Genomic DNA, 65,640 nt, shown 5'->3' with positions numbered 1-65,640 from the left:
ACCTCCTGTTGCTGGAGCGCTCTTCGGGCAGCTTTGAGTGGCCAGTTGTTTTCTTGGTGCTTTTCCGCCCGTGGATTTTCTTGCAGTTTGTTTCGTACGACCATAATTTCGTTTTGTCCGTGCTATATTACAAACGTACGTAGAACTACAATCCTACTACACTCTTCGACTTCCGTGCTAAGAATGATCATCGTTCCAAGGCGCTTTTGTTTATCTTTTCAAACTTGCGCTTTCCGTTCAGAGAAACTTCTCATTGGTCGTGCTCCACCAATCATTGTACAGGACGCAGAGTCGAGACGCCATTGGACATGAGTTGTGATTCTCAATCCTAGTTTGCACCACTTTTGGTTTCTGAAAGCAACTTTGGATTGTAATACTCAAACAAAACGGTATAGCAATACGTTACCAATATTCGAATGAAATATAATTCTTACTGATGGTACTTTCTTATCGTCTGAAAAGATATGTGTAAGAATCTTTATTTTATTTTTATTTATATTTTTTAATTTTATTTTACATGGTTATTCTGCTGGGACATATTTCCTTTCGAGAAGTACATGTACATTTTGTCCAGTCCACCAAGTAACCTCGTGAATATCTAGATGGAAGTTGTTTTCGGTAAAATAAATAATAATATGATCCAACACATTTCTTTGATGGTTCTTAGTTAGTTCTCAATAAATGTTTTCAGTTTCTATGATCACAGTTTTGCTGTTCAACGTTAAGCGACGAGGAGCTTTCCGAGAGGACCGCGCTAAGATTATATAGTGTTACCGATAGTGGTTGTTTTCGTTTTTGAGCTGTTCGACAGAGATTATTCTTTAATATTTCTACATTTACGCTATGTCTGGAAGAGGAAAAGGTGGCAAGGGTCTCGGTAAAGGTGGAGCAAAACGTCATCGTAAGGTTCTCAGAGACAATATCCAGGGTATCACGAAGCCAGCCATCAGACGTCTACCAGCTCGCAGAGGCGGTGTAAAGCGCATCTCTGGTCTCATCTACGAAGAAACCCGAGGTGTTTTGAAAGTTTTCTTGGAAAACGTAATCCGTGATGCTGTTACCTACGGAGCACGCACATAAAAGAAAGACTGTGACCGCCATGGATGTAGTGTATGCTCTGAAACGACAGGGTCGCACTCTGTACGGATTCAGGAGGTTAAATATTCACTTTATAACAAAAAAAACGGCCCTTTTCAGGGCCCACCTCTAATGAAGAATGATACCACATTTTCGTGCTTCTTATAAATTCTCTCAAGTACTCGTACAAGTACACAAATTGCTTACTAACTAACTCCTTTTTTCACACAATACGATTTCTACCTCCCTCACTCGGAAACGTTATATATATATATCTGTTAAGTTAAGGATAAACATTATGCTTTGCAAGTTAACTTTAGTGAAATAACTTATGTTATAAGAACTGGTAGTGCGTAATTAGGAATTGTTTGGTTGAGTGTTCATTTCCAAGTTTACTCTGTGTGCATGTTACTTTATACATCATTTAGAGAAACAGGTAGATAAAATATGTTAGGGTAAATCCGTTATCTTATTAATAGAAATAACACTCGCCAATGAAGAAGCGTTACGCTTATTGAGTACACATACACTTAGAGAGACGAATGAAGATGTCTTGCTCAATTGTTAATTTCTATTCAAAAGATGAAACTTGCAAGCTTATTAGATACCACTCTAAAGTTTTCTATCTCCGAAAAATGTGTGTAAACATAGACTCTACAATAAAATATTCCTTAATTAATGATGATGTCAGAAGGTCGACGAAGCCAAGAACACTGCGTTTCAAAACTGCATCGTTATTTCTATATATATAAATATTATATATATTAATCAACCTTCAGAGGAAGTATAAAAGAAATAAATTAACGATTCAAGGCATCTTATTGAAATCGAATATGTGTTATATGATTGTATCGACGAACACTAGTTTCGTTTCTCATTTGTCACGAACTCTCACCAGTTTGCTTTCAAACTGGCTTAGAGTGACCTGTAATCGTTTTGCTGTTTGAATATTCTTTGTAATGCACTGTTTACGATAATAAGGATCGAAAACAATTTCTGAATAAGGAATAGAAACTACTTTTCTGTGTTGTTCGGGAGAATTTCTTTGTAGCGTGGAACAAGCTTCTGCACTTAGCACTACCAACATGAAATGAAATGACGACGTGTTAGAGACTGCCTCGTTTCTAACGTGATATTCCGATGATATAATGCTCTCTTACAAATACTCTACTTTCATTTGAGGGTGTGTGATATAGATATTCGATGTGAAATGTTTTGTTTACTTGAAACACTCTATGATGTGACTTGAGAAACGATTAGAAAAACTTCTGTATCCTAAAGAAGCTTCTCATTCGCACTGGTGCACGATTTTATGGTAAAAAATGCCACCATTGACGAATCGTGGATAGACCTATCTATAGAAGAAAGATCGAACTTTCGTTTAGTAGACCTTAGGAAAAATTTTGGAAATTCGAAACTTCTCAAAAGGAACCCAGAATTGTGTGAACAAACACAGCCGGATGATACGTTCAGACGCGAGAAATAGCGACCCAGCTGACTTCTCTCAGTTAGATGAAGCTCTCAATTACGGCCGCTCTCTCTTTTACTTAAGGTCTTCACGTGCTTGTGCTCGTATTTTTCAACCAGTAGAAAGATTAATAAATAAAAAAAGCTTTAAAAAATGGCTGCGACGGCGCCTACCACGGCTCCTTCTCCTAAGAAGGTGAGCAAACAAAAAACGAAAAAACGAGGGAACAGCACCCGTACATCCTAAGGTATCAGAAATGGTAATCACTGCCATTACTTCTCTCAAAGAACGCGGAGGTTCTTCTCTCCAGCTATCAAAAGTACATTGCTGCCAACTATAAACTCGACGTGGAGCGGATGAACCCTATTATCAAGTATCTTCGATCAGCAGTGAATAGTGGCATTCTCCACACAGACTAAAGGAAAAGGAGCTACGGGTTCCTTCAAGCTGAGTGCTCAAAAGAGCAAAGAGAAGGTGGTGAAAAAAAAAAAAGAAAGAAAGAAGGAACGCACTGCAAAGTAAAGCCCCGAGTAAGCCCAAGAAAGTAGCTGAGAGAAGAAAGCAAAGACAGCTGCTAAAAAACCAAAGCAAGGCAAAACCAAAGAAAAGTGTGAAGCCAACAAAGAAACTGCAGCCAGTAAACCGAAAGCCCCAAAGAAGGCCAAAGCCGCCCCTAAAAGGCTGCTTCTTCAAGAAGGTGTGGGAAAATAGAATTAAGCTGCTTCTTTTCAATTTTGTGTGATATCACAAAATCAACAGCCCTTTCAGGGCCACCATCTCTGATAAAGAGTTTGCCATATAAGTCGTTACAGAAAAAACAAACAAAACACTCATTCCGCTCGTAACAACACTTGTTATATCGAGGCGAGTGAAATGGTAAAAAAATTTCTTAAAAACGTTTCATGCTCAGATTTGTAGTCTAACGAACGTTCGAGAAAAGAAAATAATGTAGTGCGACTTTATTTATTTCTTCCCTGTGCTGTTATAGATATGCTCGTTTTCAAATTATACTTAATGATTCGTAACTTTAGTTTAATTTCAATTAGTACTGCATTTAATTACATTTTAGTTTTAATCACAATTGGTCGAAGGGAAAATAACTCGGGGCTCCTTCATTAATTAACTCTTTCGCAACAGTATTATACTACTAGCCACCCATATAAATTGTATGCCTCCTTACTAGTTAGTGAAGTGTACTGAGCCTTTCACAAATGTAATGGAGAAATCTATTCCGTATGCACATGCATATACGGCTGAATAGTGTGCCTTACTATTAGATTTACTAGTTATTAATAACTAATATGATTTATGCTCCTTAATAGAGGCCCCCAGTGGCACAGTGGTATGTCTGCGGACTTACACACTAAAACCGGGTTTCGATACCCGTGGTGGGCAGAGCACAGATAGCCCATTGAGTAGCTTTGTGCTTAATTCTAAACAAACCTTCTGACAGACAATTTCTCTGTTGCTCTGTCCCTCAGACACTATTTCGTTTTCTCCCAAGCGCATGGATATTAAACATGTAATGGATGTCACTCTAAATGAAATAACTATTTCCGTGTATCGATTAACCCTCTGTCATTCTATCTTTTTTTGCTTTCTTAAATAATGAGTAGCTGTCGTTTTCTTGTTATTATCATAATTATCTTGTACCATTCGGTGACGACATGTATTGGCTGGGTGTGTATACGTTCGTTTCGTCTGTCTTCATTCACTTAACTACAAACGAAAAATACTCACTGAGAGCATAGAGGTGGGAATGGAACAAAACTCTCTCTAATAATGTGTATTTCTACTCGCACGTTATAAGCATGGTTATAGAGAAAGCATGCTTGAACTGTTAATAGTGAAATAGATTCGATGTGACTTTTCTCCTTTTCAAGATGTGGTGGCCCTGAAAGGGCCGTTTGAATGAAAAGAGAAGAAAAGGCACATTACTTTGAACTGGTGTACTTAGTCACAGCCTTGGTCCCTTCGGAGACGGCGTGTTTTGCCAATTCTCCAGGTAAAGCAGACGCACTGCAGTTTGGATCTCCCGGCTCGTGATAGTTGATCGCTTGTTGTGAGTGAGCCAGACGAGAAGCTTCGGCAGCAATTCTCTCGAAAATACATGTTCACGAAGCTATTCATGATAGACATAGCTTTGCTGGAGATTCCAGTATCAGGATGGACCTGCTTGAGAACCTTGTAAATGTAAATACTGAAGCTCTCCTTCCTCCTCTTCTTTCTTTTTTTTTCTTGTCTCCAGCTCATTGCGGCTTTCTGGGCCTTTCCGGCCTTCTTCACAGCTTTTCCAGACGCTTGTTGTGGAGGCATGTTGAAAAAAATAAACTTGGGCAAACTAAACTAAACTAACGTGGCAGGGGTTTAGTTTAGAGAGAAATCCGAAGAGTTCTCTCTCCAACTAGAATTTCAGAACTTTTATAGTTCCTCTTCGTCCCACCAGTGAGAAATGTTTTAAAATATCCATGGGTTTTTACTTTATTTTTAACATTTCAAAAATATTGTGAGTGAGTGAGGAAGGACGGGAGAACTGGACAGAAAGCAGCAAAGTGAAGTGAGCAGACTTTGGCTCGAGGATGGAGAACCCTAGCGGCTGGCGCAGGTGGTTTTAAAATTTACTGTAAGTGATTAGATACCCTTGACTGGGTAAACGGCCCTTTTCAGAATGAGGCTGGGACCTACAGGGTCCGATGCCAGAAGATTTTGCTGTGGGGAAACAGGGGTACCCCGAGAAACCCACTTTCACGGCCTGGGCGCCGAATAGTCTACAGATAGCCGTGCCCAGAAGTAGCTGGGAAAGAAAAAAAACAACAACACAAAATTAATAAAAAAAACAAACAAAAAAAAAACTGATGAACTACGTTGATGGTGTGTACATGAAAACTATTGGCTGCAGTCTTGTAGATCAGGTGGCAACTTCATCATGAACTTGTTTCCACACTTGAAGCCCATTAGTTGCAACTGAGAAACGTGGCCTTGGTGGTGGAACGACTGGCTGTTCTTCGTTAGGAGGTTGTTCTTCGCTGGTCTGTGATGCTTTGTTTCTTCTCGAGATTTTTAGTTGAGTTTTCTGCGTGGAGGTGGGTGTTTTTTCAGTTTGTGCTGCAATGTCGCGTCGATGGTTATCTTCGTAATGGTTTGAGTCTGGCTGGTTGTTGGGTTCTGTGGAACTGGGATTGAAGTCTAGTAGGAACTGTCCTTTTTCTTTCTTAGATTACTGCAACTTGGCATGTTGCCAACAATGGGTGTTTGTCTTCTTCTACAGTTGGGTTGTCTGAATCCGTCTTCGTGTTTCTTCTAATACTGTCTGGAATCGGCGGTATTTTGGTATTTTCCTGTTGGAAGATTTCCGTTGGTTGTTTACGATATCTGGGTGCTTGGTTTGAACCATTCTTGAGTGGTCGTCGATGTGGGCGTTCATTTCTAAAATGAAATATATGATAATAGCAAGCCATCTCGTAAAATACGTCGGCACTCAACTTCGATGTTGTCACTATCTTCATGAAGTGTGTTGGGATGATTACTGTTCTTAGAATAAATTGTTCGATGAACTGCGTATACCTTGGCTTCTATTTGGGGTTCTATGGTTTGTCTAATTTCTTCAGGTTGAATTGATGGGTCGGCACTTACAGGGAATACAGAAAAAAGATTGACTGGACTTTTCGTTGGGGAACAACTTGCTTTAAATTCAGTGTTCCATGGCTGGCACCAGATAGGTTTGGTCTGCAATGGTGGCTGGTTGGATGAGGATTCCTCCCCGGCGTAAATACAGGTCCTGGACGGTTCGATGGTTGCCCCAGGCTTGGCTCGGGCGATCAACATTAGCGACTTATACGCAGCGTGAGAGGTTCGGCGGTAAGCCGTCGACGATTACAGGCGGCATAGCAACCTGACATGGCGAGGATGAACGTTTCGTTTTTGGGTAGCATATTGGCGCGTCTGACTTGCTCGGTGGCTGGCTCCAGGTCTCAAAGAAGAAGCCTAAGCAGGCGTTAGTCAGCGTTTAAGGTATTGCGCTGCAGGATTGAAAAGTAGCCAATAGCATTTTGGTTTGCAGGTGTCAATAGCTGTCGCGAGAAGCGCAACCGTCTGGAGCGACTCAATATATCTCGTTCCGATATCCACCACAAAGTTGATAAAACTAGAGTGATTGAATTGTGTAATGAGTCCCCCATGTTAACGAAGACAAAGCCACTTGCTCTAACAATAGTGCTTGAATACAAACAACACCACCATCGCCACTAATTCTGAACTTAACACTGTCACTCACAAACACAATTCTCCTAACTACAGAATCCCAACTCTGTTCATCGAAGGAGTAAACAAAACAACACGCATTCCACAGATTGTCAATCAACTGAGGGTCCTATACCTGCAGGCATTCAGTTTAGGAGACATCAAACGTCTTCCTAATGGAAGAATCATGATTAAATGTACCGAACCTCAAGAGTTTGCGCATATTTTTGGCCCACTGGCCCAAGGATGCCTTCGGTGTTCAAGCCACCATCCACAACACACCAAAACAATACACCAAAACTAGCAGTCATAATCAGGAGGTGTCGATTTCGACATTGAAGATCATGAAATCACTGAAGAATTAACAACTCAAGGCTTTGACATTGCATCATCGAACAGAATCATCTCATTCAGAACAAAGAAAAAAAAACGCCACTGATCAAGGTAACCGTCAACAAAAGACGATCAAGAAAAATTATTAAAACGGTTGCTTTTTATTTTCAAAAGACACACGACCGAACCGGAAAAGACACATCAAAACCAATAATCCAATGCTACAAATGTCAACGGTTCCGGACACACAAAAAAACAATTAGTATGGCCAAGGATAGATGTGTCAGATGTGGCGGATCTCACGAGGTCGCTCAGTGTCCTAACGAGCGTAACCAAGTTAGATGCGCCAACTGTCAGGAACCCGCAGCCAGTTACAAAGGCTGCCCCAAATACACCGCAAATACGTAACAGATTCCTTTTCAAAACCACGAACATCAATAATCAAACCACGGCTACCAAAACAACACAAACAGCCTTTACTACCAACTCCAACCGACTCGCAAATCAAACACGCTCAACCTCAACCAACACGTACTTACGCGGACGTAACACGCCCAAAAAACAACACAAGCATTTAACCCAACAGATTTCACCACAAACTTGCTAGCAATGCTGATAGAATTGGTGATCTCCCCTCATTCGAATCGAGGCACGAGTCACTCAAGGCTGTTTGCGGCCTTAGAAGTCACTATTTTAACCTCCCTCACCTGAAACCACACCATCTTTCACTCAAAATTCACGCGGAAATAAAACAACACAATGATACAACACATTAAAATCTTACACATCAACTGCCAAGGAAATCTTAAAGACAAAAGGTTAGAAATATACAACATAAACAAACATATAAACGCCAACATAATCATCATTTCAGAAACACTTTGCAGAGAGCAAAACACCACAATCCCAGTTCATCTCACACAACATACCTCCACTGAAAACAACAGAGGTATAATAACTTACTTTAGTACAAAAATATCGCATCTAATCTCGATAGAAGATTCATTTAAATCTGACATTAATGAGACCATTTTTTGTAATATACACTTTAACAACCATTAACTATTCCGATTCTAGCCATATATTGCTCACCAACCAAAAATATCGACATTAACTTCCTTCAAAATGTGTTAATCGTAAACCCAAACCAATTATTATTGGAGACTTTAATTCACCGCACACAGAATTAAGGGGTAACAGAGACACACGCAGAGGATCCTGCATAAAAATTTTATTTCTAGCAATAAAATGCACTTAATTAATGACAATACACCTACACACTTCTCAGCCGCCAACGGCTCATATGATGTACTCGATTTCATCATCGCTCCCAAGGACATGGTTAATAGAATATCTAACTTTAAAGTGCATGATGAAATCACCAGTGACCACTTCCCCGTATCATGTATGATTCACCCGCGCCACCCGGCTGTGGCGTACGTGACTCCTTCCGCATACACCTACACTGAAACAGACTGGCTCACTTTTAATGCCTCTCTGGACATACCTACCCACCCCAATCGAACATGTAAACAACAAAACAGAACTAGACAAATATGTTGATCAAATTACAGAAGCCATAAAAGCCACAAAAAAAAACACAATTCCTAAATCAAAAGAAAACAATCACTTATTCAATGGACTCTAACACCAGAAATTCACGCACTAATAATCAAACGCAGACAATTACGACGAATACACTACATCACACGTGATCCACACATTAAAACAGAAATCAATAGAACAAATACAAAAATAAACAAGAAATTAAAAGTCAGAGAAAACAATTGGCATAACTTCTGCAAGAACTTAGAAAAAACCAAGAAAAATCAAAAGAATTCTGGAAAAAATTCAAGAGTATTGCGTCAGACAAAACACAAATCACATGTTACAACACATCACACACAACAATAAAATCGCAAGGACGGACAGAGAAAGCTGACTTATTAGCTGACTATTACAAATCCGCTTTTAGCGATTTAAACTCAGTAGATTTCGACACACAACACCAACACCATGTCAACAACTACATAAATGCAAACCAAGCTTCATTCTCACCAGGATTTCCCGGAGAGACACTAGAAGCATACTCAAATTCAATCAATAGAAAAATAACCATAACCGAACTAAAGATTAATATCAAAACTTGAAGAACACTTCCCCCGGACATGACCAAATACCAAATATTATTCTCAAAAAAAGTTCCACTCTCCTACTACAACACCTCACAAACATCATGAACATTTCATTAGCGACAGGGTATTACCCTGACACATGGAAAAAAGCCATCATAACAACGATCCCCAAGAAACAAACTAACAGAACAAATCCAGATAATTTCCGCCCCATCAGTCTGTTAAGCTGCCTTGGCAAACTGATGGAGAGAATTATCTCCAACCGTCTCCTCCATTTTTGCGAATCAAACAACATCCTTCCAGAATCTCAAAATGCCTCCAGAAAAAATAGACAAACAACAGATCACCTCACACGACTCACCGAATCAATATACAAAGCTTACAACAACAATCAAGTAACCATCGGGGTATTCCTAGATGTCAAAAAAGCATTCGACAGCGTTTGGCACAATGCCATCATATACAAACTAAACCACCTACAAATAAATCCTACGATAGTCAAATGGATTTCAAATTTTTTAACCAATAGAACAGCACAAGTAAAAGTCAATAAAACCATATCCAAATTATTTAATATAACGGCAGGAGTGCCCCAAGGATCAGTCCTCTCTCCACTTCTTTACATAATTTTCGTCAGTGACATACCTTTTCCAAATCTAACATACACACACAATTCACAATACGCAGATGACATCGCAATCTGGAGCACCTCCAGAAACCCAGTAATGGCCATGTCTCGCGTACAAGAATCACTAAACAACGTCTCAACATGGAGCAACAAGTGGAGGTCGTGTTAAATCCGACAAAAACACAAGCAATCACCTTCTATAGAAAACTAAAGAAGCAAAGAAAAAATCTAGAAAAAATAAATCTATCACTTGGAAACACAACCATCAACATGAGCAAAAACATCACATTCCTTGGCGTCACTTTCGACACAAAACTAACATGGAAAAAACACATAAACAATATACACTCATCAATAAGAAAAGGATTTCATATCTAAAGACTATAACTGGTAAACAATCAAAATGCGCACCGAACACCATTATACAAATATACAAGGCTTACATCCGTCCACTAATAGAGTACGGATGTCAAGTAACTATACAACATGTCAAACAACACACTCCAAAATCCAAGTGCAACAAAACAAAATATTAAAATCCGCATTCAGTTTACCATCTTTTACACCAACAAATTATCTACACCAAATTAGTAATTTACCAACTATAAGAGATAGAATAACAGAACTTTCTATGAAATATTATCGAAAAGCAGAAAACAGAAACAAACTAACGGCATCACTACACAAATTATCAAGTGCACCAACAAAATACATATCACCATACAACATATTTCAAGAATCACAATCCACTCAACAAAGAGTCTAAATACATAAAAACTATGTTATTAACATGAATTCTTTTTTTTTTCAGGTACAGGGCACACGACAGGCAAAACTTTCGGCGCCTGTCGTGTGAAAATGGGTTTTCTCGAGGGTACTCCCGTTTCCCCACATCAAAATCTTCAGGCATTGGATTTCTAGATCCCAGCCCAGGCAACCTTTTGCCAGACCAGAATCGGGCCGTTTGATTTGATCTGAACTTGAATGAATTACATTCATGTTCACATCTACCAACTTTTCTTTTTTCGAGACAGGTCCCGACCTTTCCTTCTTTCCACTGCTACCTTTGCCTCCACCCAAAAGACCATTTAGTGAGACATTCCCCACCCAAAAGTCAAGAATAATAACGATAATTAATTTATTAAAATAATAATAATAAAAAAAAAAACCACCACTTAATCCTAATAACAATCCACGAGGGGGACGAAGAGGAACTACAAAGTTCCTGAACACCCCAGTTGGAGAGAGAACTCTTCGGTTTCTCTCTCTCTAAACTGAACCTGCCACGTTAGTTTAGTTTAGTTTAGTGTAATAGTCAGTCGGTTTCAAGGTCGCCGTCAAGCAGAGCAGACGTGCAAGTCAAAACTGCGAGACAAGTGCATTGAAGACTAAATTATCCTGTGAAGTGCATAAAGTTTTACTAAAAAGGTTACCCCTTGGTCCTTATCAGGACTAGTAAAACAGTATGAAGAGAAAGAAGATAGTGACAAGATCCAACGGAAAAGCCCTTTCCAACGACGAGATCATGGATATGCTGAATAGAGCTATTGAAGGACCAGCCTCTGAATCACTGAGTAGTTCGACTGAGAGTTCCGAAGGTGAAAACTCAGGAGCTGAAGAATCACGAGACCAGAATCCCATGAAACAAACGAGACATCCAACAAGAGGAGGCTGAAGAAGAAGAAGAAGAAAAGGACATGGTAAGTATAGTTTCTGACTATTCTACAAACCCTAACCTTAACGACGCTAATAATAGTTCACAAAATCAAAGTATTAATAACATAACCCATGTTAACGAAGACAAAGCCACTTGCTCTATTACAAACAACACCACCATCGCCACTAATTCTGAAAACACCATCACTGTCACACAAACACAATTCTCCTAACTACAGAATCCCAACTCTGTTCATCGAAGGAGTAAACAAAACAACACGCATTCCACAGATTGTCAATCAACTGAGGTCCTATTACCCGGGCATTCAGGTTAAAGACATCAAACGTCTTCCTAATGGAAGAATCATGATTAAATGTACCGAACCTCAGAGTTTGCGCATTTTTTGGCCCACTGGCCCAAGGATGCCTTCGGTGTTCAAGCCACCATCACAACACCAAAACAAACACACCAAAACTAACAGTCATAATCAGAGGTGTCGATTTCGACATTGAAGATCATGAAATCACTGAAGAATTAACAACTCAAGGCTTTGACATTGCATCATCGAACAGAATCATCTCATTCAGAACGAAACAAAAACGCCACTGATCAAGGTAACCGTCAACAAAAGACGATCAAGAAAATTATTAAAACGGTTGCTTTTATTTTTCAAAGACACACGACCGAACCGGAAAGACACATCAAAACCAATAATCCAATGCTACAAATGTCAACGGTTCGGACACACAAAACTAATTGTATGGCCAAGGATAGATGTGTCAGATGTGGCGGATCTCACGAGGTCGCTCAGTGTCCTAACGAGCGTAACCAAGTTAGATGCGCCAACTGTCAGGACCCCCCGCAGCCAGTTACAAAGGCTGCCCCAATATACCAAATACGTAACAGATTCCTTTTCAAAACCACGAACATCAATAATCAAACCCACGGCTACAAAACAACGCAAAACAACCTTTACTACCAACTCAACCGACTCGCAAATCAAACACGCTCAACCTCAACCAACACGTACTTACACGGACGTAACGCCCAAAAAACAACACAAGCATTTAACCCAACAGATTTCACCACAAACTTGCTAGCAATGCTGATAAATTGAGTGATCTCCCCTCATTCGAATCGAGGCACGGAGTCACTCAAGGCTGTTTGCAGCCTTGCAAGTCACTATTTTAACCTCCCTCACCTGAAACCACATCATTTCACTCAAAATTCACGCGAGGAAAATAAAACAACACAATGATACAACACATTAAAATCTTACACATCAACTGCCAAGGAAATCTTAAAGACAAAGGATAGAAATATACAACATAAACAAACATATAAACGCCAACATAATCATCATTTCAGAAACACTTTGCAGAGAAACAAAACACCACAATCCCAGTTCATCTCACACAACATACCTCACTCAGAAAACAACAGAATTATAATAACTTACTTTAGTACAAAATATCGCATCTAATCTCGATAGAAGATTCATTTAAATCTGACATTAATGAGACCATTTTTTGTAATATACACTTTAACAACCAGCTAACTATTCCGATTCTAGCCATATATTGCTCACCAACAAAAAATATCGACATTAACTTCCTTCAAAATGTGTTAATCGTAAACCCAAACCAATTATTATTGGAGACTTTAATTCACCACACAGAATTAAGGGGTAACAGAGACACGCAGAGGATCCTGCATAAAAAATTTTATTTCTAGCAATAAAATGCACTTAATTAATGACAATACACCTACACACTTCTCAGCCGCCAACGGCTCATATGATGTACTCGATTTCATCATCGCTCCCAAGGACATGGTTAATAGAATATCTAACTTTAAAGTGCATGATGAAATCACCAGTGACCACTTCCCCGTATCATGTATGATTCACCCGCGCACCACCCGGCTGTGGCGTACGTGACTCCTTCCGCATACACCTACACTGAAACAGACTGGCTCACTTTTAATGCCTCTCTGGACTCATACCTACCCCACCCAATCGAACATGTAAACAACAAAACAGAACTAGACAAATATGTTGATCAAATTACAGAAGCCATAAAGCCAGCCACAAAACACAATTCCTAAATCAAAAGAAAACAATCACTTATTCAATGGACTCTAACACCAGAAATTCACGCACTAATAATCAAACGCAGACAATTACGACGAATACACTACATCACACGTGATCCACACATTAAAACAGAAATCAATAGAACAAATACAAAAATTAAACAAGAAATTAAAAAAGTCAGAGAAAACAATTGGCATAACTTCTGCAAGAACTTAGAAAAACAAAGAAAAATCAAAAGAATTCTGGAAAAAATTCAAGAGTATTGCGTCAGACAAAAACACAAATCACATGTTACAACACATCACACACAACAATAAAATCGCAAGGACGGACGAAGAAAGCTGACTTATTAGCTGACTATTACAAATCCGCTTTTAGCGATTTAAACTCAGTAGATTTCGACACACAACACCAACACCATGTCAACAACTACATAAATGCAAACCAAGCTTCATTCTCACCAGGATTTCCCGGAGACACTAGAAACATACTCAAATTCAATCAATAGAAAAATAACCATAACCGAACTAAAGATTAATATCAAAACTTGAAGAACACTTCCCCGGACATGACCAAATACCAAATATTATTCTCAAAAAAAGTTCCACTCTCTACTACAACACCTCACAAACATCATGAACATTTCATTAGCGACAGGGTATTACCCTGACACATGGAAAAAAAACATCATAACAACGATCCCCAAGAAACAAACTAACAGAACAAATCCAGATAATTTCCGCCCATCAGTCTGTTAAGCTGCCTTGGCAAACTGATGGAAGAGTTATCTCAACAAATCTCCTCCATTTTTGCGAATCAAACAACATCCTTCCAGAATCTCAAAATGCCTCCAGAAAAAATAGACAAACAACAGATCACCTCACGACTCACCGAATCAATATACAAAGCTTACAACAACAATCAAGTAACCATCAGGGGTATTCTAGATGTCAAAAGGCATTCGACAGCGTTTGGCACAATGCCATCATATACAAACTAAACCACCTACAAATAAATCCTACGATAGTCAAATGGATTTCAAATTTTTTAACCAATAGAACAGCACAAGTAAAGTCAATAAAACCATATCCAAATTATTTAATATAACGGCAGGAGTGCCCCAAGGATCAGTCCTCTCTCCACTTCTTTACATAATTTTCGTCAGTGACATACCTTTTCCAAATCTAACATACACACACAATTCACAATACGCAGATGACATCGCAATCTGGAGCACCTCCAGAAACCCAGTAATGGCCATGTCTCGCGTACAAGAATCACTAAACAACGTCTCAACATGGAGCAACAAGTGGAGGGTCGTGTTAAATCCGACAAAAACACAAGCAATCACCTTCTATAGAAAACTAAAGAAGCAAAGAAAAAATCTAGGAAAAATAAATCTATCACTTGGAAACACAACCATCAACATGAGCAAAAACATCACATTCCTTGGCGTCACTTTCGACACAAAACTAACATGGAAAAACACATAAACAATATACACTCATCAATAAGAAAAGGATTTCATATCTAAAGACTATAACTGGTAAACAATCAAAATGCGCACCGAACACCATTATACAAATATACAAGGCTTACATCCGTCCACTAATAGAGTACGGATGTCAAGTAACATACAACATGTCAAACAACACACTCTCAAAAAATCCAAGTGCAACAAAACAAAATATTAAAATCCGCATTCAGTTTACCATCTTTTACACCAACAAATTATCTACACCAAATTAGTAATTTACCAACTATAAGAGAGATAGAATAACAGAACTTTCTCTGAAATATTATCGAAAAGCAGAAAACAGAAACAAACTAACGGCATCACTACACAAATTATCAAGTGCACCAACAAAATACATATCACCATACAACATATTTCAAGAATCACAATCCACTCAACAAAGAGTTTAAATACATAAAAACTATGTTATTAACATGAATTCCTTTTTTTTCAGGTACAGGGCACACGACAGGCAAAACTTTCGGCGCCTGTCGTGTGAAGAATGGGTTTTCTCGGGGGTACTCCCGTTTCCCCACATCAAAATCTTCAGGCATTGGATTTCTAGATCCCAGCCCAGGCAACCTTTTGCCAGACCCAGAATCAGGCCGTTTGATTTGATCTGAACTTGAATGAATTACATTCATGTTCACATCTATAACTTTTTTCTTTCGAGACAGGTCCCGACCTTTCCTTCTTTCACTGCTGCTACCTTTGCCTCCACCAAAAGACCATTTAGTGAGACATTCCCCACCCAAAAGTCAAGAATAACGATAATTAATTTATTAAAATAATAATAATAATAAAAAAAAACCACCACTTAATCCTAATAACAATCCACGAAAGGGGACGAAGAGGAACTACAAAGTTCCTGAACACCCCAGTTGGAGAGAGAACTCTTCAGTTTCTCTCTCTCTAAACTGAAACCTGCCACGTTAGTTTAGTTTAGTTTAGTGTAATAGTCACAATACGTGTTCATTCCACATAGTGAGTACCGTGTTTTACTGTCTATTTTTCGTTCTTGGTTTCAGAGAAAAAACTAAGGGGAAAATGTCTGGTGAGCAAAGGTGGCAAAGTGAAGGCCAAGGCTAAATCCCGTTCAAGCAGAGCTGGACTCCAGTTTCCAGTCGGGCGTATACATCGTCTCCTTCGAAAGGAAACTATGCCGAGCAGGTAGGAGCTGGAGCACCCGTCTACCTCGCTGCTGTCTTGGAGTACCTGGCTGCTGAAGTTTTGGGTTAGCAGGTAACGCTGCACGTGATAACAAGAAGACTGGGATCATTCCTCGTCACTTGCAACTTGCCATTCGTAATGACGAAGAACTCAACAAGTTGCTACAGGGTGTTACTATCGCCCAGGGGAGGCGTTCTGCCAAACATTCAGGCTGTCTTATTGCCCAAGAAGACCGAAGAAAGTAAGTCGGTAAATATTAACAAAATATCAAACGGCCCTTTTCAGGGCCACCACCTCCTGATGGAGAGATAGTACAGTTCCTTCGCCATACATCGTGTTAATAATTTTCACAGAACACGCAACAAAAGGCGTGTCTCTTGTGTACGACAAACCTTATTATCCCATCTTCCATAATACATAAATAAATAAATAATCATAAAACAAAAAACGTTTTACTACGATTCATTATAGTACTTGCTATATAAGTAGATCGTCACAGTTAGGTTTTCTCTTATACCAACATAACGATACGTTGTTGACAGTGTTCACTGTCGTAACCAGACTATGTTCGTCTTTCTAAGTAAGCTGAGTAGTATGTGTAGTTCGTAAGCTATTGCCATTTCTTTTCAATATTCTTAACCTGAAAGGAATGTACCTACCTTCATAGATGTCGTTACACGGAAGAAAAATGAAAACAAACCAATACGTCATTTTCTGCAGCACAATAATATATTTCGAAGGAGAACAAGAAAACACACCAACTTCGTAATATGAAATTTTATACTTCTCTCAGGCACATAACTAGATTAAATATCAGAACATGCAGGAATTTTTGAAAACTGTTTCATGCGCGTCGAGTAAGTGTAATAATTTAAAGGTTCCTTGATAAAGTAAAACGAAAAGACTTAACTCACAAACTTTCGTAAGAGAAAAAGACGGCTGCTGCTAAACTACAACTCCTTGCATTTCTTACGTGCAAATTCAACTTGAAAAGATGTATGTTACTAACATAGTACAAGTAGTCGTGATGTGTGCGAATGGCATACTCTTTGTTCAGGATGTGGTGGCCCTGAAAGGGCCGTTTGTTTAATGGCGAGGGTAAGTTACAATACCTCTCTCTCTATTTAGGCTCGTTCCCCTCAGAATTCTACGTGCGAGTTGGATGTCTTTCGGCATGATGGTCACTCTCTTTGCGTGAATGGCACACAGGTTGAGTGTCTTCGAAGAGACCCACCAAGTACGCCTCACTGGCCTCCTGAAGAGCCATGACAGCAGAGCTCTGGAATCTAAGGTCAGTCTTGAAGTCCTGGGCAATTTCTCTCACCAGTCTCTGGAAGGTAATTTTCGAATGAGCAGCTCAGTTGACTTCTGGTATCGACAGTTTCACGGAGGCTACTGTTCCTGGCCTGTAACGATGAGTTTCTTTACACCTCCTGTTGCTGGAGCGCTCTTTCGGGCAGCTTTAGTGGCCAGTTGTTTTCTTGGTGCTTTTCCGCCCGTGGATTTTCTTTGCAGTTTGTTTCGTGCGAGCCATAATTTCGTTTTGTCCGTGCTATATTACAAACGTACGTAGAACTAATCCTACTACACTCTTCGACTTCCGTGCTAAGAATGATCATCGTTCCAAGTTGACTGTGTGGGTATTTGGGTATTGATGTTGTTAAATACCCAGGAGGGTCAGGTACATTTGACCTCTTCCTCCCTCCCAGACGATTATAGCGTCTGTCTTTAGGGTTTTTTTTGTTTTTTTTTTTTTAAAGCTTTGGGCCAGAGTAAAAGTATAACATCATACTCAGGTCCATTTCAGGACTCAATCCATGCATGGACGAACAAGGAGTTTTTTTTTTTTCTCCATTTAATTTTTTTTTTTTTTATATTTTCATATATATATATATATTTTTTTTTTTGGAAGCAGAAGTGGCGCAGTGGAAGCGTGCTGGGCCCATAACTCATCGTTCAAGTTCGAAGTTTGACTGTGTGGGTATTTGGGTATTGATGTTGTTAAATACCAGGAGGGGTCAGGTACATTTGACCTCTTCCTCCCTCGAACGATTATAGCGTCTGTCTTTAGGGTTTTGGTTTTTTTTTTTTTAAAGCTTTGGGCCAGAGTAAAAGTATAACATCATACTCAGGTCCATTTCAGGGCTCAGTCCATGCATGGACGAACAAGGAGTTTTTTTTTTTTCCATTTAATTTTTTTTTTTTTTTTGTATTTTCATATATATATATATATTTTGTATTTTTCTCCTTTTTCTCTCGATTGAGAGAATGCTACCACTACTTGTAGTAACACAAACACTCACACAGAAAGAAAGTAATAATAATTATTATTATTCAATACTTGAATAATAATTCAAAAGAAGAAAATAAAATAATAATAATGATTAAAAAAAGAAAATAATAATTATAAAAATAAAAGAAACAAGGACTAAGTGTCTAGTGCATAGTGGCCAACTTGTGTTACATTTCTTAAATATATGTTAAAGGGGAGAGGTATTTGGTACCATTTACATCATGTACGTGATATCTGTCGAGATCACACATTAAGTCATTTTTTGTGCCAATTCTTATTGAAATATTTTAGAGAAATTATGCAAGAGTCTTTCAGCTATTGTATCTATGTTTGCATACTTGTGCATGAATGTGGTTGAGGTGCTACGTGGTACTTTGTATGCTGAAGTTAGTACAAATTTTGTATACGTTGAAGTTTCTGTACATGTGTGGGTGCTATGTTAATCGAACAGGTGATGCATATTCTATTGTTGGTCTAATGTACGTTTTGTAGATTTTAAGTATGTTGTCTGGCGATGTTCCTTGGATTTTACCTGAAAGACTTCTTGCATAGTTTGCTCTTTTCCAGATTCGTATCAGATTACATTTTTTAATATGTGGTAGCCACGTTAATTTTGAGTCATGGGTTAGACCTAGAAATTTAGCAGAAGTAGCAGTCAGTAAAAGTGATCCATTCATATAGAGTTTTGGTGGATCTTTTTCCAGCTTATTCAGTCTGCTGAATACTATGACTTGGGTTTTGGAATATTAACTGTGCCACTGGGGGCCTCTATTAAGGAGCATAAATCATATTAGTTATTAATAACTAGTAAATCTAATAGTAAGGCACACTATTCAGCCGTATATACATGTGCATACAGAATAGATTTCTCCATTACATTTGTGAAGGCTCAGTACACTTCACTAACTAGTAAGGAGGCATACAATTTATATGGGTGGCTAGTAGTATAATACTGTTGCGAAAGAGTTAATTAATGAAGGAGCCCCGAGTTATTTTCCTTCGACCAATTGTGATTAAAACTAAAATGTAATTAAATGCAGTACTAATTGAAATTAAACTAAAGTTACGAATCATTAAGTATAATTTGAAAACGAGCATATCTATAACAGCACAGGGGAAGAAATAAATAAAGTCGCACTACATTACTTTCTTTTCTCGAACGTTCGTTAGACTACAAATCTGAGCATGAAACGTTTTTTAAGAAATTTTTTACCATTTCACTCGCTCGATATAACAAGTGTTGTTACGAGCGGAATGAGTGTTTTGTTTGTTTTCTGTAACGACTTATATGGCAAACTCTTTATCAGAGATGGTGGCCCTGAAAGGGCCGTTGATTTTAATGATATCACACAAAGTGGAAAAGAAGCAACTTACTTATTTCTTTCCTGCCACCTTCTTGGAAGCAGCCTTTTTTAGGGGCGGCTTTGGCCTTCTTAAGGGGCTTTCGGTTTTACTGGCTGCAGGTTTCTTTGCTGGCTTCGCCACTTTCTTTGGTTTTGCCTTTGCCTTGGGTTTTAGCAGCTGTCTTTGCTTTCTTCTCAGCTACTTTCTTGGGCTTACTCGGGGCTTTACTTTTCTTTGCAGTCGTTCCTTCTTTCTTCTTTGGTTTTCACCACCTTCTCTTTGCTCTTTTGAGCACTCAGCTTGAAGGAACCCGTAGCTCCTTTTCCTTTAGTCTGTGTGAGAATGCCACTATTCACTGCTGATCGAAGATACTTCTTGATAAAGGGTTCATCCGCTCACGTCGAGTTTATAGTTGGCAGCAATGTACTTTTGATAGCCTGGAGAGAAGAACCTCCGCGTTCTTTGAGAGAAGTAATGGCAGTGATTACCATTTCGGATACCTTAGGATGTACGGGTGCCGTTCTCGGTTTTCGCTTTTTGTTTGCTCACCTTCTTAGGAGAGAGGAGCCGTGGTAGGCGCCGTCGCATCAGCCATTTTAAAGCTTTTTTTTATTTATTAATCTTTCTACTCGGTTGAAAAATACGAGCACAAGCACGTGAAGACCTTAAGTAAGAGAGAGCGGCCGTAATTGAGGCTTCATCTAACTGAGAGAAGTCAGCTGGGGTCGCCATTTCTCGCGTCTGAACGTATCATCCGGCTGTGTTTGTTCACACAATTCTGGGTTCCTTTTGAGAAGTTTCAATTTCCAAAATTTTTCCTAAGGTCTACTAAACGAAAGTTCGATCTTTCTTCTATAGATAGGTCTATCCACGATTCGTCAATGGTGGCATTTTTTTACCATAAAATCGTGCACCAGTGCGAATGAGAAGCTTCTTTAGGATACAGAAGTTTTCTAATCGTTTCTCAAGTCACATCATAGAGTGTTTCAAGTAAACAAAACATTTCACATCGAATATCTATATCACACACCCTCAAATGAAAGTAGAGTATTTGTAAGAGAGCATTATATCATCGGAATATCACGTTAGAAACAGAGGCAGTCTCTAACACGTCGTCATTTCATTTCATGTTGGGTAGTGCTAAGTGCAGAAGCTTGTTCCACGCTACAAAGAAATTCTCCCGAACAACACAGAAAAGTAGTTTCTATTCCTTATTCAGAAATTGTTTTCGATCCTTATTATCGTAAACAGTGCATTACAAAGAATATTCAAACAGCAAAACGATTACAGGCCACCCTAAGCCAGTTTGAAAGCAAACTGGTGAGTTCGTGACAAATGAGAAACGAAACTAGTGTTCGTCGATACAATCATATAACACATATTCGATTTCAATAAGATGCCTTGAATCGTTAATTTATTTCTTTTATACTTCCTCTGAAGGTTGATTAATATATATAATATTTATATATATAGAAATAACGATGCAGTTTTGAAACGCAGTGTTCTTGGCTTCGTCGACCTTTCTGACATCATTAATTAAGGAATATTTTATTGTAGAGTCTATGTTTACACATATTTTTCGGAGATAGAAAACTTTAGAGTGGTATCTAATAAACTTGCAAGTTTCATCTTTTGAATAGAAATTAACAATTGAGCAAGACATTCATTCGTCTCTCTAAGTGTATGTGTACTCAATAAGCGTAACGCTTCTTCATTGGCGAGTGTTATTTCTATTAATAAGATAACGGGTTTACCCTAACATATTTTATCTACCTGTTTCTCTAAATGATGTATAAAGTAACATGCACACAGAGTAAACTTGGAAATGAACACTAACCAAACAATTCCTAATTACGCACTACCAGTTCTTATAACATAAGTTATTTCACTAAAGTTAACTTGCAAAGCATAATGTTTATCCTTAACTTAACAGATATATATATATAACGTTTCCGAGTGAGGGAGGTAGAAATCGTATTGTGTGAAAAGGAGTTAGCTAGTAAGCAATTTGTGTACTTGTACAGTACTTGAGAGAATTATAAGAAGTACGAAAATGTGGTATCTCTTCATTGGGAGGTGGTGGCCCTGAAAGGGCCGTTTTTTTGTTATAAAGTGAATATTTAACCTCGAATCCGTACAGAGTGCGACCCTGTCGTTTCAGAGCATACACTACATCCATGGCGGTCACAGTCTTTCTTTTGGCGTGCTCCGTGTAGGTAACAGCATCACGGATTACGTTTTCAAGAAAACTTTCAAAACACCTCGGGTTTCTTCGTAGATGAGACCAGAGATGCGCTTTACACCGCCTCTGCGAGTAGACGTCTGATGGCTGGCTTCGTGATACCCTGGATATTGTCTCTGAGAACCTTACGATGACGTTTTGCTCCACCTTTACCGAGACCCTTGCCACCTTTTCCTCTTCCAGACATGGCGTAAATGTAGAAATATTAAAGAATAATCTCTGCTCGAACAGCTCAAAAAACGAAAACAACCACTATCGGTAACACTATATAATCTTAGCGCGGCCCTCTCGGAAAGCTCCTCGTCGCTTAACGTTGAACAGCAAAACTGTGATCATAGAAACTGAAAACATTTATTGAGAACTAACTAAGAACCATCAAAGAAATGTGTTGGATCATATTATTATTTATTTTTACCGAAAACAACTTCCATCTAGATATTCACGAGGTTACTTGGTGGACTGGACAAAATGTACATGTACTTCTCGAAAGGAAATATGTCCCAGCAGAATAACTATGTAAAATAAAATTAAAAATATAAATAAAAATAAAATAAAGATTCTTACACATATCTTTCAGACGATAAGAAAGTACCATCAGTAAGAATTATATTTCATTCGAATATTGGTAACGTATTGCTATACCGTTTTGTTTGAGTATTACAATCAAAGTTGCTTCAGAAACCAAAAAAGTGGTGCAAACTAGGATTGAGAATCACAACTCTTTGTCCAATGGCGTCTCGACTCTGCGTCCTGTACAATGATTGGTGGAGCACGACCAATGAGAAGCTCTCTCACGGAAAGCGCAAAGTTTGAAAGATAAACAAAAGCGCCTTGGAACGATGGAGATTCTGCGCTTGGACAGGGGTAAAGGAAGGACATACCTCTGAAAGGCTCTAGATTTCTACGTGTTATATTTTGCTTCATATTTTGTTAGTGTTTTTACTTTTCACTTCGAATTTTAGTTTTACGCCAGTAGACAGAAGACCTTATTTGAATTGGCCCAAGACAGGAAATACCCCTTCGCTAAACAACGAGGCGACATGCCGGTCAGGGAGTCGGAGACCAAGGAAAGCGATGTAGCGTCTGAGACTGAGGGAGCAAGCCCGTCTGTTTCAGGGACAAAATGTAAGTCTAGTGACTGTGGCCAAACAGATAATGATAATTTAAAATTAAAATCTTTAATGTTCATAGCCGAAAAAAAGAACTAAAAGCTAAGTTAACGCCGGTTAAAGAAAATACTGTAAGGACTCGAAAAAACGAAAACTAGTAAAAGATATTATGATTTCAGCATGTGAAGACAATGTACCTAAGACTACGGTTATAGACTTTAATATGCCAAAACTAGCAGTACTAGCAACCCAAACCCCACCCTGGATATTCAAAACAAACATGTTCAGACAAAGACGAAGTTCTTTCTGACGACGAAGGCTTCACGCTTGTGCAGACTCGAAGTCAGAAAAACAAATTAAACAAAGAACAACCACCACAGACACACATACACAAATCGCACCAAAATCACCTAAGCACGCAGTTATAATCCAAGGAGTTCCTGGTAGTTACAACCAACCACAATTGGCCAAAGAAATATACAGGTGCAAACCTAATACAAAGATTACTAATATTAAGCGTCTGCCCAGAGGCGGTGTTCTGGTTCAAGGACAGGAACCCGCTGACTTAAACAGTCTACTAAAGCTTGGCCTGCAGACGCATTCAAAACAGGAAGCATTACAATACACCTACCAGGAACTAAACCAACACCGAAATCTTTTGTGATACGAGGTGTACATAATTCAATAGACATAGAAGACGTTAAGGAAGAGTTAAGTACACAAAACATAAAACACATTTCAGTTGAGCGTATAATTTCAAATATTACTAAAAGACCCACAAACCTAATCAAAGTAGTCACAGACAACAGCCAGGATATTACACAATTCATTAATAATGGTATCACTATGTGGTATCATAAGTACACAGTAGAACAAACAAAACACCAGCAGTGGTTGTCACACAGTGCTACCAATGCCAAAGGTTTGGACATGTAGCAGCAGCATGCCAAAGCAAATGCGCGTTGTGTGGGCTGTGGGAGAATCACCACATTACACAGTGTACAAAACAGAACCCCAAACCCAAATGCTGCAATTGTGGGGAAGAACACACGGCAAATTATAAAGGTTGCCAGAAATATAAATCCATAAAGACACACTTATACGAAATTAAAATCCCAACATGAACAAGCCGCCACCACCACGAACAATTAAGGAACCCACACCTACCACTCCAGCACCACAAAGTACAACTACACAGACAAACACATACGCTGCAGTGGTTAAAAATTCATCATCCCGACATGAAAACCATTACCAAGTGAAGAGGAAATACCAAAACCACCTCAAAATACACAACCAACAACAATTGAAACAACATTGACATCTGCCATAACTTCCACCTTCTCGGAAATAATGGCAGAATATACAAATCCCACAAACACCAACAGTCTCACAGACATAATTGTTAAAATCATATTGAAAAACATACACAAGTTCTTGCCGCAAATTTTAACCTCCATCATAAACTCTACTAGACATGGATAACTTCACAGTTCTACACATCAATATCCAGGGTGCTCTTGCTTCCAGAAACATGAGATTGAAGATACAACAAGCTCCATAAAACCTGATGTAATCATAATTAGTGAAACTCTTCTATATAACTACCATAGATTTAAATTAAACGGCTACTCTACTATTAGACATGACAGGAAGGATAATAGAGATCCAAACAGAGGTCTTTTATTATTGTATAAGACTGAACTTATAGTTCAGGAACTTACTATCCCTTCCAGTAATGAATCTATAGTTATTAATGTAAAAACGCAAAATCAGACAGACGTTACTGTGGCGGGCATCTACTGCTCGCCTAGTACCGTGTTAGATGTAAATCTATTGAATATATTGTATAATAGCAACTGTAATCTTATTATTATCGGCGACCTAAACAGTAAACATATAGCATTCAACTGTCGTTGCTCAAACGCAAATGGCAAATTACTTTATCAATTTCTGGACGAATCAAACATGACTTTATTAAACGATGCAACACCGACACATATCTCGTACGCACATGGCACCAGTGAAATACTGGACCTATGCCTGTGTTCGTCAAATATGAGTCGCAAATTCGTAAATTTTCATGTTGGTCACGATATAGATAGTGACCACCTTCCAGTTTGGTGTATCTTCAATCTCACCCCCACTTAAATAAAATCATAGTGAGAGACCAACTGAACTACAAAAAAAGCTAATTGGCCAGTTTTCCAAACTATATTAAATGAAACCTTACCTCCAGAAGTACTACATATTGCCGCGGACGCATCAGATATAGATGCATACTGTCATATCATCTCTGAGTGTCTAAAACATGCAGCCAACAGTTCGATACCGAAACAAAAACACTTCACAACAACTCATTCATGGCAACCACATAAAGATATAATACACTTAATTAAAAACAGACGTATACTCCGCAGACAGTACATTCAAAATCGAAACCCACACTTAAAACTCAGATAAACACAATAAGAAATAAAATACGAAACTTAATCAGACAACAGAAACAAGAAAACTGGGACACCTTCTGTTCCGATCTAAATCATAAAACTGATCCTAAACAATTCTGGACACATTTGAAAAGATTTACAAACACAGGAACAACAAACACAGTATATCCACCACTGGAACTGGATGGAGAAACAGCATACACTAACACAGAAAAAGCCGAGATATTTAAAAACACCTAGAAAACACGTTCAAAACACATCATGAACCAGACATGAACAGATACTTTTATAATACAGTCACAAACTTTATTGACCAAAACAGAAGCATTTTACACCTAAATTTCCAGTCAACAATATTACACACCAAGAAAAAAACAAAAGACTGGAGCACTCATCAACTGGTAAAACATATCACTGTTACAGAAGTAGTAACTGCTATTAAAAACACAAAAACAAAGCTCCTGGAGAGAGATGGTATTCAAGCTATCCTCCTAAAACAAGGCACTCAGAGATTATATGAACACCTAACAGCGTTATTTAATCTCTCACTATCAGCTGGATATATCCCCGTTTCTTGGAAGGAAGCAATAATATTAATGTTCCAGAAAGAAGGAAAGTCAGCGAATAAACCAAACAACTACCGCCCGATTAGCTTAACCAGTTGTATTGGCAAAGTATTAGAGAGGATAATTAGTAATCGTCTGTCAGTTTACTTAGAAGAAAATTCAAAATTACCAGAAATTCAAAACGGATTTCGAAAAACCGCCAAACTACAGACCACCTGATTCGACTTACAGAATCAATTACCGACAGCTTCAACAAAAAAGAATGCACTGTAGCTTGCTTTCTCGACATTGAGAAAGCATTTGACACAGTGTGGCATAACGGCTTAAGACATAGATTGCTTGAAATGGCATTACCCCAGGAAACTATTCGCTGGCTGTCCAACTTCCTGGATAACAGAATGTGTAAAGTAAATGTAAATGGGGCCCACTCAGGGTCCTTTTCACCCGAAGCAGGAGTCCCGCAGGGAGGGGTTGTTAGCCCTATATTATTTATCATGTACGTGAGTAATATGCCTCTGTCGGACCTAAATTTAGGTTATGCATCACAGTTCGCTGACGATGTAGCAGTCTGGAAAAGTGCCCCACTCCGTCAATAGCAGCAACGAACCTACAACCAGTCCTAAATAACATCGAAGAATACTGCCAGAAATACAGAATCAAAATTAATATTCCAAAACCCAAGTCATAGTATTCAGCAGACTGAATAAGCTGAAAAAGATCCACCAAAACTCTATATGAATGGATCACTTTTACTGACTGCTACTTCTGCTAAATTTCTAGGTCTAACCTATGACTCAAAATTAACGTGGCTACCACATATTAAAATGTACTGATACGAATCTGGAAAAGAGCAAACTATGCAAGAAGTCTTTCAGGTAAAATCCAAGGAACATCACCAGACAACATACTTAAAATCTACAAAACGTACATTAGACCAACAATAGAATATGCATCACCTGCCTGGATTAACATAGCACCCACACATGTACAGAAACTTCAACGTATACAAAATTCTGTACTAACTTCAGCATACAAAGTACCACGTAGCACCTCAACCACATTCATGCACAAGTATGCAAACATAGATACAATAGCTGAAAGACTCTTGCATAATTCTCTAAAATATTTCAATAAGAATTGGCACAAAATGACTTAATGTGTGATCTCGACAGATATCACGTACATGATGTAAATGGTACTAAATACCTCTCCCCTTTTAACATATATTTAAGAAATGTAACACAAGCTGGCCACTATGCACTAGACACTTAGTCCTTGTTTCTTTTTATTTTTATAATTATTATTTTCTTTTTTTAATCATTATTATTATTTTTATTTTCTTCTCTTTTTGAATTATTATTCAAGTATTGAATAATAATAATTATTAATACTTTCTTTTCTGTGTGAGTGTTTGTGTTACTACAAGTAGTAGTAGCATTCTCTCAATCGAGAAAAAGGAGAAAAAAACAAAAAAAAATATATATATATATGAAAATACAAAAAAAAAAAAAATTAAATGGAAAAAAAAAAAAAAACTCCTTGTTCGTCCATGCATGGACTGAGCCCTGAAATGGACCTGAGTATGATGTTATACTTTTACTCTGGCCCAAAGCTTTAAAAAAAAAAAAAAAAAAAAACCCTAAGACAGACGCTATAATCGTTCGGGAGGGAGGAAGAGGTCAAATGTACCTGACCCTCCTGGGTATTTAACAACATCAATACCCAAATACCCACACAGTCAAACTTGGAACGATGGAACGATGAGGATTCTGCGCTTGGACAGGGTAAAGGAAGGACATACCTCTGAAAGGCTCTAGATTTCTACGTTTTTGCTTCATATTTTGTTAGTGTTTTTACTTTTCACTTCAATTTTAGTTTTACGCCAGTAGACAGAAGACCTTATTTGAATTGGCCCAAGACAGGAAATACCCCTTCGCTAAACAACGAGGGCGACATGCCGGTCGGGGAGTCGGAGACCAGGGAAAGCGATGTAGCGTCTGAGACTGAGGGAGCAAGCCCGTCTGTTTCAGGGACAAAAAGTAAGTCTAGTGACTGTGGCCAAACAGATAATGATAATTTAAAATTAAAATCTTTAATGTTCATAGCCGAAAAGAACTAAAAGCTAAGTTAACGCCGGTTAAAGAAAATACTGTAAGGACTCGAAAAAACGAAAACTAGTAAAAGATATTATGATTTCAGCATGTGAAGACAATGTACCTAAGACTACGGTTATAGACTTTAATATGCCAAAAACTAGCAGTACTAGCAACCCAAACCCCACCCTGGATATTCAAAACAAACATGTTCAGACAAAGACGAAGTTCTTTCTGACGACGAAGGCTTCACGCTTGTGCAGACTCGAAGTCAGAAAAACAAATTAAACAAAGAACAACCACCACAGACACACATACACAAATCGCACCAAAATCACCTAAGCACGCAGTTATAATCCAAGGAGTTCCTGGTAGTTACAACCAACCACAATTGGCCAAAAGAAATATACAGGTGCAAACCTAATACAAAGATTACTAATATTAAGCGTCTGCCCAGAGGCGGTGTTCTGGTTCAAGGACAGGAACCCGCTGACTTAAACAGTCTACTAAAGCTTGGCCTGCAGACGCATTCAAAACAGGAAGCATTACAATACACCTACCAGGAACTAAACCAACACCGAAATCTTTTGTGATACGAGGTGTACATAATTCAATAGACATAGAAGACGTTAAGGAAGAGTTAAGTACACAAAACATAAAACACATTTCAGTTGAGCGTATAATTTCAAATATTACTAAAAGACCCACAAACCTAATCAAAGTAGTCACAGACAACAGCCAGGATATTACACAATTCATTAATAATGGTATCACTATGTGGTATCATAAGTACACAGTAGAACAAACAAAAACACCAGCAGTGGTTGTCACACAGTGCTACCAATGCCAAAGGTTTGGACATGTAGCAGCAGCATGCCAAGCAAATGCGCGTTGTGTGGGCTGTGGGAGAATCACCACATTACACAGTGTACAAAACAGAACCCCAAACCCAAATGCTGCAATTGTGGGGAAGAACACACGGCAAATTATAAAGGTTGCCAGAAATATAAATCCATAAAGACACACTTATACGAAATTAAAATCCCAACATGAACAAGCCGCCACCACCACGAACAATTAAGGAACCCACACCTACCACTCCAGCACCACAAAGTACAACTACACAGACAAACACATACGCTGCAGTGGTTAAAAATTCATCATCCCGACATGAAAACCATTACCAAGTGAAGAGGAAATACCAAAACCACCTCAAAATACACAACCAACAACAATTGAAACAACATTGACATCTGCCATAACTTCCACCTTCTCGGAAATAATGGCAGAATATACAAATCCCACAAACACCAACAGTCTCACAGACATAATTGTTAAAATCATATTGAAAACATACACAAGTTCTTGCCGCAAATTTTAACCTCCATCATAAACTCTACTAGACATGGATAACTTCACAGTTCTACACATCAATATCCAGGGTGCTCTTGCTTCCAAGAAACATGAGATTGAAGATACAACAAGCTCCATAAAACCTGATGTAATCATAATTAGTGAAACTCTTCTGTATAACTACCATAGATTTAAATTAAACGGCTACTCTACTATTAGACATGACAGGAAGGATAATAGAGATCCAAACAGAGGTCTTTTATTATTGTATAAGACTGAACTTATAGTTCAGGAACTTACTATCCCTTCCAGTAATGAATCTATAGTTATTAATGTAAAAACGCAAAATCAGACAGACGTTACTGTGGCGGGCATCTACTGCTCGCCTAGTACAGTGTTAGATGTAAATCTATTGAATATATTGTATAATAGCAACTGTAATCTTATTATTATCGGCGACCTAAACAGTAAACATATAGCATTCAACTGTCGTTGCTCAAACGCAAATGGCAAATTACTTTATCAATTTCTGGACGAATCAAACATGACTTTATTAAACGATGCAACACCGACACATATCTCGTACGCACATGGCACCAGTGAAATACTGGACCTATGCCTGTGTTCGTCAAATATGAGTCGCAAATTCGTAAATTTTCATGTTGGTCACGATATAGATAGTGATCACCTTCCAGTTTGGTGTATCTTCAATCTCACCCCCCACTTAAATAAAATCATAGTGAGAGACCAACTGAACTACAAAAGCTAATTGGCCAGTTTTCCAAACTATATTAAATGAAACCTTACCTCCAGAAGTACTACATATTGCCGCGGACGCATCAGATATAGATGCATACTGTCATATCATCTCTGAGTGTCTAAAACATGCAGCCAACAGTTCGATACCGAAACAAAAACACTTCACAACAACTCATTCATGGCAACCACATAAAGATATAATACACTTAATTAAAACAGACGTATACTCCGCAGACAGTACATTCAAAATCGCAACCCCACACTTAAAACTCAGATAAACACAATAAGAAATAAAATACGAAACTTAATCAGACAACAGAAACAAGAAAACTGGGACACCTTCTGTTCCGATCTAAATCATAAAACTGATCCTAAACAATTCTGGACACATTTGAAAAGATTTACAAACACAGGAACAACAAACACAGTATATCCACCACTGGAACTGGATGGAGAAACAGCATACACTAACACAGAAAAAGCCGAGATATTTAAAAAACACCTAGAAAACACGTTCAAAACACATCATGAACCAGACATGAACAGATACTTTTATAATACAGTCACAAACTTTATTGACCAAAACAGAAGCATTTTTACACCTAAATTTCCAGTCAACAATATTACACACCAAGAAAAAACAAAAGACTGGAGCACTCATCAACTGGTAAAACATATCACTGTTACAGAAGTAGTAACTGCTATTAAAAAACACAAAAAACAAAGCTCCTGGAGAAGATGGTATTCAAGCTATCCTCCTAAAACAAGGCACTCAGAGATTATATGAACACCTAACAGCGTTATTTAATCTCTCACTATCAGCTGGATATATCCCCGTTTCTTGGAAGGAAGCAATAGTATTAATGTTCCAGAAAGAAGGAAAGTCAGCGAATAAACCAAACAACTACCGCCCGATTAGCTTAACCAGTTGTATTGGCAAAGTATTAGAGAGGATAATTAGTAATCGTCTGTCAGTTTACTTAGAAGAAAATTCAAAATTACCAGAAATTCAAAACGGATTTCGAAAAACCGCCAAACTACAGACCACCTGATTCGACTTACAGAATCAATTACCGACAGCTTCAACAAAAAAGAATGCACTGTAGCTTGCTTTCTCGACATTGAGAAAGCATTTGACACAGTGTGGCATAACGGCTTAAGACATAGATTGCTTGAAATGGCATTACCCCAGGAAACTATTCGCTGGCTGTCCAACTTCCTGGATAACAGAATGTGTAAAGTAAATGTAAATGGGGCCCACTCAGGGTCCTTTTCACCCGAAGCAGGAGTCCCGCAGGGAGGGGTTGTTAGCCCTATATTATTTATCATGTACGTGAGTAATATGCCTCTGTCGGACCTAAATTTAGGTTATGCATCACAGTTCGCTGACGATGTAGCAGTCTGGAAAAGTGCCCCCACTCCGTCAATAGCAGCAACGAACCTACAACCAGTCCTAAATAACATCGAAGAATACTGCCAGAAATACAGAATCAAAATTAATATTCCAAAAACCCAAGTCATAGTATTCAGCAGACTGAATAAGCTGAAAAAAGATCCACCAAAACTCTATATGAATGGATCACTTTTACTGACTGCTACTTCTGCTAAATTTCTAGGTCTAACCTATGACTCAAAATTAACGTGGCTACCACATATTAAAATGTACTGATACGAATCTGGAAAGAGCAAACTATGCAAGAAGTCTTTCAGGTAAAATCAAGGAACATCACCAGACAACATACTTAAAATCTACAAAACGTACATTAGACCAACAATAGAATATGCATCACCTGCCTGGATTAACATAGCACCCACACATGTACAGAAACTTCAACGTATACAAAATTCTGTACTAACTTCAGCATACAAAGTACCACGTAGCACCTCAACCACATTCATGCACAAGTATGCAAACATAGATACAATAGCTGAAAGACTCTTGCATAATTCTCTAAAATATTTCAATAAGAATTGGCACAAAAATGACTTAATGTGTGATCTCGACAGATATCACGTACATGATGTAAATGGTACTAAATACCTCTCCCCTTTTAACATATATTTAAGAAATGTAACACAAGCTGGCCACTATGCACTAGACACTTAGTCCTTGTTTCTTTTTATTTTTATAATTATTATTTTCTTTTTTTAATCATTATTATTATTTTTATTTTCTTCTCTTTTGAATTATTATTCAAGTATTGAATAATAATAATTATTATTACTTTCTTTTCTGTGCGAGTGTTTGTGTTACTACAAGTAGTAGTAGCATTCTCTCAATCGAGAAAAAGGAGAAAAAAAATACAAAAAAAAATATATATATATATGAAAATACAAAAAAAAAAAATTAAATGGAAAAAAAAAAAAAAAAAAAAAACTTCTTGTTCGTCCATGCATGGACTGAGCCCTGAAATGGACCTGAGTATGATGTTATACTTTTACTCTGGCCCAAAGCTTTAAAAAAAAAAAAAAAAACCCTAAAGACAGACGCTATAATCGTTCGGGAGGGAGGAAGAGGTCAAATGTACCTGACCCTCCTGGGTATTTAACAACATCAATACCCAAATACCCACACAGTCAAACTTGGAACGATGATCATTCTTAGCACGGAAGTCGAAGAGTGTAGTAGGATTGTAGTTCTACGTACGTTTGTAATATAGCACGGACAAAACGAAATTATGGCTCGCACGAAACAAACTGCAAGAAAATCCACGGGCGGAAAAGCACCAAGAAAACAACTGGCCACTAAAGCTGCCCGAAAGAGCGCTCCAGCAACAGGAGGTGTAAAGAAACCTCATCGTTACAGGCCAGGAACAGTAGCCCTCCGTGAAATCCGTCGATACCAGAAGTCAACTGAGCTGCTCATTCGAAAATTACCTTTCCAGAGACTGGTGAGAGAAATTGCCCAGGACTTCAAGACTGACCTTAGATTCCAGAGCTCTGCTGTCATGGCTCTTCAGGAGGCCAGTGAGGCGTACTTGGTGGGTCTCTTCGAAGACACTAACCTGTGTGCCATTCACGCAAAGAGAGTGACCATCATGCCGAAAGACATCCAACTCGCACGTAGAATTCGAGGGGAACGAGCCTAAATAGAGAGAGGTATTGTAACTTACCCTCGCCAATAAACAAACGGCCCTTTTCAGGGCCACCACATCCTGAACAAAGAGTATGCCATTCGCACACATCACGACTACTTGTACTATGTTAGTAACATACATCTTTTCAAGTTGAATTTGCACGTAAGAAATGCAAGGAGTTGTAGTTTAGCAGCAGCCGTCTTTTCTCTTACGAAAGTTTGTGAGTTAAGTCTTCTTTCGTTTTACTTTATCAAGGAACCTTTTAAATTATTACACTTACTCGACGTGCATGAAACAGTTTTCAAAAATTCCTGCATGTTCGATATTTAATCTAGTTATGTGCCTGGAGAGAAGTATAAAATTTCATATTACGAAGTTGGTGTGTTTTCTTGTTCTCCTTCGAAATATATTATTGTGCTGCAGAAAATGACGTATTGGTTTGTTTTCATTTTCTCTTTCCGTGTAACGACATCTATGAAGGTAGGTACATTCCTTTCAGGTTAAGAATATTGAAAAGAAATGGCAATAGCTTACGAACTACACATACTACTCAGCTTACTTAGAAAGACGAACATAGTCTGGTTACGACAGTGAACACTGTCAACAACGTATCGTTATGTTGGTATAAGAGAAAACCTAACTGTGACGATCTACTTATATAGCAAGTACTATAATGAATCGTAGTAAAACGTTTTTGTTTTATGATTATTTATTTATTTATGTATTATGGAAGATGGGATAATAAGGTTTGTCGTACACAAGAGACACGCCTTTTGTTGCGTGTTCTGTGAAAATTATTAACACGAGATGTATGGCGAAGGAACTGTACTATCTCTCCATCAGGAGGTGGTGGCCCTGAAAAGGGCCGTTTGATATTTTGTTAATATTTACCGACTTACTTCTTTTCGGTCTTCTTGGGCAATAAGACAGCCTGAATGTTTGGCAGAACGCCTCCCTGGGCGATAGTAACACCCTGTAGCAACTTGTTGAGTTCTTCGTCATTACGAATGGCAAGTTGCAAGTGACGAGGAATGATCCTAGTCTTCTTGTTATCACGTGCAGCGTTACCTGCTAACTCCAAAACTTCAGCAGCCAGGTACTCCAAGACAGCAGCGAGGTAGACGGGTGCTCCAGCTCCTACTCGCTCGGCATAGTTTCCTTTTCGAAGGAGACGATGTATACGCCCGACTGGAAACTGGAGTCCAGCTCTGCTTGAACGGGATTTAGCCTTGGCCTTCACTTTGCCACCTTTGCCTCGCCCAGACATTTTCCCTTAGTTTTTCTCTGAAACTAAGAACGAAAAATAGACAGTAAAACACGGTACTCACTATGTGGAATGAATACGTATTGTGACTATTACACTGTTCACTCACTTAGTTTTATCAACTTTGTAGGATTGAACGAGATATATTGAGTCGCCTGTGACGGTTGCGCTTCTCGCGACAGCTATCGAATTCGCAAACCAAAATGCTATTGGCTACTTTTCAATCCTGCAGCGCGCAATTTAAACGCTGACTGAATTTTGCCCAAGTTTATTTTTCAACATGCCTCCACAACAAGCGTCTGGAAAAGCTGTGAAGAAGGCCGGAAAGGCCCAGAAAGCCGTACGAGCTGGAGACAAGAAAAAGCGAAAGAAGAGGAGGAAGGAGAGCTTCAGTATTTACATTTACAAGGTTCTCAAGCAGGTCCATCCCGATACTGGAATCTCCAGCAAAGCTATGTCTATCATGAATAGCTTCGTGAACGACATTTTCGAGAGAATTGCTGCCGAAGCTTCTCGTCTGGCTCACTACAACAAGCGATCAACTATCACGAGCCGGGAGATCCAAACTGCAGTGCGTCTGCTTTTACCTGGAGAATTGGCCAAACACGCCGTCTCCGAAGGGACCAAGGCTGTGACTAAGTACACCAGTTCAAAGTAATGTGTTCTTCTTCTCTTTTCAATTCAAACGGCCCTTTTCAGGGCCACCACATCTTGAAAAGGAGAAAGTCACATCGAATCTATTTCACTATTAACAGTTCAAGCATGCTTTCTCTATAACCATGCTTATAACGTGCGAGTAGAAATACACACATTATTAGAGAGTTTTGTTCCATTCCCACCTCTATGCTCTCAGTGAGTATTTTTCGTTTGTAGTTAAGTGAATGAAGACAGACGAACGAACGTATACACACCCAGCCAATACATGTCGTCACCGAATGGTACAAGATAATTATGATAATAACAAGAAAACGACAGCTACTCATTATTTAAGAAAGCAAAAAAGATAGAATGACAGAGGGTTAATCGATACACGGAAATAGTTATTTCATTTAGAGTGACATCCATTACATGTTTAATATCCATGCGCTTGGGAGAAAACGAAATAGTGTCTGAGGGACAGAGCAACAGAGAAATTGTCTCTCAGAAGGTTTGTTTAGAATTAAGCACAAAGCTACTCAATGGGCTATCTGTGCTCTGCCCACCACGGGTATCGAAACCCGGTTTTAGTGTGTAAGTCCGCAGACATACCACTGTGCCACTGGGGGCCTCTATTAAGGAGCATAAATCATATTAGTTATTAATAACTAGTAAATCTAATAGTAAGGCACACTATTCAGCCGTATATGCATGTGCATACGGAATAGATTTCTCCATTACATTTGTGAAAGGCTCAGTACACTTCACTAACTAGTAAGGAGGCATACAATTTATATGGGTGGCTAGTAGTATATACTGTTGCGAAAGAGTTAATTAATGAAGGAGCCCCGAGTTATTTTCCTTCGACCAATTGTGATTAAAACTAAAATGTAATTAAATGCAGTACTAATTGAAATTAAACTAAAGTTACGAATCATTAAGTATAATTTGAAAACGAGCATATCTATAACAGCACAGGGGAAGAAATAAATAAAGTCGCACTACATTACTTTCTTTTCTCGAACGTTCGTTAGACTACAAATCTGAGCATGAAACGTTTTTAAGAAATTTTTTTACCATTTCACTCGCTCGATATAACAAGTGTTGTTACGAGCGGAATGAGTGTTTTGTTTGCTAGCCACCGAGCAAGTCAGACGTGCCAATATGCTATTCAAAACGAAACGTTCATCCTCGCCAGTCAGGCCGTTAGTGCCGCCTGTAATCGTCGACGGCTTACCGCCGAACCTCACGCCGTACCAAGTCGCCACGTTGATCGCCCGAGCCAAGCCTGGGGCAACCATCGAACCGTCCAGGACCCGTATTTTACGCCGGGGAGGAATCCTCATCCAACCAGCCACTATTGCAGACCAAACCTATCTGTGCCAGCCATGGAACACTGAATTTAAAGTAAGTTGTTCCCCAACGAAAAGTCCAGTCAATCTTTTTCTGTATTCCTCAGGGGCGTCGACCCATCAATTCAACCTGAAGAAATTAGACAAACCATAGAACCCCAAATACAAGCCAAGGTATACGCAGTTCATCGAATTTATTCTAAGAACAGTAATCATCCCACACACTTCATGAAGATAGTGACAACATCGAAGTACAGTGCCGACTGTATTTTACGAGATGGCTGCTATTATCATATATTTCATTTTAGAGCCGAACGCCCACATCGACGACCACTCAAGAATGGTTCAAACCAAGCACCCAGATATCGTAAACAACCAACGGAAATCTTCCAACAGGAAAATACCAAAATACCGCCGATTCCAGACAGTATTAGAAGAAACACGAAGACGGATTCAGACAACCCAACTCAGAAGAAGACAACACCCATTGTTGGCAACACGCCAAGTTGCAGTAATTCAAGAAAGAAAAAGGACAGTTCCTGCCAGACTTCAATCCCAGTTCCACAGAACTCAACGACCAGCCAGACTCAAACCATTACGAAGATAACCATCGACGCGACAGCACAAACTGAAAAACAATCTACCTCCACGCAGAAAACTCAAACCAAAATCTCGAGAAGAAACAAAGCATCACAGACCAGCGAAGAACAACTCACCGAAGAACAGCCAGTCGTTCCACCACCAAGGCCACGTTTCTCAGTTGCACCAATGGGCTTCAAGTGTGGAAACAAGTTCATGATGAAGTTGCCACCCGATCTACAAGACTGCAGCTAACAGTTTTCATGTACACCATCAACGTAGTTCATCAGTTTTTTTTTTTTGTTTGTTTTTTATTAATTTTGTGTTGTTGTTTTTTTTTTCTTTCCCAGCTACTTCCGGGCACGGTCTGGGTAGACTATTCGGCGCCCAGGCCGTGAAAGTGGGTTTTCTCGGGGTACTCCCGTTTCCCCCCACAGCAAAATCTCTGGCATCGGACCTGTAGGTCCCAGCCTCATTCTGAAAAGGGCCGTTTACCCAGTCAAGGGTATCTAATCAATTACAGTAAATTTTAAAAAACCAATTCGCCAGCCGCTAGGGTTCTCCATCCTCGAGCCAAAGTCTGGCTCACTTCACTTTCGCTGCTTTCGTCCAGTTCTCCCGTCCTTCCTCTCACTCACAAATATTTTTGAAATGTTAAAAATAAAGTAAAAACTCCATGGATATTTTAAAACATTTCTCACGTAAGGGGACGAAGAGGAACTATAAAGTTCCTGAACACCCCAGTTGGAGAGAGAACTCTTCTGATTTCTCTCTCTCTAAACTGAACCCCTGCCACGTTAGTTTAGTTTTAGTTTGAGGAGAGACCTGAGTTAGCCACCGAGCAAGTCAGACGTGCCAATATGCTATTCCTGAATAGAACGAAACGTTCATCCTCGCCAGTTAGGCCGTTAGTGCCGCCTGTAATCGTCGACGGCTTACCGCCGAACCTCACGCCGTACCAAGTCGCCACGTTGATCGCCCGAGCCAAGCCTGGGGCAACCATCGAACCGTCCAGGACCCGTATTTTACGCCGGGGAGGAATCCTCATCCAACCAGCCACTATTGCAGACCAAACCTATCTGTGCCAGCCATGGAACACTGAATTTAAAGTAAGTTGTTCCCCAACGAAAAGTCCAGTCAATCTTTTTTCTGTATTCCTCAGGGGCGTCGACCCATCAATTCAACCTGAAGAAATTAGACAAACCATAGAACCCCAAATACAAGCCAAGGTATACGCAGTTCATCGAATTTATTCTAAGAACAGTAATCATCCCACACACTTCATGAAGATAGTGACAACATCGAAGTACAGTGCCGACTGTATTTTACGAGATGGCTGCTATTATCATATATTTCATTTTAGAGCCGAACGCCCACATCGACGACCACTCAAGAATGGTTCAAACCAAGCACCCAGATATCGTAAACAACCAACGGAAATCTTCGAACAGGAAAATACCAAAATACCGCCGATTCCAGACCGTATTAGAAGAAACACGAAGACGGATTCAGACAACCCGACTCAGAAGAAGACAACACCCATTGTTGGTAACACGCCAAGTTGCAGTAGTTCAAGAAAGAAAAAAGGACAGTTCCTGCCAGACTTCAATCCCAGTTCCACAGAACTCAACAACCAGCCAGACTCAAACCATTACGAAGATAACCATCGACGCGACAGCACAAACTGAAAACAATCTACCTCCACGCAGAAAACTCAAACCAAAATCTCGAGAAGAAACAAAGCATCACAGACCAGCGAAGAACAACTCACCGAAGAACAGCCAGTAGTTCCACCACCAAGGCCACGTTTTCAGTTGCACCAATGGGCTTCAAGTGTGGAAACAAGTTCATGATGAAGTTGCCACCCGATCTACAAGACTGCAGCTAACAGTTTTCACGTACACCATCAACGTAGTTCATCAGTTTTTTTTTTTTTTTTTATTAATTTTTGTTGTTGTTGTTTTTTTTTTTTTTGTTTTTTCCCAGCTACTTCCGGGCACGGTCTGGGTAGACTATTCGGCGCCCAGGCCGTGAAAGTGGGTTTTCTCGAGGGGTACTCCCGTTTCCCCACAGCAAAATCTCTGGCATCGGACCTGTAGGTCCCAGCCTCATTCTGAAAAGGGCCGTTTACCCAGTCAAGGGTATCTAATCAATTACAGTAAATTTTAAAACCACCTCGCCAGCCGCTAGGGTTCTCCATCCTCGAGCCAAAGTCTGGCTCACTTCACTTTCGCTGCTTTCGTCCAGTTCTCCCGTCCTTCCTCTCACTCACAAATATTTTGAAATGTTAAAAATAAAGTAAAACCCATGGATATTTTAAAACATTTCTCACGTAGGGGACGAAGAGGAACTATAAAGTTCCTGAACACCCCAGTTGGAGAGAGAACTCTTCTGATTTCTCTCTCTAAACTGAACCCCTGCCACGTTAGTTTAGTTAGTTTAGTTTAGTGTAATAGTCACAATACGTATTCATTCCACATAGTGAGTACCGTGTTTTACTGTCTATTTTTCGTTCTTAGTTTCAGAGAAAAACTAAGGGAAAATGTCTGGGCGAGGCAAAGGTGGCAAAGTGAAGGCCAAGGCTAAATCCCGTTCAAGCAGAGCTGGACCCAGTTTCCAGTCGGGCGTATACATCGTCTCCTTCGAAAAGGAAACTATGCCGAGCGAGTAGGAGCTGGAGCACCCGTCTACCTCGCTGCTGTCTTGGAGTACCTGGCTGCTGAAGTTTTGAGTTAGCAGGTAACGCTGCACGTGATAACAAGAAGACTAGGATCATTCCTCGTCACTTGCAACTTGCCATTCGTAATGACGAAGAACTCAACAAGTTGCTACAGGGTGTTACTATCGCCCAGGGAGGCGTTCTGCCAAACATTCAGGCTGTCTTATTGCCCAAGAAGACCGAAAAGAAGTAAGTCGGTAAATATTAACAATATATCAAACGGCCCTTTTCAGGGCCACCACCTCCTGATGGAGAGATAGTACAGTTCCTTCGCCATACATCTCGTGTTAATAATTTTCACAGAACACGCAACAAAAGGCGTGTCTCTTGTGTACGACAAACCTTATTATCCCATCTTCCATAATACATAAATAAATAAATAATCATAAAACAAAAAACGTTTTACTACGATTCATTATAGTACTTGCTATATAAGTAGATCGTCACAGTTAGGTTTTCTTATACCAACATAACGATACGTTGTTGACAGTGTTCACTGTCGTAACCAGACTATGTTCGTCTTTCTAAGTAAGCTGAGTAGTATGTGTAGTTCGTAAGCTATTGCCATTTCTTTTCAATATTCTTAACCTGAAAGGAATGTACCTACCTTCATAGATGTCGTTACACGGAAAGAGAAAAATGAAAACAAACCAATACGTCATTTTCTGCAGCACAATAATATATTTCGAAGGAGAACAAGAAAACACACCAACTTCGTAATATGAAATTTTATACTTCTCTCCAGGCACATAACTAGATTAAATATCGAACATGCAGGAATTTTGAAAACTGTTTCATGCACGTCGAGTAAGTGTAATAATTTAAAAGGTTCCTTGATAAAGTAAAACGAAAGAAGACTTAACTCACAAACTTTCGTAAGAGAAAAGACGGTTGCTGCTAAACTACAACTCCTTGCATTTCTTACGTGCAAATTCAACTTGAAAAGATGTATGTTACTAACATAGTACAAGTAGTCGTGATGTGTGCGAATGGCATACTCTTTGTTCAGGATGTGGTGGCCCTGAAAAGGGCCGTTTGTTTATTGGCGAGGGTAAGTTACAATACTCTCTCTCTATTTAGGCTCGTTCCCTCGAATTCTACGTGCGAGTTGGATGTCTTTCGGCATGATGGTCACTCTCTTTGCGTGAATGGCACACAGGTTAGTGTCTTCGAAGAGACCCACCAAGTACGCCTCACTGGCCTCCTGAAGAGCCATGACAGCAGAGCTCTGGAATCTAAGGTCAGTCTTGAAGTCCTGGGCAATTTCTCTCACCAGTCTCTGGAAAGGTAATTTTCGAATGAGCAGCTCAGTTGACTTCTGGTATCGACGGATTTCACGGAGGGCTACTGTTCCTGGCCTGTAACGATGAGGTTTCTTTACACCTCCTGTTGCTGGAGCGCTCTTTCGGGCAGCTTTAGTGGCCAGTTGTTTTCTTGGTGCTTTTCCGCCCGTGGATTTTCTTGCAGTTTGTTTCTGTGCGAGCCATAATTTCTGTTTTGTCCGTGCTATATTACAAACGTACGTAGAACTACAATCCTACTACACTCTTCGACTTCCGTGCTAAGAATGATCATCGTTCCAAGTTTGACTGTGTGGGTATTTGGGTATTGATGTTGTTAAATACCCAGGAGGGTCAGGTACATTTGACCTCTTCCTTCCTCCCGAACGATTATAGCGTCTGTCTTTAGGGTTTTTTTTTTTTTGTTTTTTTTAAAGCTTTGGGCCAGAGTAAAAGTATAACATCATACTCAGGTCCATTTCAGGGCTCAGTCCATGCATGGACGAACAAGAAGTTTTGTTTTTTTGTTGTTTTTTTCCATTTAATTTTTTTTTTTTTTGTATTTTCATATATATATATATTTTTTTTTTGTATTTTTTCTCCTTTTCTCGATTGAGAGAATGCTACTACTACTTGTAGTAACACAAACACTCACACAGAAAAGAAAGTATAATAATTATTATTATTCAATACTTGAATAATAATTCAAAAAAGAGAAGAAAATAAAAATAATAATAATGATTAAAAAAAGAAAATAATAATTATAAAAATAAAAGAAACAAGGACTAAGTGTCTAGTGCATAGTGGCCAGCTTGTGTTACATTTCTTAAATATATGTTAAAAGGGGAGAGGTATTTAGTACCATTTACATCATGTACGTGATATCTGTCGAGATCACACATTAAGTCATTTTGTGCCAATTCTTATTGAAATATTTTAGAGAATTATGCAAGAGTCTTTCAGCTATTGTATCTATGTTTGCATACTTGTGCATGAATGTGGTTGAGGTGCTACGTGGTACTTTGTATGCTGAAGTTAGTACAGAATTTTGTATACGTTGAAGTTTCTGTACATGTGTGGGTGCTATGTTAATCCAGGCAGGTGATGCATATTCTATTGTTGGTCTAATGTACGTTTTGTAGATTTTAAGTATGTTGTCTGGTGATGTTCCTTGGATTTTACCTGAAAGACTTCTTGCATAGTTTGCTCTTTTCCAGATTCGTATCAGTACATTTTAATATGTGGTAGCCACGTTAATTTTGAGTCATAGGTTAGACCTAGAAATTTAGCAGAAGTAGCAGTCAGTAAAAGTGATCCATTCATATAGAGTTTTGGTGGATCTTTTTTCAGCTTATTCAGTCTGCTGAATACTATGACTTGGGTTTTTGGAATATTAACTTTGATTCTGTATTTCTGGCAGTATTCTTCGATGTTATTTAGGACTGGTTGTAGGTTCGTTGCTGCTATTGACGGAGTGGGGGCACTTTTCCAGACTGCTACATCGTCAGCGAACTGTGATGCATAACCTAAATTTAGGTCCGACAGAGGCATATTACTCACGTACATGATAAATAATATAGGGCTAACAACCCCTCCCTGCGGGACTCCTGCTTCGGGTGAAAAGGACCCTGAGTGGGCCCCATTTACATTTACTTTACACATTCTGTTATCCAGGAAGTTGGACAGCCAGCGAATAGTTTCCTGGGGTAATGCCATTTCAAGCAATCTATGTCTTAAGTTGTTATGCCACACTGTGTCAAATGCTTTTCAATGTCGAGAAAGCAAGCTACAGTGCATTCTTTTTGTTGAAGCTGTCGGTAATTGATTCTGTAAGTCGAATCAGGTGGTCTGTAGTTTGGCGGTTTTTCGAAATCCGTTTTGAATTTCTGGTAATTTTGAATTTTCTTCTAAGTAAACTGACAGACGATTACTAATTATCCTCTCTAATACTTTGCCAATACAACTGGTTAAGCTAATCGGGCGGTAGTTGTTTGGTTTATTCGCTGACTTTCCTTCTTTCTGGAACATTAATACTATTGCTTCCTTCCAAGAAACGGGGATATATCCAGCTGATAGTGAGAGATTAAATAACGCTGTTAGGTGTTCATATAATCTCTGAGTGCCTTGTTTTAGGAGGATAGCTTGAATACCATCTTCTCCAGGAGCTTTGTTTTTTGTGTTTTTAATAGCAGTTACTACTTCTGTAACAGTGATATGTTTTACCAGTTGATGAGTGCTCCAGTCTTTTGTTTTTTCTTGGTGTGTAATATTGTTGACTGGAAATTTAGGTGTAAAATGCTTCTGTTTTGGTCAATAAAGTTTGTGACTGTATTATAAAAGTATCTGTTCATGTCTGGTTCATGATGTGTTTTGAACGTGTTTTCTAGGTGTTTTTAAATATCTCGGCTTTTTCTGTGTTAGTGTATGCTGTTTCTCCATCCAGTTCCAGTGGTGGATATACTGTGTTTGTTGTTCCTGTGTTTGTAAATCTTTTCAAATGTGTCCAGAATTGTTTAGGATCAGTTTTATGATTTAGATCGGAACAGAAGGTGTCCCAGTTTTCTTGTTTCTGTTGTCTGATTAAGTTTCGTATTTTATTTCTTATTGTGTTTATCTGAGTTTTAAGTGTGGGGTTGCGATTTTGAATGTACTGTCTGCGGAGTATACGTCTGTTTTAATTAAGTGTATTATATCTTTATGTGGTTGCCATGAATGAGTTGTTGTGAAGTGTTTTTTGTTTCGGTATCGAACTGTTGGCTGCATGTTTTAGACACTCAGAGATGATATGACAGTATGCATCTATATCTGATGCGTCCGCGGCAATATGTAGTGCTTCTGGAGGTAAGGTTTCATTTAATATAGTTTGGAAAACTGGCCAATTAGCTTTTTTGTAGTTCAGTTGGTCTCTCACTATGGTTTTATTTAAGTGGGGGTGAGATTGAAGATACACCAAACTGGAAGGTGATCACTATCTATATCGTGACCAACATGAAAATTTACGAATTTGCGACTCATATTTGACGAACACAGGCATAGGTCCAGTATTTCACTGGTGCCATGTGCGTACGAGATATGTGTCGGTGTTGCATCGTTTAATAAAGTCATGTTTGATTCGTCCAGAAATTGATAAAGTAATTTGCCATTTGCGTTTGAGCAACGACAGTTGAATGCTATATGTTTACTGTTTAGGTCGCCGATAATAATAAGATTACAGTTGCTATTATACAATATATTCAATAGATTTACATCTAACACTGTACTAGGCGAGCAGTAGATGCCCGCCACAGTAACGTCTGTCTGATTTTGCGTTTTACATTAATAACTATAGATTCATTACTGGAAGGGATAGTAAGTTCCTGAACTATAAGTTCAGTCTTATACAATAATAAAAGACCTCTGTTTGGATCTCTATTATCCTTCCTGTCATGTCTAATAGTAGAGTAGCCGTTTAATTTAAATCTATGGTAGTTATACAGAAGAGTTTCACTAATTATGATTACATCAGGTTTTATGGAGCTTGTTGTATCTTCAATCTCATGTTTCTTGGAAGCAAGAGCACCCTGGATATTGATGTGTAGAACTGTGAAGTTATCCATGTCTAGTAGAGTTTATGATGGAGGTTAAAATTTGCGGCAAGAACTTGTGTATGTTTTTCAATATGATTTTAACAATTATGTCTGTGAGACTGTTGGTGTTTGTGGGATTTGTATATTCTGCCATTATTTCCGAGAAGGTGGAAGTTATGGCAGTTGTCAATGTTGTTTCAATTGTTGTTGGTTGTGTATTTTGTGGTGGTTTTGGTATTTCCTCTTCACTTGGTAATGGTTTTCATGTCGGGATGATGAATTTTTAACCACTGCAGCGTATGTGTTTGTCTGTGTAGTTGTACTTTGTGGTGCTGGAGTGGTAGGTGTGGGTTCCTTAATTGTTCGTGGTGGTGGCGGCTTGTTCATGTTGGGATTTTAATTTCGTATAAGTGTGTCTTTATGGATTTATATTTCTGGCAACCTTTATAATTTGCCGTGTGTTCTTCCCCACAATTGCAGCATTTGGGTTTGGGGTTCTGTTTTGTACACTGTGTAATGTGGTGATTCTCCCACAGCCCACACAACGCGCATTTGCTTGGCATGCTGCTGCTACATGTCCAAACCTTTGGCATTGGTAGCACTGTGTGACAACCACTGCTGGTGTTTTTGTTTGTTCTACTGTGTACTTATGATACCACATAGTGATACCATTATTAATGAATTGTGTAATATCCTGGCTGTTGTCTGTGACTACTTTGATTAGGTTTGTGGGTCTTTTAGTAATATTTGAAATTATACGCTCAACTGAAATGTGTTTTATGTTTTGTGTACTTAACTCTTCCTTAACGTCTTCTATGTCTATTGAATTATGTACACCTCGTATCACAAAAGATTTCGGTGTTGGTTTAGTTCCTGGTAGGTGTATTGTAATGCTTCCTGTTTTGAATGCGTCTGCAGGCCAAGCTTTTAGTAGACTGTTTAAGTCAGCGGGTTCCTGTCCTTGAACCAGAACACCGCCTCTGGGCAGACGCTTAATATTAGTAATCTTTGTATTAGGTTTGCACCTGTATATTTCTTTGGCCAATTGTGGTTGGTTGTAACTACCAGGAACTCCTTGGATTATAACTGCGTGCTTAGGTGATTTTGGTGCGATTTGTGTATGTGTGTCTGTGGTGGTTGTTCTTTGTTTAATTTGTTTTTCTGACTTCGAGTCTGCACAAGCGTGAAGCCTTCGTCGTCAGAAAGAACTTCGTCTTTGTCTGAACATGTTTGTTTTGAATATCCAGGGTGGGGTTTGGGTTGCTAGTACTGCTAGTTTTTGGCATATTAAAGTCTATAACCGTAGTCTTAGGTACATTGTCTTCACATGCTGAAATCATAATATCTTTTACTAGTTTTCGTTTTTTTCGAGTCCTTACAGTATTTTCTTTAACCGGCGTTAACTTAGCTTTTAGTTCTTTTTCGGCTATGAACATTAAAGATTTTAATTTTAAATTATCATTATCTGTTTGGCCACAGTCACTAGACTTACTTTTTGTCCCTGAAACAGACGGGCTTGCTCCCTCAGTCTCAGACGCTACATCGCTTTCCCTGGTCTCCGACTCCCCGACCGGCATGTCGCCTCGTTGTTTAGCGAAGGGGTATTTCCTGTCTTGGGCCAATTCAAATAAGGTCTTCTGTCTACTGGCGTAAAACTAAAATTCGAAGTGAAAAGTAAAAACACTAACAAAATATGAAGCAAAAAACGTAGAAATCTAGAGCCTTTCAGAGGTATGTCCTTCCTTTACCCTGTCCAAGCGCAGAATCCTCATCGTCTCATCGTTCCAAGTTTGACTGTGTGGGTATTTGGGTATTGATGTTGTTAAATACCCAGGAGGGTCAGGTACATTTGACCTCTTCCTCCCTCCCGAACGATTATAGCGTCTGTCTTTAGGGTTTTTTTTTTTTTTTTTTTTTTAAAGCTTTGGGCCAGAGTAAAAGTATAACATCATACTCAGGTCCATTTCAGAACTCAGTCCATGCATGGACGAACAAGGAGTTTTTTTTTTTTTTCCATTTAATTTTTTTTTTTTTTGTATTTTCATATATATATATATTTTTTTGTTGTTTTTTTTCTCCTTTTTCTCGATTGAGAGAATGCTACTACTACTTGTAGTAACACAAACACTCACACAGAAAAGAAAGTAATAATAATTATTATTATTCAATACTTGAATAATAATTCAAAAAGAGAAGAAAATAAAAATAATAATAATGATTAAAAAAAGAAAATAATAATTATAAAAATAAAAAAGAAACAAGGACTAAGTGTCTAGTGCATAGTGGCCAGCTTGTGTTACATTTCTTAAATATATGTTAAAAAGGGAGAGGTATTTAGGACCATTTACATCATGTACGTGATATCTGTCGAGATCACACATTAAGTCATTTTGTGCCAATTCTTATTGAAATATTTTAGAGAATTATGCAAGAGTCTTTCAGCTATTGTATCTATGTTTGCATACTTGTGCATGAATGTGGTTGAGGTGCTACGTGGTACTTTGTATGCTGAAGTTAGTACAGAATTTTGTATACGTTGAAGTTTCTGTACATGTGTGGGTGCTATGTTAATCCAGGCAGGTGATGCATATTCTATTGTTGGTCTAATGTACGTTTTGTAGATTTTAAGTATGTTGTCTGGTGATGTTCCTTGGATTTTACCTGAAAGACTTCTTGCATAGTTTGCTCTTTCCAGATTCGTATCAGTACATTTTAATATGTGGTAGCCACGTTAATTTTGAGTCATAGGTTAGACCTAGAAATTTAGCAGAAGTAGCAGTCAGTAAAAGTGATCCATTCATATAGAGTTTTGGTGGATCTTTTTTTCAGCTTATTCAGTCTGCTGAATACTATGACTTGGGTTTTTGGAATATTAATTTTGATTCTGTATTTCTGGCAGTATTCTTCGATGTTATTTAGGACTGGTTGTAGGTTCGTTGCTGCTATTGACGGAGTGGGGGCACTTTTCCAGACTGCTACATCGTCAGCGAACTGTGATGCATAACCTAAATTTAGGTCCGACAGAGGCATATTACTCACGTACATGATAAATAATATAGGGCTAACAACCCCTCCCTGCGGGACTCCTGCTTCGGGTGAAAAGGACCCTGAGTGGGCCCCATTTACATTTACTTTACACATTCTGTTATCCAGGAAGTTGGACAGCCAGCGAATAGTTTCCTGGGGTAATGCCATTTCAAGCAATCTATGTCTTAAGCCGTTATGCCACACTGTGTCAAATGCTTTCTCAATGTCGAGAAAGCAAGCTACAGTGCATTCTTTTTTGTTGAAGCTGTCGGTAATTGATTCTGTAAGTCGAATCAGGTGGTCTGTAGTTTGGCGTTTTTTTCGAAATCCGTTTTGAATTTCTGGTAATTTTGAATTTTCTTCTAAGTAAACTGACAGACGATTACTAATTATCCTCTCTAATACTTTGCCAATACAACTGGTTAAGCTAATCGGGCGGTAGTTGTTTGGTTTATTGCTGACTTTCCTTCTTTCTGGAACATTAATATTATTGCTTCCTTCCAAGAAACGGGGATATATCCAGTTGATAGTGAGAGATTAAATAACGCTGTTAGGTGTTCATATAATCTCTGAGTGCCTTGTTTTAGGAGGATAGCTTGAATACCATCTCTCTCCAGGAGCTTTGTTTTTGTGTTTTAATAGCAGTTACTACTCTGTAACAGTGATATGTTTTACCAGTTGATGAGTGCTCCAGTCTTTTGTTTTTCTTGGTGTGTAATATTGTTGACTGGAAATTTAGGTGTAAAATGCTTCTGTTTTGGTCAATAAAGTTTGTGACTGTATTATAAAAGTATCTGTTCATGTCTGGTTCATGATGTGTTTTGAACGTGTTTTCTAGGTGTTTTTTAAATATCTCGGCTTTTTCTGTGTTAGTGTATGCTGTTTCTCCATCCAGTTCCAGTGGTGGATATACTGTGTTTGTTGTTCCTGTGTTTGTAAATCTTTTCAAATGTGTCCAGAATTGTTTAGGATCAGTTTTATGATTTAGATCGGAACAGAAGGTGTCCCAGTTTTCTTGTTTCTGTTGTCTGATTAAGTTTCGTATTTTATTTCTTATTGTGTTTATCTGAGTTTTAAGTGTCGTTTTCTTGTTATTATCATAATTATCTTGTACCATTCGGTGACGACATGTATTGGCTGGGTGTGTATACGTTCGTTCGTCTGTCTTCATTCACTTAACTACAAACGAAAAATACTCACTGAGAGCATAGAGGTGGGAATGGAACAAAACTCTCTAATAATGTGTGTATTTCTACTCGCACGTTATAAGCATGGTTATAGAGAAAGCATGCTTGAACTGTTAATAGTGAAATAGATTCGATGTGACTTTCTCCTTTTCAAGATGTGGTGGCCCTGAAAAGGGCCGTTTGAATGAAAAGAGAGAAGAACACATTACTTTGAACTGGTGTACTTAGTCACAGCCTTGGTCCCTTCGGAGACGGCGTGTTTGGCCAATTCTCCAGGTAAAAGCAGACGCACTGCAGTTTGGATCTCCCGGCTCGTGATAGTTGATCGCTTGTTGTAGTGAGCCAGACGAGAAGCTTCGGCAGCAATTCTCTCGAAAATGTCGTTCACGAAGCTATTCATGATAGACATAGCTTTGCTGGAGATTCCAGTATCGGGATGGACCTGCTTGAGAACCTTGTAAATGTAAATACTGAAGCTCTCCTTCCTCCTCTTCTTTCGCTTTTTCTTGTCTCCAGCTCATTACGGCTTTCTGGGCCTTTCCGGCCTTCTTCACAGCTTTTCCAGACGCTTGTTGTGGAGGCATGTTGAAAAAATAAACTTGGGCAAAATTCAGTCAGCGTTTAAATTGCGCGCTGCAGGATTGAAAAGTAGCCAATAGCATTTTGGTTTGCGAATTCGATAGCTGTCGCGAGAAGCGCGGCCGTCACAGGCGACTCAATATATCTCGTTCAATCCTACAAAGTTGATAAAACTAAGTGAGTGAACAGTGTAATAGTCACAATACGTATTCATTCCACATAGTGAGTACCGTGTTTTACTGTCTATTTTTCGTTCTTAGTTTCAGAGAAAACTAAGGGAAAATGTCTGGGCGAGGCAAAGGTGGCAAAGTGAAGGCCAAGGCTAAATCCCGTTCAAGCAGAGCTGGACTCCAGTTTCCAGTCGGGCGTATACATCGTCTCCTTCGAAAGGAAACTATGCCGAGCGAGTAGGAGCTGGAGCACCCGTCTACCTCGCTGCTGTCTTTGGGTACCTGGCTGCTGAAGTTTTGGGTTAGCAGGTAACGCTGCACGTGATAACAAGAAGACTAGGATCATTCCTCGTCACTTGCAACTTGCCATTCGTAATGACGAAGAACTCAACAAGTTGCTACAGGGTGTTACTATCGCCCAGGGAGGCGTTCTGCCAAACATTCAGGCTGTCTTATTGCCCAAGAAGACCGAAAAGAAGTAAGTCGGTAAATATTAACAATATATCAAACGGCCCTTTTCAGGGCCACCACCTCCTGATGGAGAGATAGTACAGTTCCTTCGCCATACATCTCGTGTTAATAATTTTCACAGAACACGCAACAAAGGCGTGTCTCTTGTGTACGACAAACCTTATTATCCCATCTTCCATAATACATAAATAAATAAATAATCATAAAACAAAAACGTTTTACTACGATTCATTATAGTACTTGCTATATAAGTAGATCGTCACAGTTAGGTTTTCTCTTATACCAGCATAACGATACGTTGTTGACAGTGTTCACTGTCGTAACCAGACTATGTTCGTCTTTCTAAGTAAGCTGAGTAGTATGTGTAGTTCGTAAGCTATTGCCATTTCTTTTCAATATTCTTAACCTGAAAGGAATGTACCTACCTTCATAGATGTCGTTACACGGAAAGAGAAAAATGAAAACAAACCAATACGTCATTTTCTGCAGCACAATAATATATTTCGAAGGAGAACAAGAAAACACACCAACTTCGTAATATGAAATTTTATACTTCTCTCCAGGCACATAACTAGATTAAATATCGAACATGCAGGAATTTTTGAAAACTGTTTCATGCACGTCGAGTAAGTGTAATAATTTAAAAGGTTCCTTGATAAAGTAAAACGAAAGAAGACTTAACTCACAAACTTTCGTAAGAGAAAAGACGGCTGCTGCTAAACTACAACTCCTTGCATTTCTTACGTGCAAATTCAACTTGAAAAGATGTATGTTACTAACATAGTACAAGTAGTCGTGATGTGTGCGAATGGCATACTCTTTGTTCAGGATGTGGTGGCCCTGAAAGGGCCGTTTGTTTATTGGCGAGGGTAAGTTACAATACCTCTCTCTCTATTTAGGCTCGTTCCCCTCGAATTCTACGTGCGAGTTGGATGTCTTTCGGCATGATGGTCACTCTCTTTGCGTGAATGGCACACAGGTTAGTGTCTTCGAAGAGACCCACCAAGTACGCCTCACTGGCCTCCTGAAGAGCCATGACAGCAGAGCTCTGGAATCTAAGGTCAGTCTTGAAGTCCTGGGCAATTTCTCTCACCAGTCTCTGGAAAGGTAATTTTCGAATGAGCAGCTCAGTTGACTTCTGGTATCGACGGATTTCACGGAGGGCTACTGTTCCTGGCCTGTAACGATGAGGTTTCTTTACACCTCCTGTTGCTGGAGCGCTCTTTCGGGCAGCTTTAGTGGCCAGTTGTTTTCTTGGTGCTTTTCCGCCCGTGGATTTTCTTGCAGTTTGTTTCGTGCGAGCCATAATTTCGTTTTGTCCGTGCTATATTACAAACGTACGTAGAACTACAATCCTACTACACTCTTCGACTTCCGTGCTAAGAATGATCATCGTTCCAAGTTTGACTGTGTGGGTATTTGGGTATTGATGTTGTTAAATACCCAGGAGGGTCAGGTACATTTGACCTCTTCCTCCCTCCCGAACGATTATAGCGTCTGTCTTTAGGGTTTTTTTTTTTTTTTTTTTTTAAAGCTTTGGGCCAGAGTAAAAGTATAACATCATACTCAGGTCCATTTCAGGGCTCAGTCCATGCATGGACGAACAAGGAGTTTTTTTTTTTTTTTCCATTTAATTTTTTTTTTTTTTTGTATTTTCATATATATATATTTTTTTTTTGTATTTTTTCTCCTTTTTCTCGATTGAGAGAATGCTACTACTACTTGTAGTAACACAAACACTCACACAGAAAAGAAAGTAATAATAATTATTATTATTCAATACTTGAATAATAATTCAAAAAGAGAAGAAAATAAAAATAATAATAATGATTAAAAAAAGAAAATAATAATTATAAAAATAAAAAGAAACAAGGACTAAGTGTCTAGTGCATAGTGGCCAGCTTGTGTTACATTTCTTAAATATATGTTAAAAGGGGAGAGGTATTTAGTACCATTTACATCATGTACGTGATATCTGTCGAGATCACACATTAAGTCATTTTTGTGCCAATTCTTATTGAAATATTTTAGAGAATTATGCAAGAGTCTTTCAGCTATTGTATCTATGTTTGCATACTTGTGCATGAATGTGGTTGAGGTGCTACGTGGTACTTTGTATGCTGAAGTTAGTACAGAATTTTGTATACGTTGAAGTTTCTGTACATGTGTGGGTGCTATGTTAATCCAGGCAGGTGATGCATATTCTATTGTTGGTCTAATGTACGTTTTGTAGATTTTAAGTATGTTGTCTGGTGATGTTCCTTGGATTTTACCTGAAAGACTTCTTGCATAGTTTGCTCTTTTCCAGATTCGTATCAGTACATTTTAATATGTGGTAGCCACGTTAATTTTGAGTCATAGGTTAGACCTAGAAATTTAGCAGAAGTAGCAGTCAGTAAAAGTGATCCATTCATATAGAGTTTTGGTGGATCTTTTTTCAGCTTATTCAGTCTGCTGAATACTATGACTTGGGTTTTTGGAATATTAATTTTGATTCTGTATTTCTGGCAGTATTCTTCGATGTTATTTAGGACTGGTTGTAGGTTCGTTGCTGCTATTGACGGAGTGGGGGCACTTTTCCAGACTGCTACATCGTCAGCGAACTGTGATGCATAACCTAAATTTAGGTCCGACAGAGGCATATTACTCACGTACATGATAAATAATATAGGGCTAACAACCCCTCCCTGCGGGACTCCTGCTTCGGGTGAAAAGGACCCTGAGTGGGCCCCATTTACATTTACTTTACACATTCTGTTATCCAGGAAGTTGGACAGCCAGCGAATAGTTTCCTGGGGTAATGCCATTTCAAGCAATCTATGTCTTAAGCCGTTATGCCACACTGTGTCAAATGCTTTCTCAATGTCGAGAAAGCAAGCTACAGTGCATTCTTTTGTTGAAGCTGTCGGTAATTGATTCTGTAAGTCGAATCAGGTGGTCTGTAGTTTGGCGGTTTTTCGAAATCCGTTTTGAATTTCTGGTAATTTTGAATTTTCTTCTAAGTAAACTGACAGACGATTACTAATTATCCTCTCTAATACTTTGCCAATACAACTGGTTAAGCTAATCGGGCGGTAGTTGTTTGGTTTATTCGCTGACTTTCCTTCTTTCTGGAACATTAATACTATTGCTTCCTTCCAAGAAACGGGGATATATCCAGCTGATAGTGAGAGATTAAATAACGCTGTTAGGTGTTCATATAATCTCTGAGTGCCTTGTTTTAGGAGGATAGCTTGAATACCATCTTCTCCAGGAGCTTTGTTTTTTTGTGTTTTAATAGCAGTTACTACTTCTGTAACAGTGATATGTTTTACCAGTTGATGAGTGCTCCAGTCTTTTGTTTTTCTTGGTGTGTAATATTGTTGACTGGAAATTTAGGTGTAAAATGCTTCTGTTTTGGTCAATAAAGTTTGTGACTGTATTATAAAAGTATCTGTTCATGTCTGGTTCATGATGTGTTTTGAACGTGTTTTCTAGGTGTTTTTAAATATCTCGGCTTTTTCTGTGTTAGTGTATGCTGTTTCTCCATCCAGTTCCAGTGGTGGATATACTGTGTTTGTTGTTCCTGTGTTTGTAAATCTTTTCAAATGTGTCCAGAATTGTTTAGGATCAGTTTTATGATTTAGATCGGAACAGAAGGTGTCCCAGTTTTCTTGTTTCTGTTGTCTGATTAAGTTTCGTATTTTATTTCTTATTGTGTTTATCTGAGTTTTAAGTGTGGGGTTTCGATTTTGAATGTACTGTCTGCGGAGTATACGTCTGTTTTAATTAAGTGTATTATATCTTTATGTGGTTGCCATGAATGAGTTGTTGTGAAGTGTTTTGTTTCGGTATCGAACTGTTGGCTGCATGTTTTAGACACTCAGAGATGATATGACAGTATGCATCTATATCTGATGCGTCCGCGGCAATATGTAGTACTTCTGGAGGTAAGGTTTCATTTAATATAGTTTGGAAAACTGGCCAATTAGCTTTTTTTGTAGTTCAGTTGGTCTCTCACTATGATTTTATTTAAGTGGGGGTGAGATTGAAGATACACCAAACTGGAAGGTGGTCACTATCTATATCGTGACCAACATGAAAATTTACGAATTTGCGACTCATATTTGACGAACACAGGCATAGGTCCAGTATTTCACTGGTGCCATGTGCGTACGAGATATGTGTCGGTGTTGCATCGTTTAATAAAGTCATGTTTGATTCGTCCAGAAATTGATAAAGTAATTTGCCATTTGCGTTTGAGCAACGACAGTTGAATGCTATATGTTTACTGTTTAGGTCGCCGATAATAATAAGATTACAGTTGCTATTATACAATATATTCAATAGATTTACATCTAACACTGTACTAGGCGAGCAGTAGATGCCCGCCACAGTAACGTCTGTCTGATTTTGCGTTTTTACATTAATAACTATAGATTCATTACTGGAAGGGATAGTAAGTTCCTGAACTATAAGTTCAGTCTTATACAATAATAAAAGACCTCTGTTTGGATCTCTATTATCCTTCCTGTCATGTCTAATAGTAGAGTAGCCGTTTAATTTAAATCTATGGTAGTTATACAGAAGAGTTTCACTAATTATGATTACATCAGGTTTTATGGAGCTTGTTGTATCTTCAATCTCATGTTTCTTGGAAGCAAGAGCACCCTGGATATTGATGTGTAGAACTGTGAAGTTATCCATGTCTAGTAGAGTTTATGATGGAGGTTAAAATTTGCGGCAAGAACTTGTGTATGTTTTTCAATATGATTTTAACAATTATGTCTGTGAGACTGTTGGTGTTTGTGGGATTTGTATATTCTGCCATTATTTCCGAGAAGGTGGAAGTTATGGCAGATGTCAATGTTGTTTCAATTGTTGTTGGTTGTGTATTTTGAGGTGGTTTTGGTATTTCCTCTTCACTTGGTAATGGTTTTCATGTCGGGATGATGAATTTTAACCACTGCAGCGTATGTGTTTGTCTGTGTAGTTGTACTTTGTGGTGCTGGAGTGGTAGGTGTGGGTTCCTTAATTGTTCGTGGTGGTGGCGGCTTGTTCATGTTGGGATTTTAATTTCGTATAAGTGTGTCTTTATGGATTTATATTTCTGGCAACCTTTATAATTTGCCGTGTGTTCTTCCCCACAATTGCAGCATTTGGGTTTGGGGTTCTGTTTTGTACACTGTGTAATGTGGTGATTCTCCCACAGCCCACACAACGCGCATTTGCTTGGCATGCTGCTGCTACATGTCCAAACCTTTGGCATTGGTAGCACTGTGTGACAACCACTGCTGGTGTTTTTGTTTGTTCTACTGTGTACTTATGATACCACATAGTGATACCATTATTAATGAATTGTGTAATATCCTGGCTGTTGTCTGTGACTACTTTGATTAGGTTTGTGGGTCTTTTAGTAATATTTGAAATTATACGCTCAACTGAAATGTGTTTTATGTTTTGTGTACTTAACTCTTCCTTAACGTCTTCTATGTCTATTGAATTATGTACACCTCGTATCACAAAAGATTTCGGTGTTGGTTTAGTTCCTGGTAGGTGTATTGTAATGCTTCCTGTTTTGAATGCGTCTGCAGGCCAAGCTTTTAGTAGACTGTTTAAGTCAGCGGGTTCCTGTCCTTGAACCAGAACACCGCCTCTGGGCAGACGCTTAATATTAGTAATCTTTGTATTAGGTTTGCACCTGTATATTTCTTTGGCCAATTGTGGTTGGTTGTAACTACCAGGAACTCCTTGGATTATAACTGCGTGCTTAGGTGATTTTGGTGCGATTTGTGTATGTGTGTCTGTGGTGGTTGTTCTTTGTTTAATTTGTTTTTTCTGACTTCGAGTCTGCACAAGCGTGAAGCCTTCGTCGTCAGAAAGAACTTCGTCTTTGTCTGAACATGTTTGTTTTGAATATCCAGGGTGGGGTTTGGGTTGCTAGTACTGCTAGTTTTTGGCATATTAAAGTCTATAACCGTAGTCTTAGGTACATTGTCTTCACATGCTGAAATCATAATATCTTTTACTAGTTTTCGTTTTTTCGAGTCCTTACAGTATTTTCTTTAACCGGCGTTAACTTAGCTTTTAGTTCTTTTTCGGCTATGAACATTAAAGATTTTAATTTTAAATTATCATTATCTGTTTGGCCACAGTCACTAGACTTACTTTTTTGTCCCTGAAACAGACGGGCTTGCTCCCTCAGTCTCAGACGCTACATCGCTTTCCCTGATCTCCGACTCCCCGACCGGCATGTCGCCTCGTTGTTTAGCGAAGGGGTATTTCCTGTCTTGGGCCAATTCAAATCGTAATAAGGTCTTCTGTCTACTGGCGTAAAACTAAAATTCGAAGTGAAAAGTAAAAACACTAACAAAATATGAAGCAAAATATAACACGTAGAAATCTAGAGCCTTTCAGAGGTATGTCCTTCCTTTACCCTGTCCAAGCGCAGAATCCTCATCGTTCCAAGTTTGACTGTGTGGGTATTTGGGTATTGATGTTGTTAAATACCCAGGAGGGTCAGGTACATTTGACCTCTTCCTCCCTCCCGAACGATTATAGCGTCTGTCTTTAGGGTTTTTTTTTTGTTTTTTTTTTTAAAGCTTTGGGCCAGAGTAAAAGTATAACATCATACTCAGGTCCATTTCAGGGCTCAGTCCATGCATGGACGAACAAGGAGTTTTTTTTTTTTTTTTTTTTCCATTTAATTTTTTTTTTTTTTGTATTTTCATATATATATATTTTTTTTTGTATTTTTCTCCTTTTTCTCGATTGAGAGAATGCTACTACTACTTGTAGTAACACAAACACTCACACAGAAAAGAAAGTAATAATAATTATTATTATTCAATACTTGAATAATAATTCAAAAGAGAAGAAAATAAAATAATAATAATGATTAAAAAAAGAAAATAATAATTATAAAAATAAAAAGAAACAAGGACTAAGTGTCTAGTGCATAGTGGCCAGCTTGTGTTACATTTCTTAAATATATGTTAAAAGGGGAGAGGTATTTAGTACCATTTACATCATGTACGTGATATCTGTCGAGATCACACATTAAGTCATTTTGTGCCAATTCTTATTGAAATATTTTAGAGAATTATGCAAGAGTCTTTCAGCTATTGTATCTATGTTTGCATACTTGTGCATGAATGTGGTTGAGGTGCTACGTGGTACTTTGTATGCTGAAGTTAGTACAGAATTTTGTATACGTTGAAGTTTCTGTACATGTGTGGGTGCTATGTTAATCCAGGCAGGTGATGCATATTCTATTGTTGGTCTAATGTACGTTTTGTAGATTTTAAGTATGTTGTCTGGTGATGTTCCTTGGATTTTACCTGAAAGACTTCTTGCATAGTTTGCTCTTTTCCAGATTCGTATCAGTACATTTTTAATATGTGGTAGCCACGTTAATTTTGAGTCATAGGTTAGACCTAGAAATTTAGCAGAAGTAGCAGTCAGTAAAAGTGATCCATTCATATAGAGTTTTGGTGGATCTTTTTTCAGCTTATTCAGTCTGCTGAATACTATGACTTGGGTTTTTGGAATATTAATTTTGATTCTGTATTTCTGGCAGTATTCTTCGATGTTATTTAGGACTGGTTGTAGGTTCGTTGCTGCTATTGACGGAGTGGGGGCACTTTTCCAGACTGCTACATCGTCAGCGAACTGTGATGCATAACCTAAATTTAGGTCCGACAGAGGCATATTACTCACGTACATGATAAATAATATAGGGCTAACAACCCCCCTGCGGGACTCCTGCTTCGGGTGAAAAGGACCCTGAGTGGGCCCCATTTACATTTACTTTACACATTCTGTTATCCAGGAAGTTGGACAGCCAGCGAATAGTTTCCTGGGGTAATGCCATTTCAAGCAATCTATGTCTTAAGCCGTTATGCCACACTGTGTCAAATGCTTTCTCAATGTCGAGAAAGCAAGCTACAGTGCATTCTTTTTTGTTGAAGCTGTCGGTAATTGATTCTGTAAGTCGAATCAGGTGGTCTGTAGTTTGGCGGTTTTTTCGAAATCCGTTTTGAATTTCTGGTAATTTTGAATTTTCTTCTAAGTAAACTGACAGACGATTACTAATTATCCTCTCTAATACTTTGCCAATACAACTGGTTAAGCTAATCGGGCGGTAGTTGTTTGGTTTATTCGCTGACTTTCCTTCTTTCTGGAACATTAATACTATTGCTTCCTTCCAAGAAACGGGGATATATCCAGCTGATAGTGAGAGATTAAATAACGCTGTTAGGTGTTCATATAATCTCTGAGTGCCTTGTTTTAGGAGGATAGCTTGAATACCATCTTCTCCAGGAGCTTTGTTTTTTGTGTTTTTAATAGCAGTTACTACTTCTGTAACAGTGATATGTTTTACCAGTTGATGAGTGCTCCAGTCTTTTTTTTTTCTTGGTGTGTAATATTGTTGACTGGAAATTTAGGTGTAAAATGCTTCTGTTTTGGTCAATAAAGTTTGTGACTGTATTATAAAAGTATCTGTTCATGTCTGGTTCATGATGTGTTTTGAACGTGTTTTCTAGGTGTTTTTAAATATCTCGGCTTTTTCTGTGTTAGTGTATGCTGTTTCTCCATCCAGTTCCAGTGGTGGATATACTGTGTTTGTTGTTCCTGTGTTTGTAAATCTTTTCAAATGTGTCCAGAATTGTTTAGGATCAGTTTTATGATTTAGATCGGAACAGAAGGTGTCCCAGTTTTCTTGTTTCTGTTGTCTGATTAAGTTTCGTATTTTATTTCTTATTGTGTTTATCTGAGTTTTAAGTGTGGGGTTTCGATTTTGAATGTACTGTCTGCGGAGTATACGTCTGTTTTAATTAAGTGTATTATATCTTTATGTGGTTGCCATGAATGAGTTGTTGTGAAGTGTTTTTGTTTCGGTATCGAACTGTTGGCTGCATGTTTTAGACACTCAGAGATGATATGACAGTATGCATCTATATCTGATGCGTCCGCGGCAATATGTAGTACTTCTGGAGGTAAGGTTTCATTTAATATAGTTTGGAAAACTGGCCAATTAGCTTTTTTGTAGTTCAGTTGGTCTCTCACTATGATTTTATTTAAGTGGGGGTGAGATTGAAGATACACCAAACTGGAAGGTGGTCACTATCTATATCGTGACCAACATGAAAATTTACGAATTTGCGACTCATATTTGACGAACACAGGCATAGGTCCAGTATTTCACTGGTGCCATGTGCGTACGAGATATGTGTCGGTGTTGCATCGTTTAATAAAGTCATGTTTGATTCGTCCAGAAATTGATAAAGTAATTTGCCATTTGCGTTTGAGCAACGACAGTTGAATGCTATATGTTTACTGTTTAGGTCGCCGATAATAATAAGATTACAGTTGCTATTATACAATATATTCAATAGATTTACATCTAACACGGTACTAGGCGAGCAGTAGATGCCCGCCACAGTAACGTCTGTCTGATTTTGCGTTTTTACATTAATAACTATAGATTCATTACTGGAAGGGATAGTAAGTTCCTGAACTATAAGTTCAGTCTTATACAATAATAAAAGACCTCTGTTTGGATCTCTATTATCCTTCCTGTCATGTCTAATAGTAGAGTAGCCGTTTAATTTAAATCTATGGTAGTTATATAGAAGAGTTTCACTAATTATGATTACATCAGGTTTTATGGAGCTTGTTGTATCTTCAATCTCATGTTTCTTGGAAGCAAGAGCACCCTGGATATTGATGTGTAGAACTGTGAAGTTATCCATGTCTAGTAGAGTTTATGATGGAGGTTAAAATTTGCGGCAAGAACTTGTGTATGTTTTCAATATGATTTTAACAATTATGTCTGTGAGACTGTTGGTGTTTGTGGGATTTGTATATTCTGCCATTATTTCCGAGAAGGTGGAAGTTATGGCAGATGTCAATGTTGTTTCAATTGTTGTTGGTTGTGTATTTTGAGGTGGTTTTGGTATTTCCTCTTCACTTGGTAATGGTTTTCATGTCGGGATGATGAATTTTTAACCACTGCAGCGTATGTGTTTGTCTGTGTAGTTGTACTTTGTGGTGCTGGAGTGGTAGGTGTGGGTTCCTTAATTGTTCGTGGTGGTGGCGGCTTGTTCATGTTGGGATTTTAATTTCGTATAAGTGTGTCTTTATGGATTTATATTTCTGGCAACCTTTATAATTTGCCGTGTGTTCTTCCCACAATTGCAGCATTTGGGTTTGGGGTTCTGTTTTGTACACTGTGTAATGTGGTGATTCTCCCACAGCCCACACAACGCGCATTTGCTTGGCATGCTGCTGCTACATGTCCAAACCTTTGGCATTGGTAGCACTGTGTGACAACCACTGCTGGTGTTTTTGTTTGTTCTACTGTGTACTTATGATACCACATAGTGATACCATTATTAATGAATTGTGTAATATCCTGGCTGTTGTCTGTGACTACTTTGATTAGGTTTGTGGGTCTTTTAGTAATATTTGAAATTATACGCTCAACTGAAATGTGTTTTATGTTTTGTGTACTTAACTCTTCCTTAACGTCTTCTATGTCTATTGAATTATGTACACCTCGTATCACAAAAGATTTCGGTGTTGGTTTAGTTCCTGGTAGGTGTATTGTAATGCTTCCTGTTTTGAATGCGTCTGCAGGCCAAGCTTTTAGTAGACTGTTTAAGTCAGCGGGTTCCTGTCCTTGAACCAGAACACCGCCTCTGGGCAGACGCTTAATATTAGTAATCTTTGTATTAGGTTTGCACCTGTATATTTCTTTGGCCAATTGTGGTTGGTTGTAACTACCAGGAACTCCTTGGATTATAACTGCGTGCTTAGGTGATTTTGGTGCGATTTGTGTATGTGTGTCTGTGGTGGTTGTTCTTTGTTTAATTTGTTTTTTTCTGACTTCGAGTCTGCACAAGCGTGAAGCCTTCGTCGTCAGAAAGAACTTCGTCTTTGTCTGAACATGTTTTGTTTTGAATATCCAGGGTGGGGTTTGGGTTGCTAGTACTGCTAGTTTTGGCATATTAAAGTCTATAACCGTAGTCTTAGGTACATTGTCTTCACATGCTGAAATCATAATATCTTTTACTAGTTTTCGTTTTTTCGAGTCCTTACAGTATTTTCTTTAACCGGCGTTAACTTAGCTTTTAGTTCTTTTTCGGCTATGAACATTAAAGATTTTAATTTTAAATTATCATTATCTGTTTGGCCACAGTCACTAGACTTACTTTTTTGTCCCTGAAACAGACGGGCTTGCTCCCTCAGTCTCAGACGCTACATCGCTTTCCCTGGTCTCCGACTCCCCGACCGGCATGTCGCCTCGTTGTTTAGCGAAGGGTATTTCCTGTCTTGGGCCAATTCAAATAAGGTCTTCTGTCTACTGGCGTAAAACTAAAATTCGAAGTGAAAAGTAAAAACACTAACAAAATATGAAGCAAAATATAACACGTAGAAATCTAGAGCCTTTCAGAGGTATGTCCTTCCTTTACCCTGTCCAAGCGCAGAATCTCATCGTTCCAAGGCGCTTTTTGTTTATCTTTTCAAACTTTGCGCTTTCCGTTCGAGAGAGCTTCTCATTGGTCGTGCTCCACCAATCATTGTACAGGACGCAGAGTCGAGACGCCATTGGACAAAGAGTTGTGATTCTCAATCCTAGTTTGCACCACTTTTTTGGTTTCTGAAGCAACTTTGGATTGTAATACTCAAACAAAACGGTATAGCAATACGTTACCAATATTCGAATGAAATATAATTCTTACTGATGGTACTTTCTTATCGTCTGAAAGATATGTGTAAGAATCTTTATTTTATTTTTATTTATATTTTAATTTTATTTTACATAGTTATTCTGCTGGGACATATTTCCTTTCGAGAAGTACATGTACATTTTGTCCAGTCCACCAAGTAACCTCGTGAATATCTAGATGGAAGTTGTTTTCGGTAAAAATAAATAATAATATGATCCAACACATTTCTTTGATGGTTCTTAGTTAGTTCTCAATAAATGTTTTCAGTTTCTATGATCACAGTTTTGCTGTTCAACGTTAAGCGACGAGGAGCTTTCCGAGAGGGCCGCGCTAAGATTATATAGTGTTACCGATAGTGGTTGTTTTCGTTTTTGAGCTGTTCGAGCAGAGATTATTCTTTAATATTTCTACATTTACGCCATGTCTGGAAGAGGAAAAGGTGGCAAGGGTCTCGGTAAAGGTGGAGCAAAACGTCATCGTAAGGTTCTCAGAGACAATATCCAGGGTATCACGAAGCCAGCCATCAGACGTCTAGCTCGCAGAGGCGGTGTAAAGCGCATCTCTGGTCTCATCTACGAAGAAACCCGAGGTGTTTTGAAAGTTTTCTTGGAAAACGTAATCCGTGATGCTGTTACCTACACGGAGCACGCCAAAAGAAAGACTGTGACCGCCATGGATGTAGTGTATGCTCTGAAACGACAGGGTCGCACTCTGTACGGATTCGGAGGTTAAATATTCACTTTATAACAAAAAAACGGCCCTTTTCAGGGCCACCACCTCTAATGAAGAGATACCACATTTTCGTACTTCTTATAATTCTCTCAAGTACTCGTACAAGTACACAAATTGCTTACTAGCTAACTCCTTTTCACACAATACGATTTCTACCTCCCTCACTCGGAAACGTTATATATATATATCTGTTAAGTTAAGGATAAACATTATGCTTTGCAAGTTAACTTTAGTGAAATAACTTATGTTATAAGAACTGGTAGTGCGTAATTAGGAATTGTTTGGTTAGTGTTCATTTCCAAGTTTACTCTGTGTGCATGTTACTTTATACATCATTTAGAGAAACAGGTAGATAAAATATGTTAGGGGTAAATCCCGTTATCTTATTAATAGAAATAACACTCGCCAATGAAGAAGCGTTACGCTTATTGAGTACACATACACTTAGAGAGACGAATGAATGTCTTGCTCAATTGTTAATTTCTATTCAAAAGATGAAACTTGCAAGCTTATTAGATACCACTCTAAAGTTTTCTATCTCCGAAAAATATGTGTAAACATAGACTCTACAATAAAATATTCCTTAATTAATGATGTCAGAAAGGTCGACGAAGCCAAGAACACTGCGTTTCAAAACTGCATCGTTATTTCTATATATATAAATATTATATATATTAATCAACCTTCAGAGGAAGTATAAAAAGAAATAAATTAACGATTCAAGGCATCTTATTGAAATCGAATATGTGTTATATGATTGTATCGACGAACACTAGTTTCGTTTCTCATTTGTCACGAACTCTCACCAGTTTGCTTTCAAACTGGCTTAGGTGGCCTGTAATCGTTTTGCTGTTTGAATATTCTTTGTAATGCACTGTTTACGATAATAAGGATCGAAAACAATTTCTGAATAAGGAATAGAAACTACTTTTCTGTGTTGTTCGGGAGAATTTCTTTGTAGCGTGGAACAAGCTTCTGCACTTAGCACTACCCAACATGAAATGAAATGACGACGTGTTAGAGACTGCCTCGTTTCTAACGTGATATTCCGATGATATAATGCTCTCTTACAAATACTCTACTTTCATTTGAGGGTGTGTGATATAGATATTCGATGTGAAATGTTTTGTTTACTTGAAACACTCTATGATGTGACTTGAGAAACGATTAGAAAAACTTCTGTATCCTAAAGAAGCTTCTCATTCGCACTGGTGCACGATTTTATGGTAAAAAATGCCACCATTGACGAATCGTGGATAGACCTATCTATAGAAGAAAGATCGAACTTTCGTTTAGTAGACCTTAGGAAAAATTTTGGAAATTCGAAACTTCTCAAAAGGAACCCAGAATTGTGTGAACAAACACAGCCGGATGATACGTTCAGACGCGAGAAATGGCGACCCCAGCTGACTTCTCTCAGTTAGATGAAGCTCTCAATTACGGCCGCTCTCTCTTTACTTAAGGTCTTCACGTGCTTGTGCTCGTATTTTTCAACCGAGTAGAAAGATTAATAAATAAAAAAGCTTTAAAAATGGCTGATGCGACGGCGCCTACCACGGCTCCTTCTCCTAAGAAGGTGAGCAAACAAAAGCGAAAAAACCGAGAACGGCACCCGTACATCCTAAGGTATCCGAAATGGTAATCACTGCCATTACTTCTCTCAAAGAACGCGGAGGTTCTTCTCTCCAGGCTATCAAAAGTACATTGCTGCCAACTATAAACTCGACGTGGAGCGGATGAACCCTTTATCAAGAAGTATCTTCGATCAGCAGTGAATAGTGGCATTCTCACACAGACTAAAGGAAAAGGAGCTACGGGTTCCTTCAAGCTGAGTGCTCAAAAGAGCAAAGAGAAGGTGGTGAAAAAACCAAAGAAGAAAGAAGGAACGACTGCAAAGAAAAGTAAAGCCCCAGAGTAAGCCCAAGAAAGTAGCTGAGAAGAAAGCAAAGACAGCTGCTAAAACCCAAGGCAAAGGCAAAACCAAAGAAAGTGGCGAAGCCAACAAAGAAACCTGCAGCCAGTAAACCGAAAGCCCCAAGAAGGCCAAAGCCGCCCCTAAAAGGCTGCTTCAAGAAGGTGGCAGGAAAGAAATAAGTAAGCTGCTTCTTTTCCAATTTTGTGTGATATCACAAAATCAACGGCCCTTTCAGGGCCACCATCTCCTGATAAAGAGTTTGCCATATAAGTCGTTACAGAAAACAAACAAAACACTCATTCCGCTCGTAACAACACTTGTTATATCGAGCGAGTGAAATGGTAAAAAATTTCTTAAAACGTTTCATGCTCAGATTTGTAGTCTAACGAACGTTCGAGAAAAGAAAGTAATGTAGTGCGACTTTATTTATTTCTTCCCTGTGCTGTTATAGATATGCTCGTTTTCAAATTATACTTAATGATTCGTAACTTTAGTTTAATTTCAATTAGTACTGCATTTAATTACATTTTAGTTTTAATCACAATTGGTCGAAGGAAAATAACTCGGGGCTCCTTCATTAATTAACTCTTTCGCAACAGTATTATACTACTAGCCACCCATATAAATTGTATGCCTCCTTACTAGTTAGTGAAGTGTACTGAGCCTTTCACAAATGTAATGGAGAAATCTATTCCGTATGCACATGCATATACGGCTGAATAGTGTGCCTTACTATTAGATTTACTAGTTATTAATAACTAATATGATTTATGCTCCTTAATAGAGGCCCCCAGTGGCACAGTGGTATGTCTGCGGACTTACACACTAAAACCGGGTTTCGATAC

At 38.6% G+C, this 65,640-nt stretch overlaps 1 protein-coding gene across 1 annotated transcript; it reads left to right on the top strand.

Moving 5' to 3' along the window:
* Positions 1–9,353: 9,353 nt before the first annotated feature.
* LOC143243263 (uncharacterized) lies at positions 9,354–38,243 on the top strand. Its single transcript, XM_076487112.1, has 2 exons — positions 9,354–9,728; positions 37,001–38,243. Exons 1-2 carry the CDS (start codon positions 9,354–9,356, stop codon positions 37,688–37,690), a joined length of 1,065 nt encoding a protein of 354 aa, XP_076343227.1. The 3' UTR covers positions 37,691–38,243.
* Positions 38,244–65,640: the final 27,397 nt, after the last annotated feature.

The sequence above is a fragment of the Tachypleus tridentatus genome, unplaced genomic scaffold, assembly GCF_004210375.1.
Source record: "Tachypleus tridentatus isolate NWPU-2018 unplaced genomic scaffold, ASM421037v1 Hic_cluster_2, whole genome shotgun sequence".
NCBI lineage: Eukaryota > Metazoa > Arthropoda > Merostomata > Xiphosura > Limulidae > Tachypleus > Tachypleus tridentatus.
Note: the sequence above shows the minus strand (reverse complement) of the source record. Positions and strands in the feature narration are given on the sequence as shown.

Excerpts from the sequence above, each read along its gene's own strand:
- LOC143243263 (XM_076487112.1), top strand. The coding sequence starts at position 9,354 with ATGAACATTTCATTAGCGACAGGGTATTACCCTGACACATGGAAAAAA. Across the intron at positions 9,729-37,000 it reads TCATATACAAACTAAACCAC|CAAACCATAGAACCCCAAAT; the intron begins CTACAAATAAAT and ends GAAGAAATTAGA.